This window comes from Felis catus, chromosome A3 (assembly GCF_018350175.1).
Source record: "Felis catus isolate Fca126 chromosome A3, F.catus_Fca126_mat1.0, whole genome shotgun sequence".
NCBI classification, from domain to species: Eukaryota; Metazoa; Chordata; class Mammalia; order Carnivora; family Felidae; genus Felis; species Felis catus.
The window spans coordinates 28,191,497-28,254,198 of NC_058370.1; the positions used below are offsets into that span (position 1 = coordinate 28,191,497).

General features: G+C 46.9%; 1 protein-coding gene across 2 annotated transcripts; it reads left to right on the plus strand.

Moving 5' to 3' along the window:
- Nucleotides 1-9,049: 9,049 nt before the first annotated feature.
- Nucleotides 9,050-56,239, plus strand: PSMF1 (proteasome inhibitor subunit 1). 2 transcript variants are annotated; one of them, XM_006929926.5, is made up of 8 exons: nt 9,050-9,221; nt 13,896-14,039; nt 20,386-20,538; nt 21,934-22,016; nt 32,968-33,153; nt 53,930-53,983; nt 55,123-55,281; nt 55,812-56,239. In XM_006929926.5, exons 1-8 carry the CDS (start codon nt 9,216-9,218, stop codon nt 55,861-55,863), a joined length of 837 nt encoding a protein of 278 aa, XP_006929988.1. In that variant the 5' UTR covers nt 9,050-9,215; the 3' UTR covers nt 55,864-56,239. The 2 variants fall into 2 exon arrangements, with proteins under 2 accessions (XP_006929988.1, XP_006929989.1); XM_006929927.4 differs by lacking the exon at nt 9,050-9,221 and adding an exon at nt 13,650-13,788.
- The last annotated feature ends 6,463 nt before the right edge of the window (nt 56,240-62,702 follow it).

The window sequence follows — 62,702 nt, forward strand, 5'->3', positions numbered from 1 at the left end:
GTCCTTCTTTGCAAGATTATTTCCACTATTCTGGGTCCCTTGCATTTCCATATCATTTCAGGATCAGCTTATCAATATCTTCAAAATCAACAGCTAAGGGGCGCCTGGGTGGCTCAGTTGGTTAAGCCTCCGACTTCGGCTCAGGTCATAATATCGTGGTTTATGCGTTTATGGGTTCGAGCCCCACGTCGGGCTCTGTGCTGATAGCTCAGAGCCTGGAGCCTGCGTTGGATTCTGTGTCTCCCTCTCTTTCTTCCCCTCCCCCCTCATGCTCTGTCTCTCCTTCAAAAATAAATAAACATCAAAAAAATTTTTTTAAAAATCAACAGCTAAGATTTCGATAAGGATTGCAATCAATCTGTAGATCAATTGGGGGAGTAGTGACAATATTATATTTTCTAATATACGAACTTAGGATGTCTTTCCATTTATTTCAATCTTTAATTTCTTTCAGTGATGTCTTTCATCTTCAGCATGCAAGTATTTCTTTTTTTAAAAATTTTTTTAACATTTACTTATTTTTTAGAGACAGAGCATGAGCAGGGGAGGGGCAGAGAGAGAGGGAGACACAGAATCCGAAGCAGGATCCAGGCTCTGAGGCATCAGCACAGAGCCTGATGCGGGCCTCGAACTCACAAACCACGAGAGCATGACCTGAGCTGAAGTCGGACACTTAACCGACTGAGCCACCCAGGTGCCCCTAAAAGTGCACAGTTTCTTAAAGCACAGTTTTGCTAGCAACAAAATACCTCAAGTTTTGTTTATCTTCTCTTTCATTTTTTTTAAATGGATTTCTTTCTGAATAAGGAGATATTTAAAAAAATGTTTTTAATGTTTATTTATTTTTGAGAGAGAGAGAGCTCTTGCACTTGAGCACACATGCAGGGGAGGGGCAGAGAGAGAGAGGGAGACACAGAATCCAAAATGGCTCCAGGCTCTGAGCTGTCAGCACAGAGCCCGGTGCGGGGGGGGGGGGGGGGGGGGGGGGGGGGGGGTTGAACTCACTAGTTATGAGATCTGAGCTGAAGTCATACGCTTAACGGACTGAGCCACCCAGGCGCCCCTCTTCTCTTTCAGTTTTTAAGGATAGTTTTGCTGGATGTTGAATGCTTGATTGACAGTCTTTTTCTTTTAGTGTTTTCAATATCTTGTCTCACTGCCTTCTGACCTCAGTGGTTCCTAAGGAGAAATCAACTGTGAGCTTGTTGAGTATCCCTTGTACCTGAAGAGTACGCTGAAGAGAATCACTTCTCTCTAGCTGTTTTCAAGATTCTTGCTTTGTCTTTGACATTCAGCAGTTTGATGATGATGTGTCTAGGTGTGGATCTCTGAGTTGATCCTACTCAGACAGTTCCCATTGATTGTTTTTCTCCTGTGTAGGGACCATGGTTCCTTATTTTGTTATGCCCAGAATTCGTGATCCCCAGAGACCACCAGGGAGCCGAGTCCGATGCAAAAGCAAAGAGCCTTTATTCGAGCTAGCTCGAGCTCAATCCCCTACCTGCACCGACGCAGCGGTGAGATACGGGAGAGAGAGAGCGAGCTTCAAAAGCACAAAGGTTTTATAGGGGTCTAGGGGCAGTTGGTGAGGTAATGGCTGTGGCCTCAGCCGATTGGCTGGGGAAGGGTCAGAGTCCTGTTATGCAGGCAGGTCCCGGGCGTGTTTTGATCCGGAAGTTTGAATGGGTGAGCGGGAGGTTACTCAAGGGGTGGAGGCGTGGTCTGAGGTTTCTGCGATTTTCCCGGAAAGGGGCATGTCGGGGACATAGTCACTCAAGGTGGAGGACACAGAACAAGATGGAGTCGGCCGGCGTAGGTCGCCCTTTCAATTTCTTTTCACGTCTCATAATTTTTTGGTGAAAAATGGGACACTTTCCGTATTATCACGTGGTGACTCTGCAAGTCAGGTTCTCTCTATCCCCACAGTTTGTCATTGTGACTATTTGTTGCTACTATTTGTTTTAGTGACTTTTCTGAATTAATTCTCTGAAGTCTGTATTCTTTTGCAGGCGGGACTGAAATAAATCTCTGTTCAGTTACCTTAGTGGTCATCAAATGGTTAGGCAGAGATTTCCTTAAGTGCCTGGAATGGATAAGTCTCCCAGTCTTTGTTAGGGGCAGTCTGTGCTTGTGGGGGCACGCTCCTAGCCGTCTGGCCAAGCCCTGAATAACTCCGCCTTGGCCTTCACTTCCTGCTTGTGCAGGGCCTGGAGGGTAGCCAGAGGTGAGAGTTTAGGACCTTCCCAGATATTGCCTATGCATCTGCACAGCTCTGGATGCACGCATCGTACACATACACACGGCCTTCCAGATTCCCAGGAATATGTCAGATTTTCACAGCCCTCTGTGGACAGTCCATTCTCCACTTTGTCCTTTTGGTTAGCCCACGGAAGCCTATTGTTTTCTGCCAAATGTTATTTACCACCTCAGGCTGCCCCAAGGTTAAACAATTGCCTCTGAATGGTTTTGACAAATGGCCCCAGGGGAAAAACTTTTTGCACTGGGTGAGCTCCTGGTCGGGTCAAATAAAGATAGTCTTGCAAGTGAGGTATTCCAGGGAACCACCCGACAGGCCAAATAATGACAGTTCTCTGGGAATGAGGCTTTCAAGGAGCTACAACCCTATTTGTCACCTCTGGTGGCAAATCCAGGCTGCTGGATTCGAAGTCTGCCATGGAGTTGGTGAGGGGCTGGGGGGTGGGAAGGGGATAACTCAAGTTAAAATGCCACAAAGGTCACTATTCTGAACAAGGTTAAGCCCTGTTCCTTAAATAAATGCTCCCTCGATTGATGCACGCTTTTGATTAATTCCAAGAATTCTGAAAACATTGATTCTGACCATTTTTGCCCATTTTGTCATTGCTTTTTTTTTTTTTTTTTAAAGAGTACTCTCATTCTTTTTTTTTAATTTTTTTTTTCAACGTTTATTTATTTTTGGGACAGAGAGAGACAGAGCATGAACGGGGGAGGGGCAGAGAGAGAGGGAGACACAGGATCGGAAACAGGCTCCAGGCTCTGAGCCATCAGCCCAGAGCCTGACGCGGGGCTCGAACTCCCGGACCGCGAGATCGTGACCTGGCTGAAGTCGGACGCTCAACCGACTGCGCCACCCAGGCGCCCCTGTCATTGCTTTTATAGAAGAAAGAATTTTCCGGGGGCGCCTGAGTGGCTCAGTTGGTTAAGCATCCAACTTCAGCTCGGGTCATGACCTCACGGTTCATGGGTTCGAGCCCCACATTGGGCTTTCTGCTGACAGCTCAGAGCCTGGAACCCGTTTCCGATTCTGGGTCTCCCTCTCTCTCTGCCCCTCCCCAGCTCGCACTCTGTCTCTCTCCGTCCCTTAAAAATAAATAAGCATTAACAAAAAAAAATTTTTTTTTTGATGAAAACATTTTTTCAAAAGAAAAGAATTTTCAGAAGGCTGACACTACAATTTTTACTTTTCTATACCTTTTGCAGATATCACCTAATATATTTTTGGCCACAACTACAAGGCAGGTATTGTTACCGTCATTACTATTATCTGACAGATGAGGAATCTGAGGCGCAGAGGGGTGACGTGACTTGCTCAAGGTCACAGAGCCAAACAACTGGAGAAGCCAGGATTCGTACGTAGAGATGAACTCCAGGGCTGGCATGCCCTCTAGGCTCTTTGGTCTCCCCAGGCTTGAAAAAGGAGCACTGGAATCAGAGAGTCTGAATCCAAGTCCCAGCTTTGCCGTTACCCCATTGTGTGACCCTGGGTGCACCAGTGCCTTGCCCTCTGCCTCAGTTTCCCCATATATAAAATTAAGCAGTTGGCTGTTATCTCCTATTCCTGCTCAAGATTTTGAATTTGTTCAGAACCTGGAGTGCCCACCAGACACTCCCCCATGAAGTTATGACCCTTGGATGGGGGCCAGGTCTGGGCACCCCCCCCCACCCTCCCATAGAGACTGTTCCCTGCACCAGAGCTCATCCCTGGTGGGTCAGCTGTCACACACAGCTCTGGCCCAGCCCAGTTGCCCGGAGGCTTTAGGTGACTCCAGAGTAGGCTTTGTCTGCTGGGGCTGTCACTGATGATAGGACCCCTTATCAGCTGTATTGTGGAGCTAGGTCACTAATTCTCCTTCTGGCTCCTAGTCTGAGCCTCCCAAGGCCAAGGAGGGCCAGGCTTGGAAGGGGTGGCCCTTGCCTCACCCCACTATTCCCCTTCTTCTCCTCCCACCTCAACCACCATCCCCACCAAGGCCTGCAGGAAACAGACTCTGAGTTTCAGGCCACAGGATAAAGAGCTTTCTTTAAAAAGATTTTTTTTTTTTTTTTTGGTCCAAGACTTTTCCTAATATTTGGTATCAGGTGACCCTTCTGACCTCAACTCTCACTTCTCCCTTCCCTTCCAAAGCTCTGGACACACACATGGTAGGCACACCCCTACCCCAGGGCCTTTGCACCCGCTGTTCCACCTGTCTGGGACTTCCACCTGGCTCTCTTCCTCACCTCCGTCAGGTCTTGGCTCAAATGGCCCTTGTCAGTGAGACCTTCCATGTCCTCCCTAGGTAAAACATGCCTGCCTCACTCCTACCACCCCTTTCTCCTCCTCATTTCACTTGTTTCCTTAGCACAGACAATTTTGTTACATAAGCCAATAAATTGCTTTCTTTGCCCAAACCGGTTTGAGTTGCGTTTTCCTTCCTTTGCATACCAAGCATCCTAAGCATTGCATCCCCCTCGGGAGACTTAACGGCAAAACCCTCTGAAGCCAGGGGCCCCTCCCTTAGCTCCCCCAAAGGACTTGACACAGAGCTGGGTGCATGGGAGGCCCTGACCCAAAGAAGGACAACCTGCCTTGAACTGCAGTGCCACAGGGATTCTCCAAGATGACAGCTGTGTGCAGGACGACAGCTAGGCCGTGGGCAAAGGGAAAATATTGATTCAGATGAGCTGGCCTGGGCCTCATCCTTCCCATTCTCGCCAACCCGGGTTTGACCCAGCAATTGGGAAACATCTTTTTTTCTTTTTCTTTTTTTTTTCCCTTTGTTCAAGTCCGGCCAGGGCCGGCCCTTTCTACCAGGCTTGTGAGCAAGGTGGAAACTGTGGTGGTTCTGGACAGGCTGAGGTTTGCGTGCTGGAGGCTGGACTCCCTGGCAGTCAGTCTCCCCGAGTGCCATACCCGCGACACCTGCTCACCAGGCCACTCACCACAGTTGTTCTGGCCTGGCCGGCTGGGCAGCCACGGAGCGCCCCACAGAGCAGAGGGACCAGGAGACGGCATTCAGAAGTCGGCTGACCCAACCCACCTGGGGAGATGGGCTGATGAGGCCAGAGAGGGAAGGAGACCTGCCTAAGGTCACACAGGCATTCGACAGAATCACTGGGCTTGTGAGACCAGACCGACCTGGGTCTTAACCCAGTTTAGGCTCCCTGGGCAAGCGCCACCACCTTTGTGAGCCTTGGTCTCTCATCGGAGGTTATAATGGTCTCTCCCTCTCCTGTATCGAGTGGTGGGGCGGATGATAGGAAGAGACGCACAACATGGGGCCTGGTCCACACCGGGTGGGAGGCCCTCATCTACACACTCGACACCACCAGCTTGTGTCGTCTTCGCAACAACCCTGGGAGGCCAGACAGTTAGTGACCCCATTTTACAGATGAGGACACTGATCCCAGGAGAGTTGAGAAGCCCTGGACTTGCCGGGATGAGAATCTGGGCCTGGAATCTCTGGGCCAACATGGGCCGTAGAGAAAAGAACACCCTTCCGCTGTCTGATTCTGGCCCTGTTCATTGTCTTTGAGCTATTCTGTACCTCTTTGGTAAGTAACTGATAGGTATGCAAACTCCATCTTTTAGAATTCCCACCCCCCACCCCCCCACCCCCGCTTTTGCGGAGAAACTAGCTTTGTCTCCGTTTTTTCCAGAGTGCCTTTTTCACTTTTTCTTCGAACCGGTCATAACATCTGTCTGATTCCCCCGTTTAACAAGGCAGATAAAATCTTTAACACGTGTTCGCGTCTAGATTTGTAAGAGAATCAGGATTTTACCTTTTTGTGTGAGAATCATGATTTTGCCTTGCTCTGAAAAACGACCCCTTAACAGGGTCGTCGAAATCGATGCCAGATCCTTCTGGCAATGGTCCTGTAACTCAGCCTCCCCATCGCCCCTTGCTTACCTCCGGTGCTCAGGACTCAGCAATTCTATGTGTATTTTCTAGATGATCCTCATACGGGATGCCACGTGTCACCGTTCAGTTTACACACGAGAAACGAGGGTTTAGAGGCCGAGCAACTTAGCCCAGGTGACACAGCTAAAGCCAGCACTGTCTTCCTCTGAAGCTGTGCGTGGATGTGTGTGTCCTGCCTCCTTGACTAGGTTGTGAATCCGGCTGCAGGTGGCGTCCAAAGAATGCATTTGGAAATGGCCTAGTGGGGGAGGGGGGTCCAGGTGGTGCTGTGGTTAACGAGCAGGTTCCAGAGGCCCCCGGTAGGTTGCTCAACCTCAACGGAGTGAAGCTACGTTGTTAACAGTTGGTGGTGTCTTTGACCCCTCCAAATCCTGAAGAATGATCCAGGCCTATGGAGTGGCCCCCCATTGCCACCCCTTCTCATATCTCCCCGCCGAGAAACATGCCCCAAGTCAAACCACTTGTAAGTGATAGAAAGGCCTTGAACTTCAGAAGGCTGACATTGCAACGCTGCGGTCTTCAACACCTGGACATAAACCCAAGTTTGTGCTTCTCAGCCGTGTGACCCTGGGCCAGTTATTTAACCCCTGTGAGCTCCTCAACCTCTCACGAAGTCGTTCAGAAAATGGAACCCGGAGAACGTAAGCCCAGTGCCAGACACGTGGTAAATCCTCCGTAAATAGAAGCTGCTTTCTAAGGCCCCATTAGCTTGAATAAGGAGCCACTGCTTGGGAGCCCCTGCCATGTGCCAGGCGCTGTGGGAGGCACTTGAGCGACAGCATCTCCGGGAATCTTCTTGACAACCCTGCCGGACACACCATTATAATCCCTATTTAACAATTTGATAAGTCACCTGCCCCAAGTTGCACAGAGACTAAGCGCTGGACGGAGACGTAAACCCAGGTTGCCTGCCTCCAAGCCCTAGACGCTTTTCCACTCTAGGCGTGTGTTCATTTTTGAAATGTTTATTTGTTTTTGAGAGAGCGCGCGATGCGCGACTGAGTCCAAGCATGGGAGAGGCAGGGAGAGAGAGAGGGAGACCCCGAATCCGAAGCAGGCTCCAGGCTCTGAGCTGTCAGCATGGGGCCTGATGCGGGGCTCGAACTCACGAACCATGTGATCATGACCTGAGCTGAAGTCAGATGCTTAACTGACTGAGCCACCCAGGTGCCCCTTGTTCATTCATTCAATAATTCAACAAGTATTTATCGGGAACCTACAATATATGCCAGGCACTGTTGTAGTAGCTAGAGGGGCAGCAATGAACCGAACAGACACAATCCCAGTGCTCACGAAGCTGATGTCCTAGTTAGGGGAGCAACAGGCAAAACTTTTGGCTTTTCTTTTTTTTTTTTTTTTTTTTTTTAATTTTTTTTTCAACGTTTATTTATTTTTGGGACAGAGAAAGACAGAGCATGAACGGGGGAGGGGCAGAGAGAGAGGGAGACACAGAATTGGAAACAGGCTCCAGGCTCTGAGCCATCAGCCCAGAGCCTGACGCGGGGCTCGAACTCACGGACCGCGAGATCGTGACCTGGCTGAAGTCGGACGCTTAACCGACTGCGCCACCCCGGCGCCCCAACTTTTGGCTTTTCAAGGTGAGGCTGGTCACCCATGCCACCTGCCAGGCCAGGTGGGGCAAGTGTCTGATGCAATTTTGGGGCCAGGGCTAGACTTGGCTGAGGTGGGGGGCAGGGGAAAGGATCAGGACTAAGTCATTGAAAAGATGGGTATATGAAGATGTCTGCTGAGGGAAGCGGAGGATTCTGGAAGGAGAATGGTCTCAGAAGGGGCAGAGCAGACCCTCTGGGACCACTGGGACTGGAGTTTCCTGAGGACTGTCTCCCCTTGGGGTCAACAACACACAGAGTTACAAGCAGGTATTTCCATGAGTGAAGATTCTGACTGCACTGAGGACACAGCCTGCTGTGGGATCCCCAGTCTAGGACTCCCCTGAACCTTCCAGTACAGGACAAGGGAGATCTGCACCTCACCCTGCACGGCTGCCCTGGGTGGGCACTTGGGTGGGCCCGGGCGCCCTCTTGTGGCTTCTCTTGTCTCTGCAGGGACCCCGTGCGTCCCTGCGTTTGGAGGGGCTTCCCATGCTTAGACCATTTCTCTGTCCCCAGCCTATACCTTAATGGGGCACCTGGGTGGCTCAGTCGGTTGGGCGTCCGACTTTGGCTCAGGGCATGATCCCGCGGTGCTTGAGTTCGAGCCCCGCATCGAGTTCTGCGCTGACAGCTTGGAGCCTGCTTCGGATTCTGTGTCTCCCTCTCTCTGCCCCTTCCCCGCTCATGCTCTGTCTCTCAAAAATGAATAAACGTTAAAAAAAATTTTTAACGAGATTAAATAAGACAATACTGGACAATGTCTGTTAAGGCCTCTCTCCTATCCCCATCCTGCCTGCCATTTTTCAGAATGACTTGCCAGCAACATTCCGGGTTAGATTCAGCCAATGGGAGGCAGCAGAAGCAGCTTATTGTTTCTCCAGTAGCAGCGGATTCAGTTTCAGTTCAGTTTTGCAGCCACCTTTGCAGATTTTTCTCTGAATACTGCCTCAGGACAAGAGGCAGCGGTGCTCTCCTGCACTTCCTGCAACTTCCAGACTCTCTGAAAGCTGGAGGCAACTTTCCCTAATCTTTACATTCCAACCCATCCAGCGGGTTCCACTACTGAATATTATTAATCTGGGAGGGCTTCTTGGAGGAGGTGAGGGTGTTGGAATGATGCTAGGCGTCAAAAGCAGAAGGCTTCCAGTGTTGAATAATTCCACCTCAGTGCCCATTTGGGCCCTGCCCTTCAGCTCACCTCTTCACAGTTTCCAGGGAGACAGTTTCCAGGGAGCTTGGAATCTTCATATTGATGTCACTTGGTAACCAGGAGCTGGTGGCTGCAGCCACCTCTCACGTTCTTTCCATCATCCTGGGCCCTCATCTCTGGCATGGGCTCTGCACGGCCCAGGTAGCGGGGGCCCAGCTGGGGAAGCACCTTCTCCCTGCTTCCCTTCTCAGCCAATCACAGGCCTCACAGGGACCACCGAGACTCTTGTCGATGGCGGTAAGTCCACAGAAAGTGCCAGATGGACCAGGGGCGGGGCACCCTCAACCTCCAGACCCAGAGGATCCTCCCGTTTGTTCTCATCCGTGGAGTACCCTGGGGTTCAGCGTGGATGGAACATAGTCCTGGCCCGAAGGGCTCCCAGCCTAGTGCAAGAGACAGAGCGTACCTCATTGTTGCAACACGCAGATGTTAGCATCTGTTACATGCTGCCGGCTGGGCCGCAGACTAGCAAAGGCGTGGCTCATCCTTGCGTGGGGAGGATAGCAGATGCCGTGGTATCCAACTCACTCCTTAGCAGTCACCTCTAAGCACCAAAGGCTACTTCCTCTAAACTCTGCAGTTCTCTACCTGAAGGCTTTTCATGCTCCCAGAAGCGGCCCTCAACCGCCGGGAGTGAGTGAAAAAAAATCAACTTAATTCTCTCACCCTCCGTTGGGACAAGTCTAGGATGTGTGTCTCCCAGAGTGGCTGGACGGGACAGAGCTCAGGTGCCCAGAGGTAAAGGGCTCCCAACACCTAACACCTCCTGGCCACTTCCCAGTCTCTTATCCCCACCCTTTTGCTGCTATTTCCTGGAAGCAGCTCCCAAATAAGCCATTCAAATCCCTGTCTCAGGTTGGCTTCTGAGGGAACCCAGACTGGCACAGGGAGGATGATTTATTACAGGGAAACAAAGTTCTGCGAAACTCGCGTTATACCTAATCGTATGCAAAGCAGTGGCTGACCCAAGGGATGGGTTGGGGAGCTGTCTGCCCGGGGAACAAGCAATGAGGGGGGGCTGTTGTCTGTAAAAAAGTTAAAAGCAGTAATTTAGCTGACCAAAGGCCTGTCTGCTTTGTTTTTTAATTTTTTTTTTCCAACGTTTTTATTTATTTTTTGGGACAGAGAGAGACAGAGCATGAACGGGGGAGGGGCAGAGAGAGAGGCAGACACAGAATCAGAAACAGGCTCCAGGCTCCGAGCCATCAGCCCCGAGCCTGACGTGGGGCTCGAACTCATGGACCGCGAGATCGTGACCTGGCTGAAGTCGGACGCTTAACCGACTGCGCCACCCAGGCGCCCCAGCTTTTTATTATCACTATACCGGCCATTATAATAAGCTTCAATGATAAAATTCTCCTCCCCCGTGAGACTGATGGCTCTTGCTGTCCCATGTCCCCTCCTTGGCACCCCACTGATGCCAACTGCACTGAGGACAGAGAAATTGATTGTGGGCAGAGGAGATGGGGGAAGGCCTCATGCAGGAGGCAGCATCGATGCCCTAAGCACACAGCACTACCTGCATTTCACACCTCCACGCTTTGCATATGCTATTCCCTTTTACTGGGACGCCTTTTGTGCCTCACTTCTCTCCCAATCGTCCATCATGATGCAGTGCAGTTGGGTATCTCCTCCTCCAAGAGGCCCTCCCTGACCCCCAGCCTGAATTAGATTGCCTCCTCTGGGCTTGCACAGACCTCCAAGTGCCCCTATGTCATGGCAGTCTTCATACTGGGTTACCTTTGTGAGTTTTTTGGTTTTTTTTTTTTTTTTTTTTTTAATCACCAGACCGTGGGCTCCAAAGTGTCAGGAACTACAGCCTGTTCATCTGGGGCCTGGCTCACAGTTGACACTTAGGAATGGGTCGGCCCCTGGGGCACCTCTGTGCGGTCCGCGGTCTGCATCCCCATCCGTGGCAACACAGCCTATGGAGGTTTAGTGAACGAATGAATGGGTGCATGGGTGGAATTTTCAATAACCGAGGAAGACATTTATTTTTTTTTTATTTAAAAAAAAAATTTTTTTTTAACATTTATTTATTTTTGAGACAGAGAGAGACACAGCATGAACGGGGGAGGGGCAGAGAGAGAGAGAGAGAGAGAGAGAGAGAGAGAGACAGAATCGGAAGCAGGCTCCAGGCTCTGAGCCATCAGCCCAGAGCCCGACGGGGCTCGAACTCGCGTACCGCGAGATCGTGACCTGAGCTGAAGTCGGACGCTCAACCGACTGAGCCACCCAGGTGCCCCTTTGTCAGCATGTTTAAATTTTTTTTTCAACGTTTATTTATTTTTGGGACAGAGAGAGACACAGCATGAACGGGGGAGGGGCAGAGACAGAGAGAGACACAGAATCGGAAACAGGCTCCAGGCTCAGAGCCATCAGCCCAGAGCCCGACGCGGGGCTCGAACTCGCGGACTGTGAGATCGTGACCTGAGCTGAAGTCGGACGCTTAACCGACTGAGCCACCCAGGCGTCCCCCGGGGAAGACATTTAAAGCAGAAGAGACAGAGCAAGTAAAAGCAGGGAGGCTTGAAAAGTGCAGAGCTTCTCAGTGGAAGGGGTAAACGGTCTTGGGCCGCAGGCAGCGTAGCTCAGGAGTCCACCAGCTTCAGCATCACCCACGGTGCAGTCAACATACCTGCAATCTACCTCAGACACTTAGCTGGAATCCCTGCCGATGGGTTTCGAGAATCTGGGTGTCCCAGAGAAATCCTGGGAACAAAAAAATGTGGAGTGGCATGGGGCCAGCTAACAAAGTGAGGGGTGAACTGCAAAAAGGTGAGACCGGCCCCATTAAGTTGAGCCCACACCAATAATTCATTCACGTAGCATTCATTCATCCATTCATTCATTCAATTAGTGTGTATTGAGCCAGGAAGGCACTCAGATATACTTGTGCACAAGACAGATATGACCTCTGCTCCCTTTTTCACGGTCTAGTGGGAAGAGAGTCATGAAATTAACAAGCAAGCAAATAAATACCTGATACAAGGTCAGGTTATGATTAACGCTTTGCAGGAAAGAAAGCAGGGTAAGGAAGGGATTAAAGAACAGAAGACATGGGGTGCCTGGGTGGTTCAGTCTGTGAAGTTTCTGACTCTAGATTTTGGCTCAGGTCATGATCTCATGGTTCGTGGGATTGAGCCCTGCGTGGGGCTCGGCACGGACAATGCGCAGCCTGCTTGGGGTTCTCTGTCTCCCTCTCTCTCTGCCCCTCCCTCACTCGCACGCACACGTGCACCCTCCTGCTGTCTCTCTCAAAATAAATACACAAACGTAAAAAAAAAAAAAATAGAAGAGGTTATCTTGGATGTAGCGTCAGGGAAGCCAGGGAAGTGAGAGAAAGAGTCACTTAAAATGAAGGAGCAAACCACCCAGATGTTTGAGGAAAGAACATTCCGGGCAGAGAGAGCGGCACATGCAAAGACCTGGAGAACAGAACATGTGGGAGAGGAAACCTTGGTTAGGTAACTACTGCAGTAGTCCAAGTATGGGATGCTAGAAGATCAGATCGGGGTGGAGACCGTGGAGGCGGTAGGAAGTGGTCAGATTCAGAATACATTTTGAGGGTAAAGTTGACTAGCTTTGCTTTTGAATCAGATGTGGGTGTGAGAGGATGGAAGTCAACATTATTACAGCCAAGAGTGCAGGGGATGAGAAGAGAGCTGGAGGGGATGATGTCAGAGAGAGGTAAGGGGTGTGTGTGGGGGGGCGGGGCGCAGACCATATGCAGGTTTCCAGAGACCATAGGGAGGACATGACTCTCCCTGAGTGTGTTAGGAGCCCTGGGAGAGTTTTAAGCAGAGGAGGAATGTGACTTGGCGTGTGTCCTAACAGAATCTCCAGTTGCAGAGTGTAGAACAGACTTTGGGAGACAAGAGATGAACTCGGGCAGTTCAGAGGTTGGTGCAGACATCCAAGTCAGAGGTGATGGTGGCTTGCTATAGGGTGCTGAGTGGAATGGGAAAACTGAATTTACTTGAGCAAAAACAGTAAGCGGATTTCGAGAATCTTGTTGAAGAAATAGCAGGTGGCAAAAATCATAGAGGCGCAACTGCATCTTCTTGGAGGAAGCGGCTTCAATTCTCTGGGCTGGTTTTGTCATCTGCAAAACGGGGACGATAATGGAACACACCTCGCAGAGTTGTCGATAGGGTGATGTAGAGGTTTGGGCACAGGATCCAGCACACAATAAACATTTAATAAACTTTATCCTGGGAGCCAGACTGCTGGGTTCCGGTACCATCTCTGCCCCTCGTTGTCTGGCTGAGTCATCTCGGGTCAAAATCACCCCTCTGTAAAACGGAGCTACCGTTAACGCTAACTGTACAGGGTTGGGTCGTGACGCTTAAATTAATGAATACACGTAAGGCATTTAGAATAATGGGGCACGTAGCAAGCATTGCATAAGTGCCAACTATTATTATTAATATGTTTTAGTCATATTTCATAAACTCTTCCTCCACCAGCACATGCCCACCCTATTCTGAGGATGGGAAGTCTGTGGCTCAGAACAAGGTAGCCTCTCCTCGAGGACCTAACCTAGGAGCCTGCGTGTGTGTCGATCTCTCCAACTCCCTGGAAAAAGGAGATTCCTGTTTTAAAGGACCGCGCCCCGCCCCGCCCCGCCCCGCCCCGCCCCGCCCCGCCCCGCCTCGCCCCGCCCCGCCTGCGAGCTGCGTGGCGGAACGTTTAAGCGCTGCGCTCGGGTTTCCAGTCGGCGGCGCTGGCGCAACGGGTCAGGCGCTTGGAGTTACTTCCGGCGGCCGTGTTCGGCCCTCGGGCGTCTCCATTTTGGCCGCAGGTGGGGCTAGGCCTGGGCGGGCGGAGCAGCGGAGCGGAGCCCTCCGCGCTCTCAGGGCCGAGTCGGCTCACGGCACTCCCTCCCTTCCTTCCTCCCTCCGCCTGCAGAAGCCGGGGGAGCGCATGGCGGGCTTGGAGGTACTGTTCGCGTCGGCGGCGCCGGCCATCACTTGCGCGCAGGACGCTCTCGTCTGTTTCTTGCACTGGGAGGTGGTGACGCACGGCTACTACGGCTTGGGAGTCGGCGACCAGGTACTCCAGAGAGGCAGCCCGGGGTCAGGGTGGTGGTGGTATGGTGGTGGATCCAAGGTCCGGAGTTCTGGTCCAGAGCGCCTGGCCCTCCCCCCGCCGGAGTCCGGGCCTTGGGGCTCCTGGAACCTTCGGTATAGACAGCGGGTCGAGGAGCTCCTCTGCTATCCCAGCCCAGCGCCCCTCAACACAGCTGGGACAACATGATTTTGGAACCCAAGGACCAGAAACTCGCTTTAGCATAGCCTGGCAGTCTCCCAGGCCAGGATCGTGTGGACCTGACGCCGAGACAGGGGCGTAGCTCCTCTGAGCACTCCTCACCTGCCTGAACTCCGCCAAGCTCCTTCCCTCATAGCGGCGGGGGGGGGGGGGGGGGGGGGTGCTGTTCCCAATATTGCACTCGAACCTCCACCAGATATCTGAGTCCGAGCACGTTTATGGGGGCCCAGAGAACATACGCACCCTTATCGTTTTACTGAAGGGTCCCGTGCAGTCTGCTCACCGCCGTCATCCCCAGCTCAGGTTCTGGGAAACAGCCCCCCCACACAGGTACACACCTGCACCCTGCATGTGAGGGCCAGGTAAGGTTACCTCCTCAACAGCTGCCCTACAGGGTCAGCCCCTCCTGCTCGCAGGTCCTCTGACTGCCTCTCCGAGCTGGGGGCCTTGCCCTCACGCCCAAAGAGCCCCGGGATTGCTGGGCCCAAGCTCCTGCATAATTCTTTGCTGGAGCCTTTGTTCATCTTCTCTGCCCCTGCTTTGTGGCTTTCACCCTCCACATCAGCTTCCTGGTGAGAACTGGGCTTGGCCCCCTTCCTGCCCCTTCAGTTCTCTTCTACTTCGGCAGAGAAAATATCCTCCCAGCCTCACTCCCCACATACACGTAGGATTCCAAGCCTGCCCCTTCCTGTCACCGTTCTTCTCACCCTCGGAACCTGCATCAGCTCTGGGGAGCGGGGCACCTCACCCCTTGCATCTCTTATGGTGAGATTTTTAACCTTCTCATTTTTCACTGCTTCAGTTCTCAAACTCCCTAATCCTGAGTGTCTCAGGTATACCCTTAGCATCTCGGGTTTTCCTGTCCTGACACAGAGCTTTCAGGGATCCCTCCTTAAATGCAGTTTGCACATCCTGAGCACCGAGAGGCAGGCACTCCCTTCCACTCCCTGCTGCCCCATTCCACCGTCCTGAGCAGTGAGCCAGACCGCTGCCCCATCTCACACTTCACACCCACCACCGGGAGTCAGATTAGAAGTACAAGAACTGTCATGGATGTCTGGCTTTTCTTATCCTCCTGGACTTCAAGTATCCCACGGGGACCCCAGATACACACTTAGCAGCTCCATCCCTACCCCCTTCCAGGCTCACACATACTTCGTCCCTCATGTGGCATCTAGGACTGGAGGTACGGCTGGAAAAGAAGGGGCAGCCTCACACACACACACACACACACACACACACACACTTGGAAGCAGAAACCATGTTTTCCTCCCAGATAGCTCAGTTCTGGGCCTTTCCGTCCATCTTGCACTTCACTTCCCTTGCCTTTCAGCATTCAGGCCTTGGGACCGGGTAGAGATGGCGCCCCGAAGTGTCAGTCTCCCCCCTTCTGGTGCATAGCGGCCCCAAGAGAAGCTGTTGCCTCACTTGCCTCACGTCACCTTTCTGATCTTGAATGGCTCTTCCACTTGCCCAGTCATGTCACCTCAGCGTGGCCTGGGAAGTCCAGGCAGCTGCTGTACAGGATGGTGCCGAATGCAGTGGGATTGGAGAGCAGAGGGGGAGGAACACTTATTTGGTCTGGTCCTGTCCTTGGGGCTCCTCTGTGGGCCTTCTGTTTCCCTGACCTCTCGCCCTGTCCTTCAGCTCTAACAGGTCTGCCCTGCTCTCTGCCCCTCCTCATGGACCTCACCTGGTTTACTTCCAGCTAGCTACTTCTGGTCTGACAGTCAGAATCTGTCCCCCAGAACAGGAACTTGTTACAGAGGGCCTGTGCGACTCCCTTCTCCCCATTTCACAGGGACGTATCAACACAGCAGATCAGCTCCCAGCATCGTCCCTTCACACACCCGTCCACAGCTCTGAATTGCTTTGACAGCTTAGGGACATCAGTTCCTATAGGTCATCGCCTCCTTCGGCATCCTCCCCTTGCCGAATTTTCAGGTGAACTGTGCAGAAAGAATGCGATCTCATTCTAATACTGGTTTAAAGAACAGAAAAGGTCCTTCACTGATTCCTAAAGGTCCATCTAATTCCACTGTGTTCATGGTGCCACGTGTTGAGTTCATACAGGCCAGAAAAAGCTGCCAGCCCCAGATATCTTACGGAAGGCCAGGGAGGGTGGGGAGGAAGGTTTGAAAGGCACTGCCCACTGTCCATGTGTCCCCCGCCCCAGTGCTAAGTCCTGCGTGCCCTCTGGGGATAGGTGTTTGTATTGCACACTGGTGTGTCTGCTTCTGTGCCCTTTGTCACAAGTGCTGCTAAAGCTCACATTGCACTTCCCCTTCTCTAACCGCTGCTTGAGTCAGCGTCCCCTGGAGCAGAAGGCCTGTAGAGAGGCATCTTTCCTATCAGTTTATTTAAAAGAGGGTTTAATTGTCTGCCTTGAGACCAGCAGACTCAGCTGAGACCAACAGTGTTTGCCATGCCCGGAGGATGTTCATGTTGCCTCTCCGGCCACCTCCTGCTCCCCACCCTTCTAAGGGTGATAAGAGAGAGGAAGGTCCGGAAGTATGTGCCTGATCGTTTAGCATATTGACAGTTAAATACAAAGTTGTCTGCTTTTCTCTTTGGTTTTATCTCCTCTTGTTCAGGGAAATTGCACATGCAAAACTTGGTTAGAGGAGCAGTGAGGCCATTGGCTTCAATAAAAATTGACTGTTTGAATTTGGAGCACTTCCTCGAAGTGAGTGCCGCTCCTCCTAAGAGCTTTACAGAGGTGTCAGGTGGGTCAGGTAGCAAGGGGTTAGAGATGGCCATAGGTAGAAGTCAGAGAATCTTGTTTCCTGTTGGAGGAGTCTAAAGATTTTGACCATAGAGAGAAAATGCCCAAGATGATGTTTGTGTTTCTTTGGGTGGATTTTAGCCCAGAGACCCTGGGATGAACTCATGGTCACTGAAGAATGCTTAGGATCTTGCCTAAGTGGACAACTGTCTTTACTTTCTAGGGGCCAGTCTGGTGGACCTGGCTGGGAAAAATCTCCAGCCATAGACCAAGCAACCACTGAAGCCCAAACCCAGCTGTGCACCTGACTTACTGTGACCTTGGGCCCTTCCCAGCCCCTCTCAGCCCTTAAATTTTTCACCTGAGGGTGTTAAGCTGTATAACCATACACTTGGCTACTTTCCAGCTGCAGCTTTCTGGGGGGCCCGATACTGATGTCAGTGCCTAGAAGACAGTTGAATGCCACGTTTGGCCTGATTATCACCAGGGCCAGTCCCTCTTGGTCCCACCTGTTTTCCCCATTATCAGGGCAGCCCTTGGGCTGGTACCATCAGTTCCCCGGCAGTGAGAGACATAGGAGAGTGAGCCTAATGAATTATCTATACTCCGAGGAAGAATTCTGGTGGGTTAAACGCCGTATGTGGTGGATATAAACATAAATTCAGAGGCCTCTGACAGAACAAAAACGAGGCACGTTGTCAAATTCTTGGCTTCCAAAGTAAACCTTAAATCCACGGCACTAAACCTATTAACAGGAAACCTACCCGGTTGGATGTGGGGGATTGTTTCTGTTCATCACTTAGTGGGGTGTTTTGATTCGTTTCACTTGCGGTTTTTGTCACTCTCGTTTCTTTGCTTCAGGCCTGTGAGTTTCCTTGTCATCCAGCCAGCTTTTAAACCATGCCAGTTGCAACATCTTAAATTGTATTGGGGGCCACTTCCCCCTTTGGATTCCTGAGCACTAAGGGTGACCAAAGAGGAGAGGCCCACAATTCTCGGCCTTTGACCTCCCATTGTCCTTGGTGTGTGTAAGGGCTGCGGTGCCCATTTTTGGGTTTTGCTGTTGTTTTTCATCTTTGGTCCAGCTTCTCCCAACATACTCTCCTGAGTACAGAGCTTCCCAGTCAGTCCACTTGCTTGTGTTTAGCCACATAAATAGGTATCCATGAGAAAAGTGTATAGAGTGTTTTTGTGTGTTTAAAAAATTTTTTACATGAGTGATACCTAGCTGTAAATCACATTTTTTCTTAATTTTTAAGAAAAGTTTAAGTTGTATTTTTGACCAATATCTGTATGATGCTACAATTTGATCTAGTTTGTTTCTTGTAACTCCTATATAGTATTCCACTGTGAGCATATCTTTTCATTTCACCTCCACTTTGGTGCTCATGACAAGGTTGTGACGAAGGTCCCTTGTCATGACCCCTGTGCTTTTGTGCACAGGGTTTCTTCCAGGAAGAGAGGTTTGGGGTCATAGGGTGTCAGCTTACCTAATCGCACCAAATACTGCCAGATTGCTTTCCAGAGGGGTTGTAGGAATGTAAAGGGCCACCAGCGGTGTCTGAAGGTTCACATTCTCCCCACACCCACATGAACACCCGGCAAAAAAAAAAAAAAAATAGAAAAATGGATAATACCCGTCTGATGGTTGTAACCTGGAATCTCGTTATTTCCACCTGTCCTTCTCTGGATGCTAGTCAAGTTTTTAACAGTCCTTTATATACTGTTATCTGCCGTTATCTTTTGCTTGTTCGTATCTTTGGCTAAGTTTTCAAGTGGGTTCCTAATTTTTATTGTTCATTTTCCAGGCATTCCCTTAACGTGCTAGTTATTAATCCTTTTTCATTTGTAGCCATGGCAGAGTGGCTGCCTGTTAGTGTTGCAGTGTCTGTTGTTGAGCAGAAGCTTTAAATTTGGAACAGTCTCAAAGACAGTACTTTTTCTCATTTGTGGATCTCAAGAAATCTTTCCCCACCTGTAAATCACTCTATTACTGTAGAAATAGTTTAGGGGTGCCTGAGTGGCTCAGTTTGGTTAAGTGTCTGGCTTTTGATTTTGGCTCAGGTCCTGATTTCACGGTTTCTGAGATCGAGCCCCGGGTCGGGCTCTGCACTGACAGTATGGAACCTGCTTGGGATTCTCTCTCTCTCAGCCCCTTCCCGCTGCTCGCCATGTGCATATATATGAGTGAGCACTCTCTTCCTCTCGAAATAAACATTTAAGGAAAAAGAAAGCTTGGGGACACCTGGGTGGTTCAGTAGGTTAGGCATCCAACTCTTGATTTCAGCTCAGGTCATGATCTCACAACTCATGAGTTCGAGCCCCATGTTGGGCTCTGTGCTGACAGTGCAGGGCCTGCTTGGGGTTCTCTGTCTCCCTCTCTCTGTCTGCCCCTCCCCTGCTTGTGCTGTCTTTGTCTCAAAAATAAGTAAACTTAAAAAAAAAGAAAAACTTGATCTTTAAAAAAATAGTGTAGAAACTGCTTCTCAAACTTTAATGTGTAAAAGGAAAGTCCTAGAGTTATTTAAAAAGAAAAAGAAGACATCACAACTCACAGTGATGCATTTTTACACACACCAGCTTGGCAAAAACTTTTAAATTGGACAGTGACGGGGTTGCTGACCACCTGGAATACAAGAACTCCTATGTTGTTGGTGGAAGTGTAAAATCAGTACCTCTTTGGAAAACAGTTTGACTTTATGTCATGAATTAGAAGTTCTTTCCTCGTACGCACTCTGTGGAAGTTCACTACGTGCGTGCTAGGACGTGTGTACACAGATGTTCACAGCAGCCTCATTTAGAACAGCCAACCTGTACACAGTCCAAATATGCATCCCCACCGAATGCGTACCTTGCAGCGTGTTCATGCAGCGCCACACTGTATGTAGCTGTGAACTTCACGGCAGCGGAATGCTGTATAATGGATCGTATGTGGTTAAACACTCTGAAACAGATGAACCTCAACAGTATCAAACGACCACCACAGTAGCCTGGACGAGAGTGCACTAGAATCTTTATTTTTAGGTAACGTTTTGGTGGTCCTGTTAGAGATGGTCCAGGTTCTGAGCTTTGAAAACTGCTGCCTTAGAATTTCATAGTATCCCTTCAGGAGATTGGCCTGATTCTTGGGGAGGGAGGTGGAGAGGACGTTATTAGTAAACCCGAGGCGACGGATTCTGGACAGGTTCCAGTACTGTGTCACAAAGGCAGGCAGCTACAAGGCAGAAAGCACTAGAGCAGGAGCCCAGAGATAGATCCCAGACCTCTGACTTGGACCTTTTGTTTCTGTTGACCTCCATGTCCTTAACCTGTGAGATGAGGGAGTGGGATTAGATTGTCTGTGAAGTCCTTCCTCGCTCTGTGCTCTGAGGTCGTCATCTCCTCTCAACCCTGGTGTCTTCTCAGCCGGGTCCCAATGATAAGAAATCAGAACTGCTCCCAGCCGAATGGAATAGCAATAAAGACCTGTATGTCCTCCGGTATGAGTCGAAGGATGGGTCCAGAAAGCTCCTCGTGAAGGCTGTCACCGTGGAGAACAGCGTGATCATCAATGTGCTGGTGAGTCTCGGGGACATGTTGGTATCTGCTGGTGGGAGCACACGTTGTGATCACCTTTGTGTAGCTCATTTAACGGTACAGATCAAAGGCCTTAAATGTTTGTGAGGCCTTTATCCAAGGGATCCTACTTTTGGAACTGAGGCAAGAATCCTCAATATAAAAAAGCTTTCTGTTCAAAGATATTCACCTTCTGGTTTTATCAAGGGAGGGACTTTTCCATCACTGGGGAATGATTATGTAAATTAGGATAAATCCTTTCACTGACAACAGAGGAGGAAAAATGCTTATTGTAGGCCCAGAGGACTACTTTTCTTTGGATAAGCCTAGCTCTCTGCTATCCTGGAGCCCTTACGTTTCTTATTTCCAGGGATGGAAAAAACTTCCCCTCCACTGTGGGCCACCTCACACGCACCCTCCTCTCTGCCTTTAGCCCCTGCTAACTCCCTCCCGTTTTTCACTTCCTCAAAAAGTGCAGTCCTGACTACCTACTCTCACCTGCCAGAAAAATCTAAATTATGCCTCTCTACTTCATCATTTTATTTCCTTGCCTGGTACCTACCACAGTTTGTAATTAGGTATTTAGTGTTTGTATTCTGCCACTGGACTGTGCACCACAGGGGCAGTGAACTCTTGTTAAGTTTGTCCTGGTTGTCTCTGCGTGCTCATAGAAAAGTACCATGCAGTCTACATACATTCCCATGTAAAGATATACTTTATTTGTTTTAACTACGAGGTAGTCTCTAATAACCATAACGTATTTATCCCTTTCTGTTTTGATGAACATTTAGATCTTGTATCAGACAGAGTTCTTAGTAAAAAATAACAAAATTGCCTTAGGTTAGTTTAAACAGATTGGGTTTATTAAAAGGTGGAATAGCTCACTGAATTATTGGAAAGGCTAGAGAAACAGGTTCAAGGCTGGACTTTCAAGACAGTCCCTCAAAACCAGGCCGTAGAAACCACTGCTGCTGCTGCCGCCCCAGGCATTAGGTGCCGGCTGATGCTACAGGCCCTCGGCACCTTCTCGTGAGCCGCTGGTGTGTCTGTGCCTCCCCTCTTTAGCAAGATGTGTGCCCTTGGCTTTTCCATGTTGCTGCCTCCAAGTCAGAGACGTGCATCCATTTGGCACCTCAATTACATGCCTTTGCCCAAGCTACAAAAGAGCCTGGGAAGTAGGTTTATTGGGCTCTGCCTAGAAAGGCAATATTCCTAAATCAGAGAAGCCCCCTCTGCATTGGAAGTATTTCACGTATTACAGACATTCCTGGTATGTTTCTTTGCTCATGTATATTTCCTTAAACTGAGTATTTAATTGTTGTTCTCCACCCACCCACCCACTCACCCATTAGCCCAGAAATCTCCCCAGTCTTTCGTTTTCTGTTTTCATTTTTCTAGGAATGTGGCTCACAGCAGGTATCAGATTTGACACTGAACTTGGATGATTATGTCGATTCAGAACACCTGGGTGACTTCCACAGGTACTTCTAAGTGATGGCTTTTCCCTGGGAAAAAGACGAGAGAAACAATGGAATAGGGCAGAGAAGTCGAGAGAGTCAAGAAAGGTTAATAGAATGGTCTTTGTCTCCTGGGCACAGTCACTTCTCAGTTCTCTTTTCTGTTTTTAATTTATTTTAAGAGAAGATTCACATGGGAAGTGCCACGTGAAGTAAAGTGATATAATCAAGCGTCCACAAGTGCTACAGTGGCCACAGGGGAGCTGTGGGGTCAGTCAGAAGAGGCTCCTGGAGGAAAGGTGTACCTAATTGGATCTCCGCTTCCAACTTTGTTTTCTTTTGAATGGACTTTATTTTTTAGCGCAGTTTTAGGCTCACAGTGAACGAGCGCAAAGAGTTGGCATGAACACCTCCCCCTCCAACCACCCCCACACGGCCTCCTTCACCGTCAGCGTCCTGCACCAAAGTGCTCCATTTGTTATAGTGGAAGAACCTCCATCAATACACATCCTCACCCGGACTCCATAGTTGACCTGCAGGTTCACTACGGGGAATGTTGGAGTATGTTTGCTTCTCTAAGAAACTGCCGTGCTGTCTTCCATGGTGGCAGTACCATTTCGCATTCCCACCAGCAACGTATGAGAATCCCTGTTGCTCCACAGCCTTGTAAGCGTTTGGTGGTGTCGGTTTTGCAGATTTGGCCATTCTTTTTTTTTTCTTTTTTTTAAATTTTTTTTTTTTAACGTTTTATTTATTTTTGAGGCAGAGAGAGACAGAGCATGAACGGGGGAGGGGCAGAGAGAGAGGGAGACACAGAATTGGAAGCAGGCTCCAGGCTCTGAGCCATCAGCCCAGAGCCCGACGCGGGGCTCGAACTCACGGACCGCGAGATTGTGACCTGAGCTGAAGTCGGACGCTCAACCGACTGAGCCACCCAGGCGCCCCCAGATTTGGCCATTCTGATAAGTGTATGCTGGTATCTTGTTGTAATTTACAGTTCCCAAGTGACACATGATGCCGAGCATCTTTCCATATGCTTTCTTGCCGTCTGCACATCTTCTTTGGTGAGGTGTTCATTTGGGTCTTTGGCCCATTTTTTCATTGGTCTGTTCTCTTACTGTTGAGTTTTAAGAGTGCTTTGTATATTTGGGGTACAGTCTTTTATCATATGTGAGTTTTGCAAATATCTTCTCCCGGTCTGGCTTATTTTCTCATTCTCCTAACGTTTTATTTTGAAATTTGCTGCCCCACAGAAAGGATGGTTTGTAAAAATATTACAGTGAACGCTCACACACCTGTCATCTCTGCTGACCAGTTTTTAACGTGTCGCCACATTTGCTTAGTTTTTCTGTGTGCTGTTCTGTCCTTGAACCACCTGAGAATTATTTCCACACTTTGTGAACCTTCACCCCTAAGCTCAAGCAGTATCTCTGTATTCATCAAGGGCACCTCCTATATAGCCTTAACACAGTTATCACACTCAGGAAATGAAACGTAGGTATATGACTGTCCTTTAATACACAGTCTGTTGATATTTCTGCGGTCATCCTGGCGGTATCCTTTTTAACTAGTCTTTTGGCTCTTTGGGGTTTTTTTCTTACCCAACCAAACATCACATATTGCATTTATTTTCCTGGCTCTTTAATTACTTTTAATCCAGAACAGTTTCCTAGATGTTTATTTTCCATGGTTTTGGCATTTTTGAAGACTTGAGGTCAGTTGTTGTGTAGGAGGTTCAGATTGTTTCCTCGTGATCAGGTTTATTAGGTTATTTCCTCCTCATTTGATTCCGGTTGAACATTTTTGACAAGAGCGCCCCATAGGTGAGGCTGTGCTCTCAGGGTGTTTGCATCAGGCATAGACGTCTGTCTTGTTGACTTGGTTCATTTTGATGACTTGGTTAGGACAGCGTCTGCCAGCTCTTTCTATAGTGAAGGCATCTGTTTTCCTTTGTGTTTCATAAGCGATCTGCGGGCTTATGCTAGCAGACCATACTGTCTTTTACCCGGTAGTTTTGGCATCTGTGGATGATTCTCGCCTGAGTCAGTTACTACAGTGATGTTTGTAAGGCAGTAATTTTCTACTCTAATCATTCTAACTACATTTATCAGCATTTTTTATAAAAAAGAGTTTTCTATTCTCCCTGTCCCCTTTATTTTTGTTTCTTTTAAATACCAGTGTAGACAATGGATTCTTTTTTATTCTAAGTTATGGTCCATTTCTATCATTCTTTGGATGCTTCAGTTGTTCCAGAGTTGACCAGTGGGAACCCTTTCAAGCTGCCTCTTTGTCCTTTTGACATGTCCCCATCATTCTTAGAGCGTTTCACACTTTCTGGCACAATATGATATTCCCTCCTTCCCTTGTAATCTCCTTGCCCCTGCCTTGTAATCAGCCGGTTTTCTAGGGAGCCATGATTTCTGTTAGTGGGGAATCGTATTTAACAACCGAAATCTGGGCCCTGAATGTGCTCATTAATACAAGGATACTATTGCTTCCAGGCCCTGTAGATGAATAGAGCTTGAAGGCTTTTTCCTTAAAGTCTTTTCTTAAATTTTAAACTGATGCTTTCGTTTTTAATCTAACACCAAGGGATTCTTAACTCTCTTATTCCGTACTTGTATCTCCTTCTGTGGCGTGGACCCTGATTTCCAACAGCATCAGCATATTTACTCATTTGTTTGATCCTGAAGTACACACATAGTTTCTGAACTGCGACGTCAGTGCCAACGAAGAACAAATCAACCAAGTAAAGTTCCAAGTATAATTTCTTTCCAGTTCTTTTGTCCTTCAACTGTGTCCCACTGAGAATGTTATAGTCAGAGTATTGTGTTCAAAATGTACTTAGATTAATGCTGCTTTCTCCATAAGTGTAATGACATTGTCTGTTACATAGGCCCAATTATTTCCACTTTATTCCGTTTTAGGGAATTTGTTGCCATCCTCATCAGCCTCCTTGGTTAGAGGAAGCCCGGCATCACCGCAAATTCAGTCACCAGAACTGCCTAGAAATCCTGTTGTGTTTTTTTTTTTTTAGTGTTTATTTATTTTTGAGACACACACACACACACACACACACACACACACACACACACACATATTGACCGGGAGAGGGGCAGAGAGACAGAGGGAGACACAGAATCAGAAGCAGGCTCCAGGCCCTGAGCTGTCAGCACAGAGCCCAACACGAGCGGTCACGAACTGTGAGATCATGACCTGAGCCGAAGTCGGACGCTTAACCAAGCCACCCAGGCACTCCTGTGTTGTATTTTATTATATCTAACCCCCTCCACTCCTCTCAGACTTCCACATCACCTGCCTCCATCATTGTCTCTGCCCCCTTCCATGTGGCCTTTACGTGAGGAGATGCCTACTTCTGTTCCTGCTTACCACCTTTCAGTCGATTTCCCACCCAGTAGTCGGACCAGCCTTTTAAAACAAGATAATAAGATTGTGGCTAAAACGCTTGCTTGAAATCCTTCAGTGGTACCATTTCACTCATGTTAGGATGGCTACTGTCAAAAAAACAAAAAAAACAACAGAACACAAGTGTTGGCCAGGATGTGGAGCAAGTGGAATGCTTGTGCACCATTGGTGGAAACATAAAATGGTGCAGCCACTATGGAAAACAGTGTTGTGGTTCCTCACAAAATTAAGTTACCATCGGGTCCAGCAATTCTACTTCTGGGTATAACCAGTAACATTGAAGGCAGGGTCCAGAATAGATATTTGCACACACATGTTCATAGAAGCATTTATCATACCAGCAGAAGTTGGAAGCCATGTAGGTATCCGTGAATACCTAGAACAGATGCAGGGATAAACAAAATGTAGCGTATACATACAATGTGGTCGGTGACTACATTTGTTCAGCTTTAAGAAGGAAGGAGAAGCTGGACACATGCTGCAACGTGGAATAACCTCGAGGGCCTTATGCGGAGCAAAATAAGCCACCCACAGGCAGACAGACACTTAGTATGATTCCGCTGAGATGAGGTGCCTGTAGTAGTCACATTCATAGAGACAGAAAGTCAAATCGTGGCTGCCAGGGGCTGGGAACGTGGAGGATGGGGAGTTACTGTTTAATGGGGACAGAGTTTCAGTTTTGCAAGATTTCTGAAGACGGACAGTGGAGGCGATTGCACAATAACCTGAATACACCACTGAACTGTATGCTTAAAGATGGTTACGAAGGTAAATTTTGTATGTATTTTCTCGCAGTTAAAAATTCTTGTTAATCTGAAAGATACCTGAAACCCTTCAGCGACTGTCGGTTGCTCTTAGAATAAAGAACAAACTCCTTGAGGAGGCCTAAAGCGTAACCCCGTCCTGGACCACTTCGCCCCTAGTTCCTGTGTCTCAGCCTCCATGCCCTGCTTCCTCTCCCTTCTGCAGAGCTCTTCCCTGTGCCTAGAATACTCTCCCCAGCTCCCCATGCAGCCAACTCCTGTTCTCCCTTCAGTTCCCATTGAAGAGTTCTTCAGAGAAACCTCTCCTCCCCACCACGTTTGAGCTTTCGAAACACCCTTTTCAGCATTTACTAAGTGGGTGTTCTATGATCAGGGTCCCTCTCCCCCGCCGGCTGTGATCCCCTCGAGGGCAGGGCCCGGGTCTGTTTCGCGTATAGTGGACTGTGGCATGGAAGAGAGAGGCGAGGCCAGCCCAGAGCTGCTGTTGTGGGCGCTGCCCGCTCCGTGACCCCCACGCTCCTAACGTGGGTAAGGGAAGGACTGGGAGTCTTCCTCTTGATTCTTCAACCTGGGATTCTATCGTGGGAGAAGGTGGAAGAACCCAGGTACCGTGCGAGGCCGCGCATGCTCATTGCAGCTTTTAGCCCTGAGCGGTGCTGAGAGAAAAAGTGGCCGTGTCTCCATTTCTTTTTTGTGAATACGTTTTTGTTGTTGGGGCTTTGTGCTGGGGGAGTATTTTGTTTTTTGTTGACTGTGAAATGAGGGACCAACAGTACTACCTCGCGGCGTTGTGAGAACAAAACAAGATGTCGGCACAGAGTGTTCGGTGCTGGGTGCAGCAGCTCTTAGACATGCAAAGGGGAAAAATCTGATCACTGGGAATCATCTCCATGGAAACTGAGGCTCTGTGAGCTGGCGTGTGGATCTGCCTCTTAATCATAAGGCTCTCTCCCTCTCTGCTCTGTCTTATTGCCAGCGACACTGAAGTGCCTGCTTCTAGTCACCTTCCCCCACCGGGCCCTCCTCTTTCGGTCTTCATGGCATGTCTTGTCCACTCTGGGGGGGGACTTGTGCCCCTTGGTGAGCAATCTCCGATTTGCTAAGGGGTCCGAACCTGTTCCTTACTGCCAAGCCTCTTCTCTTTCCACTCCTTCAGGATGACAGGCCACAGGCTGTCTTTTGCTGCTACCAAAATGGCAGTGCTACTAAGGCTTAGAAATTGTGCAGAACTTCTTCAGTACTTGGCAGTTTTTAAATCAGACCTGAGCTCTACAGGTAAACACACACCCTCCAGAGGGAGATCGTAGGCCTTCCGGCCGGCCGTATCACACACAACCTCATCTGATTGAAAGGAAAGGGGACTTAGATTTATCCCTTCTACCCAGCTTGCTCAGGGAAGCAGCAAGGTCCCCATAATTGTAGGTTTTGAGCAAAACCCTGATCTTTATAGGGATGTAGAGACCACAGACCCATAGATCTCCCAAGGCCTTGTAGGTGTTAAGACTTCTGAGCCACGGAACTCTTCTTCAGGCACAGTGTTCTTTAGGATTGACATATTAAACTAGTTAAAGTAAAATTGCTCCGATGGAAAGGGTAGGGGCAGGAAATGAAGATCCCTGGGTCCCATCCACTTGGCTTTCTGTCTTGCTCTCCTTGGGCCCCCTTCTGTGCGAGAGAAAACTCGAAATTGCTGGTCTAGTTTAATATTCTCTGTTCTTCTTATGGTTATAAATATTAATTAAACCTTTTATTTTGAGATAATTATAGTCTTGTAAGAAATAATACAGACATTTTTTCGTATCCTTTATACGTTTTACCTCAGTGATAACATTGTACAAAACCTTACTGGATACTACAGCCAGGATGTTGACATTGATATAAAGATACAAAGCCTTTCTATCACCGTAATGGTCCCTTTTGATGCCCTTATGTGGCCACCCCACTCCCTCCCCATCCCTAACTCCCTGGCAACCGCCATTTATTCTCCATTTCTAAAATTTTCTCATTTTCAAAAATGTCCTATACATGGAATCATACAGTATGTAAGCTTGTGGGATTGGCTGTTCTCAGCGTAGTGCTCTTGTCATCCCTCTTGAGTTGTTGCATGCATTGATAGCGTGTTCTGTGTAAAGCTGAGTGGCACTTCACCGCATGGGCGTGCAACAGTTTGTGTAACTATTCACTCCTTGAAGGATATCTCATTGTTTCCATTGTTGCACCATTACAAATGAAGGTACTAAGGATGTTCCCGTGCAGGCTTCTGTGTGGACGTGATTCTCCCTTCTCTGTGATAAATGCTCAAGAGCACGATAGTAGTTGCATGTTTAGTTTTTTAAGAAACTGCCGAATGATTTTCTACGGTGTCTGTACCATTTTATGTGTCCACTGCCGGTGTGTGAGTAATAAGGTTTCCCCGCACCTTCACCAGCATCCGGTGTGGTCACTCTTTCATTTTAGTTATTCTGACATGTAGTGATATCTCATCGTGGTTTTACTTTATATTTCCCTAATGGTTAACAATGAGCATCTTTCCGTGTGTATCTGCCGTCTGTGTGTCGTCTTTGGCAAAATGTCTGTTCGTGTCTTTTGCCCATATTTTATCAATTTTATGGGCCGTGTTTTTGGTGTCAAGAACGCTTTGCAAACTACCTCTAGCTCCCCAAGATTTTCTGTGGTTTTTTTTTTTTTTAATGATTTTATAACAACATCTTTTATTTGTTTTTTTACTTTTTTTTTTTTTTTTTTTGAGAGACAGAGGGAGGCAGATCGTGAGTCAGGGAGAAGCAGAGAGAGAGAGGGAGACGCAGAACCCGAAGCAGGCTCCAGGCTCCGAGCTGTCAGCACAGAGCCCGACGCGGGGCTCAAACTCACGGACCATGAGATCATGACCTGAGCCGAAGTCGGACGCTCAACTGACTGAGCCACCCAGGCATCCCTCCTATGTTTTTTTCTAAACATTTTATAGTTTCATGTTTTAGAATTAAGTCTGCGGTCGGTTTTAAGTTAATTTTTGTATAAGGTATGAAGTTCAGACGGGCTCATTTTCTTGCCTGTGGATGTCCAGTTACTCCAGCACCATTTGTTCTTCCTCCACTGGATTTGCTTTTACAGCTTTTTTCAAGAAGCGATCGTCTCTGTTTATGTGGGTCTATTTTGGGGTTTTCTATTTTTTCCCATTGATCTTTGTGTGTGTCCCTCTGCCAGTATCAAACAGTTTTGATTAATGTAGCTACATAGTAGACCTTAACATTGAGTAGAAATGATTTCTCTCACCGACTTTTTCTTGTCAAGATAGTCTTAGCTATTCTGGGGTCTGTGCCTTTCTGTACAGATTTTAGAATAAGCTTGTTTATGTCTATAGAAACCTTGCTGGGATTTTGATAGGGGTGGCATTAAACCTATAATGAGGAAAATCGACATTTTTACCATGAACATGGTGTATCTCCATTATTTAGGTCCTACTTGATTTCTTTCATCATCATTTTGTAATTTTCAGCAGATCTTATTAAACATGCTTTTGCTATTTCTTCTCTGCAGGAGAGGAGTGATTGTAAATGGCATTCTGCTCTTAGTTTGATTTTCAACTATTTATTATTGGTGTATAGAAATGCAGTTTATTTTTGTAGATCATTTATATGCAGTCACCTTGGTGAACTCAGTGTTCTTGGAGTTTTTTTGAGGATTTCTTGGTAACGTCAAGATAGACTATCATGTCATGTGCAAATAGGGGCAGTTTTATTCTTTGCTTTATTCTGTGCTTTTTCTTTCCTTTTTATTATTTATTTATTGCCTTATTGCAATATGTTATTTAAGAGTGGTGAGAGAGAACATCCTTGCCATATTCCCAGTCTCGGAGGCAAAGTGTTCAGTCTTTCATTATTATTATTATTATTATTTTTAATTCTACCTTTCTTTACTAGATCTGTAATAAATACTTCTGAAAACTCATGTAGTTAATGTATATAAAGGACTTAGAACAGTACCTGCCACTTAGTAAACGATCGGTAAATATTAGTTGTTACATCATTATTACTCCACTCATATGACCAGCCTTCTTCCAAAACTCAGTATTTAAGGTCCAGAGAACATACTGCCTAGGGATATATACCTATAGGTGTATATCCATATAGGAATGGAATCCATATCTGCCTATTCAGTGGCTTCCCAGTAAAAGAGAAACTTAATTTGTAAGACTTGTTTTTTTTTTTTTTTACCTCTATTCCCATTCCAGTAAGCCAAAAGGGGATAGAAAGCCATAGTGTAGCTTTTCTTCCCTCCTTCCCTAAGTCTCTCCCTCCCACTTAGCTTCAGAAATACCCTCCAATCAACTCAAGTCTAGTATGTTGTTAACTGTAGGTTTTCGTAGGTATTTAAAAAAAATTTTTTTTAATGTTTATTTATTTTTGAGAGAGAGAGAGCGTGAGCAGGGAAGATGCAGAGAGAGAGATAAAATGTGAGGGTGGGGGGGGCGGGGCAGAGAGAGAGAGGGAGACACAGAAACCAATGCAGGCTCCCGGCTCTGAGCTGTCAGCACAGTGCCCAGCGTGGGGCTTGAACTCACGAACCATGACATCAAGACCTGAGCCAAAGTCAGATGCTTAACCGACCGAGCCACCTAGGTGCCCCGTAGGTATTTTTTATGAAGCTCAAGAGGTTCCTCTCTTTTCCTAGTTTGTTGAAAGTTTTTCTCATGAGTGGATTTACATGTTGGATTTTGTCTGATGCATTTTCTGCTTCAATTGATAGGATCGTGCGATTTGTCTTAGCTTACTGATATGGTAGGGATTCGTGAATACTGAACCATCCTTGCATACCAACAGTAAATCCTTGGCATATGATTCTTTTTATATATTTTTAATTCAACTCATGGGAAATACAGGTCTGTAGTTTTTGTTTTTTGTACTCTCTTTGGTTTTGACATGAGGCAATACTGGCCTCATAAAATGAGTTGGGAAATATTTCTTCATCTTATGTTTTCTGGAAATAACTGTAAATTGGTGTTAATTCTTCTTTAAACGTTTGGTGGCATTCTCCACTGAAATCATCTGGGTCTGGAGATTTGTTTTGGGTGCTCAAGTATGAATTTTGTTACTAGACTAGAACTATTTAGATTATCTATTTTATTTTGGCGGAGTGGTTAGATTGTGGTTTTTGAAGACTTGGTCTGCTCTGAGTTGTTGAAGTAAGTTGTTTTTAGTTCTCTTATGACCCTTTCAGTGGCAACAGATGTGTTTTAATAGCCCATGTCGCTCTCGATATTGGTGATTTGTGTCTTCTCTCTTTTTGTGTTTGCCAATTTTGCTAGAAGTTTGTCAATTTTATTCATTCTTTGGATGAACTAGTTTTTTTATTGATTTTTCTCTATCATTTTCCTGTTTTCTCTTTCATTGATTTTTATTCTTTATTATTTCCTTACTTCGGCTTGCTTCAGGCTTAATTTGCTCTTTTTCTGTGTTCTTGAGGTCAGAATTGTGATTATCGATTTCTTTCCTCTTTTCCAGTGTTTTTAGTGCTAAGAAGTTTTTTTTTTTAAGTTTTTGTTAATGTTTATTTACTTTTTGAGACACACACACACACACACACACACACACACAGAGTGTGAGCAGGGGAGGGGCAGAGAGAGAGAGAGACACAGAATCTGAAGCAGGCTCCAGGCTCCAAGCTGGGGCTCAAATTCACAAACCACGAGCTCGTGACCTGAGCCGAAGTTGGATGCTTAACCGACTGAGCCGCCCAGGCGCCCCCCCTTTTTTTTTTTTTTTAAGTTTTTTTATTTTGAGAGAGAGCAAGAACACACGTGAGCAGAAGAGGGTCAGAGAGAGAGGGGAAGAGAGAAAATCCCTAGCAGCCTCTATGCTGTCAGTGTGGAGCCCAACATGAGGGGCTCGATCTCACAAACCCTGAGTTCATGACCAGAGCAAAATCAAGAGTAGGACACTTAACCACCCAACTGCCCCTAATAGGTTGTATTTTTATTTTTATTAAGTGCTTTATAGTTTTTTTTTCATGTCTTCCTCTTTGATCTGTGGATTATCTAGAATCATATTGCTTAATTTCCATGTATTACAGGTTTCTTTCCGTTTTGATGTTTAGTGTGAATCTGTATGGTCAGAGAACATACTCTTTATGACTTCAGTTTTTTAAAGTTTGTAAGATTTGTTTTTTGATCCAGGATATGGCTCATTTTAAAACATCGAATTTTTAGAAACTCTGGAGCACTGCCCACTCGTCACTACCTCTGTCTGCCTCAGCACCTCAGCTACAACTTACAATTCTTGTCTGTCACAGGCAGAGAAAAGAGACCCAGAGCAGCCTTCCAAGAACCCCTGAGTTAATGACAGGACTGGACCTTGAGCCCTCAGAGCCCTCCCTACCTGGACCAGGAGCCTGGTTCATACTCCCCGAGGAGGCTTGGTCGTCCGTGACCCTTCCCATGACACATGATGAACACACAATGAGGCTGAGGGTGGGGTTGGGCAGGTAAAGAGGAGTAGCCAGTCCAGGCCCTGCGCCCTTACACCCTCACCTTTCTAATGGGGTGGTAAACGAGGAGGGGCAACTCAGATGCCTGAGAAGCTTAGGCCCAAACCTCGGAAACAACACCGGGCTGTTGCCCCCCTCACACAGGTCCGCCGGGTGGCCCGTTCCCACCCTTATAAACAGCCCGAGCGCAAAGCTAAGAGCCGTCGGGGCCGCCATTGCCGCCGACGTCGCCGCTGCCAGAATAGTGTGCGTGGGGTTGCCGGCCAGGTGCAAGCAGCTGACAGCTCGTCTCCTTCCTGCAGGACCTACAAGAACAGCGAGGAACTTCGGTCTCGCATCGTGTCTGGGATCATCACACCTATCCACGAGCACTGGGACAAGGCTAGTGTGAGCAGTCCCCACCGGGAGTTTCCCCCTGCCGCTGCCAGAGAGGTGGACCCCCTTCGGATTCACCCGCAGCACCCACACACGAGCCGGCAGCCTCCCTGGTAAGTACAGAGCCCCCACCGGGCAGCCCATGCTTCTGCAGGGCTCTGGCCATTAACCCTCCTGCCACCTGACTCCCTCTCTGACCTCCATGCATCTTCAACGAACTGTCAGAGTCCTGGCAGATGGAGAACGAAAGTGGAGACGTCAGTGGAGCGGTGACTTCTTGTACTGCTCCGAGTCGCCCTGACTCCCCAGGTTCTCCAGGCTGCGGTGGCCCGGGCCAGGCGTTTCAGGGAATGTAGGGATGCAGAAGTGCTTGCCCAGAGGGGATGTAAGCCCAGTGTCTTGCTTGTTTCATTTCATCCATTGTAGTTGCCTAAACCTCTTTGACAACTTCAGAAGTTTTCCAAAATGGCCTGGGGTATGAGCGTGTCATATCCAAGATCTTAGCAGGTTAGGGTGGCAGCATTTAGGACAGGAGACTTGTTGGGCACCCGGGTGACTCGGTTAAGCGTCCAACTTCAGCTCAGGTCATGATCTCGCGGTTCGTGGGTTTGGGCCCCTTGTCAGGCTCTGTGCTGACAGCTCGAAGCCTGGAGCCTGCTTCGGATTCTGTGTCTCCCTCTCTCTCTGCCCCTCCCCTGCTCACAGTCTGCCTCAAGATACCTCTCTCTCTCTCTCTCTCTCTCAAAAATAAACAAACTTAAAAAAAAAAAAGACAGGAGACTTGTGCTCTGAGGTAGGAGACAGGAACCAGGAGGAGACCTTAGTCTCTGGCTGAGACAGCACTTGCCAATTTAGGCTCCACAGTGTGGTAGTAATGGGGGGTTGGGGAGTTCACTGTGGAGCCAATAGTAAGCACTCAGTAAGTGTTAACTGCCATTGATATTTTATCCTATTTTGCAGTTCTGTGTCTTTCATTAATTAAAAAATGGGAAAGTGAATCGTTAGGATAAGTAATAATTGGTACATCCCTTAGGCACTCTTCAGAAATCCTGGGGAAGGGTGAATAATAAAAAGTAGTTGAAGGGTTCGGCAGCTTGTCTGATCTAACCTCCTTATTTTATAGATAGGAACAGAGATAAGATGGCCTGCCTAAGGTCACCAGCCACTAATAAAGAGGCAGGGCCAGGGCTATGGCTCAGACATCATCCCAGTGCAGTGCTCTGTCTGTGATGCTCCCAGAAAACAGTGACAAGATTTCAGAACAAGCCCCGGACAACAATCAAGGGCAGAGAGGGCAGGAATTTTTACAACTTAAGTAGGTAGTAATTCTCAGCTCTCTCAGACTCACTGCCCATTTCAAACAACTATTCTGTGAAATCTCCTTTACTTCTCTTGAACTGAAATTCATAGGTAAAAATGGCGCCTGGGCAGCTCAGTAGGTTAAGCATCTGACTCTTACTCTCGGCTCAGGTCATGATCTCACGGTCTGTGGGTTTGAGCTCCATGTTGAGCTCTGCCCTGACATCGTGGAGCCTGCTTGGGATTCTGTTTCTCCTCTCTGCCACTCCCCTGCTCGCTCGCTCTCTCTCTCCCTCTCTCTCAAAATAAATAAACTTTAAAAAAAAAAAAAAGATTCTTGGGGCACGTGGTTAAGCATCGACTCTTGCTTTCAGTTCAGGTCATGATCTCTTAGTTCGTGAGTTCAAGCCCTGCATTGGCCTCTGTGCTGACAGTGCAGAGCCTACTTGGGGTTCTCTCTCCCTCTCTGCCCCTTCCCTGCTCATGAGTGCACGCTCTCTCTCTCTCTCTTTCAAAAGTAAATAAATTTTAAAAAAAGATTTTAAAATAAAAAAATACATAGCTAATCTAACTGAATGCATACTTCGAAAGGAATCAGTATAAAGTTCTAACTGTAATATAAATGAGAAGCAAAAAGAAAGTAATTAATAATAAGGTAATGTATATTTGATCATGTAGATGCCTGAACACCATTACAGTGGAAAATGTAGTCAGACATTTGCACTTGTGTGTGGAGTTACCTTGAATTTGACAGTAACAGAAGCTGACCTATACAGATGCATTGTAGCAAAACTCAGACTGTATTGCTGTATTGCTGTTACAGACTATTGCTGTTACATGATTTTTCTGAAATGCTGCACAGCTCTTAGGAGAATGGCAAACAGAATAGTAGATGGACAGTGTCTCCTATATAAAATGGTCTCAGACTCCGGTGATTTGTAACAAGACTTTCAAAAGTTGTGTGGGATGCAGGTGATTCTTACAATGTAGAATTCGTTATGTAGAATGCGCAGTCTGCCTTAAGTACCATAAGGCCCCTCCAACCACTATGGCAAACAGAAATTCTCCCAAGGCTTCCGCAACAGCACCTGGAGGCTCCCCCACCCTAACTGGGAGTCAGACCTCGAATTTATAATTGTGAAGATAAAATTTCCTAGCCTTGGAAGAACTGAAGGAATCCAAAATCACCATGTTGCCACTTCTCCTGAAATAATGTACGTAGGCACAAATGGTCAATGTTTGCTAAAACCCTCAGTAAAAGGTTGATGGGGAACTTTACAATGAATAGATCAGGCTGGGGGCACCTGAGCCCGTAGATGAGTCTTAGCACTAAAAGTGGGATAGCCAGACATGAAGTGTCTTCTAATGTGATGCGGTAGTAAGTGCATCGCAGCCTGTACCCGGATCTAACTCCCGGTTTAATTGAAGCCTGATGGATAGAAGAACAAGTTAAACAGGCCAGACACATGAGGATACGTGTGTTGCAGCCCAGACTGGAACATGAAAATTTTTTACAGGATAAAAAATTGTCAAATAAATGAATAGCATGGAAAAGGGAGAGTGAGGCTGTTACTAAAAGAGTTATATCAACTAAATACAGTGTTGGACCTTGTTTGGATCTTGATTCAGACAAACTAATTCTGTGAGGCCCTGATACCAAAACCAAAGACCACAAGAAAACTACAAACCAGTATCCCTTTTGAATATAGATTTTAAAATCCTCCACAAAATACTAGCAAAACAAATCTAGCAACATAAAAGGAGGATTATATACTGTGACCAAATGAAATTTATCCCAGAAATGGTTGGTTTAACATAAGAAAAAAAGTTCATGTAATATACCATATTAATAGAACAAAGGCTAAAAACCACATGTTCATCTCAATAGGCAGAAAAAAGCATTTGACAAAATCCAACACCCTTTCATGATAAAAGCATTGAGCAATTGAAGGAGTTTCTTAACTCAATAAATGGCATCTGCAAAAAGCCCACGGCTAACATATTACTTAATGGAGAAAGATTGTATGCTTTCCCCCTAAGATTAGGAACAAGACAAGAATGTCTACTCTTGTTACTTTTATACCCTTGTTACTTTTATATAACATCATATTTGAGATTCTAGCCAGGACAGTCACTCAATAAAAAGAAAAAGTATCTAGATTAGAAAGGAAAAGGTGAAGCAAACTTTGTTTGCCAATGACATGAGGTCTCATATATAGAAAATTCTAAGGAATTGTCTAAAAAAACTTTTTTTGAGAGAGAGAAAGTGTGTACAAGCGAGTGGGGGAGGGGCAGAGGGGGAGAGAGAATCCTAAGCAGTCTCCATGCCTAGCACAGAGCTTGCTCTCAGGACTGTGAGATCGTGACCTGAGCTGAAATCAAGAGTTGGATGCTTAACCGACTGAGCCACCCAGGCACCCCTAAAAACACTTTTAAAATAAGCAAGTTCAGCAGTGTGACAGGATACACAGTCAAAAAACAAAATCAGTTGTATTTCTGTATATTAGCAATGAACAATCTGAAAATTAAGGAAATCCCATTTATAATAGCCCCCAAAAGAAAAAATACTTAATAAATTTAACGGGGGCGCTTGGGTGGCTCCGTCAGTTAAGCATCCAACTTTGGCTCAGGTCATGATCTCATGGTCTGTGGGTTGGAGCCCCGCGTTGGCTCTGTGCTGACAGCTCAGAACCTGGAGCCTGCCTCAGATTCTGTGTCTCCCTCTCTCTCTGCTCCTCCCCTGCTCGTGCTCTGTCTCCCTCTGTCTCAAAAACAAATGAATGAATGAATGAATGAACAAATAAATAAGATAGAATATAAAATAAAATAAAAAATAAAATTAGCTGCCAAGTGCTTTCCCCCTTAGAAACAAGGCAAAGAGACCCTGTCTCACCACTCTTACTCAGCATAGTACTGAAAGTTTTGCCACCACATTAAGAATTAAAAGGGATGCAGATAAGACAGGAAGAAATAAAACAGTTTATATTTGCGATGACCTACTAGTCTACATGGAAAAATCGTACAGAATCTACCTAATCATCATAATAATAATAGTGTTCAGCAAGGATACCAGCTCAGGGCTCAGAATGAATGTGAGCTGGTAATTCCAATTGGATCACAGATTTAAATGTGAAGCGTAATACTACAACACTTTTAGAAGAACTCACAGGAGAAAATCTTTAGGATCTGGGGCTTGTTGATGAGTTCTTAGGGCACTAAAAGCATAGTCTGTAACAGAAAAAAATTGACAAATTGGACTTCATCAACATTAAAAACTTTTCTCTGGGAAAGACCCTGTTAAGAGAATGAGAACGTAAACTACAGGCTGGGGGAAAATGTTTGCAAACCACACATGTGACAGAGCAGTCCTATCTCTAAGGATCCAGAACACTCAAGACTTGACAGATTAAAAAACCATCCAGTTAGAAAATGGGACGAGGCTATGAAAACATACCACACTGAGAAGGATAAACAGATAGATGGCAGATAGCACATGAAAAGGTGTTTGCCGTCATTAGCCATTAGGGAAATGCAAATTAAACAACATGATCCTTCACACCTAGAATAGCTAAAATTAGAAATAGCAGTGATACCAAATGCTGGAGAGGGTGCAGAGAAACTGAATCTCTTCTGCATTGCTGGTGGGAATGTAAAATGGTACGGCCACTCGAGAACATTGTTTGGCCGTTTCTTTAAGAACTAAACAAACACTAGTAAGATCTAGGAATCGCATTCCTGGGTGTTTATCTTAGAGGACCGAAAATTACACCCACGCAAAAGCCTGTACGCAGATGTTCATAGCAGCTTTGTTTGTAATAGCCAAAAACAGAAACAGCCCAAATGTCCCTCACTTGGTGAGTAGTTAAGCACCCTGTGGCACTGCTCGTGGAATACTATCTGCAATGTAAAGGAGCGAACTGTTGATGCACATAATATTTAGGATGGAGCTCAGAGTCATTGTGCTGGGTGAAAAAAAAAATTCCAAAAGGTCACACACTGTATGATTCCATTTATAGAACATTTTCGAAATGATAGTATTCTAGACATTCTAAACAGATTAGTGGTTGCCAGAGATTAGGAATGGGGGCTGAGGCAGGCTGTTGGGTATGATTAGAAAGGCAGGGGAGGTAGCGTGAGGGAGCTTTGTGGTGGTATAACTTGGAGAAAACCGGGTGAAGGTACTCGGGATTCCTCCTCACTATTTTTCCAACTTCCTGTGACTCTTTAATTATTTAAAGATAAAAAGTATTTAAAAATTTACAGGGGGCGCCTGGGTGGCGCAGTCGGTTAAGCGTCCAACTTCAGCCAGGTCACGATCTCACGGTCCGTGAGTTCGAGCCCCGCGTAGGGCTCTGGGCTGATGGCTCGGAGCCTGTTTCCGATTCTGTGTCTCCCTCTCTCTCTGCCCCTCCCCCGTTCATGCTCTGTCTCTCTCTGTCCCAAAAATAAATAAACGTTGAAAAAAAAAATTTTTTTTAATTTACAGCGTGCCTAGGTGGCTCAGTCAGTTAAGCATCTGACTTTGGCTCAGGTCATGATCTTGCAGCTCGCGTGTTCGAGCCCTGCATTGGGCTCTGTGCTGACAGCTCAGCCTGGAGCTGGCTTCGGATTCCCCATCTCTCTGCCACTCCCCTGCTTACGTTCTGTCTGTCTTTCTCTCTCTTTCAAAAACTAAACATTTAAAAGAAATTTGTAAAATTTTTACCTTTAGGGGTGCCTGGGTGGCTCAGTCAGTTAAGCATCTGATTTTGGCTCAGGTCATGATTTCATGGTTCATGGGTTCGAGCCCTGCGTCGGACTCTGTGCTGACAGCTCAGAGCCTAGAGCTTGCTCCAGATTCTGTGTCTCCCTCTCTCTGCCCCTCCCCTGCTCATGCTCTGTCTCAAATAAATAAATGTTTAAAAAAATGTTTTTAATTAAGAAGTATTTAAAACTTTAGATGCTGAGGGGCCACTTAGGTTCTTAAATCCCGGTATTTTTGAGCTCACTAGGTGGGAAGCTCTAGATCTAGCCCCAGGTGCTTCACGAAGACCAGTGATGCCATCTGCGCCTGCTGTCATCACAGGGAGGGACAGGGTGCTAGGGAGCACATAGGTAGAGGAGCCGGAACCACTCTTGGTGTTCAGGGAAGGCTTCCCCTAAGGCGGGTTCCTAAAGAATGAGGAGGGTAGGAAGGTGTTCCAGCATGAAGGCTTGTCCTGTGCAGAGCCCTGGAAGGATCGGAAGTGATTAGAGACAGGTGCGATGGGGGTGGAGGTGACAGGGCAGAAGGCTGACCCTCATTGTTCCTGCATACTACTCTTAGCGCCTGCCACTTTTTCCACCCCCTCACCCACCTCCCATATCAAGGAGAGAGTATTAAATGGCAGGCAGGAGCAGAGGCCTTGGAGGTGGGTCTAACTCTGCTTCTGCTTTCCCCACTACACCCTTCGGTTTCAGTGCATGTAATCAGTTTGTACCAATTCAGTGTAGTCAGTGCACCCTGAGTATGGAGGAAAACCCATTCCCTTGCCCTCCCTCCATTAGGTCTTTCTCAAGCAAACCTGCCTCCCAGGACTAGCACACTGAACTGGATGAGATGGTTGGAGAGGAGGTGGAGTGTTTAGGGAGGCTTTTTGCCGGCCACGCACCCCCCTCTACCCCCGCTCCTCACCAGCCCCCTTCCTCTATCAGCACAGATGTCTGTAATGACACCGATTCCTTCCTTGAGCCTCCGTCGACTCCAGGTTGCCGGGCAACCAGCACTCACACTTTCACCTTTTTGTTTTTCCCTCAGATGCTGGATTTGGGGGTGGGGCCTTAGGGCAGGAAGGCCTGAAAGAGCCCGGAGCCTCCCATCTGGCTGCTGCGGGGTGTTAATTAGCCCATCAGTGAACAGCGCGGCTCCTGCTCTGAGCAGGAAATGGCAGCCTCTGCCCCCTTCCCACAGGACACAGTCCTGTGTCTCACTGCTTGCCTTCCACACCCCCACCTAAGTCTGTCCCATCCCTGGAAACTTCTAAACCAAACCAAAATAGGGTGTCTGTCCTAGCGTGGAAGGAGATTTGAGTGTGTGGGGACGTGTAGCTAGCGCTTGTCAAAGGATGCTGAGTCTGCCAGTTTGGTGCTGGCTGCTTCTAGGCCAGGGATGTACGTGGTGAGGACATTCCCTTGTGATGGAGACTCAATAGCAGAAAGTAGGTCTGTCCTACTCCTGACATCTCTAGGGAAGAGTTACTGAGAACAGCCCATCTGTAAGGGAAGGGTTTTGTGTGTGTGTGTGTGTGTATGTGTGTGTGTGTGTTTATCTAAGTCTAACTTTTGTTGTTGTTGTCTTACAATTCTAACCCATTTCCCTTTGCCCCATCTGTCCTCAGTCAGACCGTATGCCCCAAATCCTACTTGCTGTTTTGAAAAACCAGTTTTTCCTATGCTTATCTGGCTTCACTAAAAATAAATCTTCAGATCTAAAGCTCTTGTCTTTCAAAATTCATTTTCAGTCCCAGTCTGTGTCTTTGCATATTTTTAATGTTTCTGATATTTTGTGTCGTGCATTTCCTTTTTAAAGTTTCATAATCTGTTTACTAAAGTGCCAAACATCTCTTTTTTAGTATCTGATATTATATTTTGCGGATATGCTGTAGTCTTGCCTAACCTCCATGGAGTATTTTAAGCATGTTCAGTTTTTCATCTTAAATAGTAAAGTTCCGTGCATCTGCATAGAGTTTTTTCCTTTTACTTCGTTGAGTTATATTTTCCATGCTGGCAGAGCTCAACATTTTTTAGTCTCAGAAACCCTCTTGAACTCTGAATTATTGAGAAAGAATTATTAAATTCTGAATTATTAAAGAGTTCTTATTTATCAATCAATATTTACCATATTAGAAATTAAAACTGAAATTTTACAAATACATATTTATTCATTCACTTAAAAAATAACAATGGACGCCTAGGTGACTCAGTCAGTTGAGCATCCAACTTCGGCTTGGGTCATGATCTCGTGGGTTCGAGCCCCACGTCGGGCTCTGTGCTGACTGACATCTCAGAGCCTGGAGCCTGCTTTGGATTCTGTGTGTCTCTCTCTCTCTCTCTCTCTCTCTCTTAAATATAAAAAAATTAAAAGGTTTTAAAAAACAATAATAAACCCATTATATATTAACACAAATAACACATTTTTACAAAAATACTATTTTCCCCCAAACACAGAAATTGCCTGAGAAGAATGATTTGTTTCACTTTGCTGCAGACCTATTTATCGTTAGGTATGGAAGATAACTAGGTTCTCACTTCTGCTTCTGCATTTTGTCTGCAGGCAGTAATGTTTTTGTTGAGCCTTACCCTAATAGTTATAAGAAAAGAGAAGACTGGCTTAATAATGTTTTCAAATAATTGTGGATATTCTTATTTGCATTACACCAAAACTTGACAAGTGATAGTTTCTTGAAGGGTTAATTGTAGTGTGGAATCTGAATACCTAACAGCGAAGGTACGTTCTTGTACATTATTACGTTAAAATCCACTGGTCTGTCGTGTCCTTTGGGTGGATCTTTTACCCGTGTATGATATTGGAAGATCATGTATCGATCATTTGGAAAATATTGGTTCACTGAGTTAATGCAGATCCGCTAAATGCTGACTCATTATCCAGTATCAAAAAAGTCACATTCATCAATATTACTATTCTCATCACCATCAGGACTGGGAAGCCATCAAGCTACTGATGAATACAAATTTTCAAATCGTTAATTTTCACCCAAAAGCTTCAGTTTTATCATTGGCAACAGTGTCAGTTGTTTGTCTTGTAGTAATAGGCCCACATTGTTTTGAGAAAATGTCTACTAGGTAGCCCAAGTCTGAATAATCATGGTTTGTCTGTCAGTCATTCTTTCAAGTTAAAATGGTTTTTCATGAAAAAATGGCTAGTTGAGCTAGCAACTTAACTGTGAAAGTATTGGTAAGTGCCATTGTACTTCTTTATGCAGAAGTGCTCTATGCCTGTTTCCCATTTCATCACAGAGAATACCAAGAAGAGGTGTATTCAAAGATGGGAATTTTAGAACACTGGGTAATTTTTTACTGCTTCATCAAGGACATTCTAAAGTGACTCGAGAGTTATGCAGCAGGTGACTGGTGAGGGAGGGTACACCCGACTGCTAGTTTAGTGTCCCTGCTTTGATTCATACTAAGGAATCAGTGATTTCTCTCACCGCTGCCTTTGTACCGTCAGTGCAAATGTCAACACGGTGAAGAAAGCAAATAGCTTCTAAGATGAAATAGCTTTGATCTCATGGACCCCCTGAAATGAAAGAGTTTCAAGGACCCCTAGAGTTCTGTGGAGAACATTTTGAATCCTTTCTTTTTCTTTTTTTTAAATGTTTACAAGCCCTTTTAGATATTCCCTTTTGTTGGAGAGTCTTTCAGATCTCTTACCCATTTTTATATTCGGTTGTCTTATCTTTTTATGATTTGTAGGCATTGTTTGTGTATTCTGGATTTAAGTCCTTGGTCAGATCCATGTATTGCAAATATTTTCCCTCTGTGGTTTGCCTTTGCAGTCTATCAGCGGTGTTTTTTAAATTAAAGTATTCTTAATTTTTATGTAATCTAGCTTATCAATGCTTTCCCTTTATGTTTGATGTTCTTTTTGATGTTTGAGAAATCTTTGCCCTACCCCACAGTCATGGAAGATTTCTCATATATTTTTTCTAGGAGCTCTGTTGTTTTACCTTTTATATTTAGATCTATAACCTATTTGAAATTAATTTTATGCGTGGTACAAGATAGATTGATGTCTTACTATATTGAATCCAGTTGGTACAGCACCATATTCCAAAAAGGTTTATCCTCTACCTATGTCACTATGTCACCTTAATAATTAAATTTTCAATTTTTATTAGTCATGAAACTATTTCCTTTTTTTTTTTTTTTTTAGCGTACATATTTAGTTTGAGAGAGAGAGAGCACAAGCAGGAGAGGGGCAGAGAAAGAGGGAGAGAGAATCCCAGTGCAGGGCTCAAACTCATCATCTATGAGATCATGACCTGAGCTGAAATCAAGAGTCAGATGCTTAATCGACTGAGCCACCCAGGCGGTGCCCCTGTTATTCCGTATTCTTAAAATTTGCCCTCATTGTCTTTCCTCTTAGAGGCAAATAATCTTGATCTCTTTGGTTTTTCTCATGTATGGCAAAGCTAGTTCAATAATAATTATTCAATCACTGCTTGTTGAGTGCCAATTATTGTAAGCCACAAGCTAGGCGTTTCATCCATATGCGCGTATTTTATTCTCTCAACCCCGTGAGATGGGCAAGGGCTCTCCTCATTTTACAAGTAAGGAAACTGAGGTTCATGTATAAGTAATTTGATCACAACCAGTAAAAAACAGTTGTGATATAATAATAGAATATTGGCTACCACTTCTTGAACTTTTTATTATGTACCAGGTGTTAACACTCTTGTGAACATCCTCGTGTGACACCTACAACAACCTCGAGAAATACTGTTGTCGTACTTTACAGGAGAGAAAGCTAAGGTGTAGGGATTTCATGACCTACCCCAAGTCACACAGCCATTAGATGGTGAAGCCAGAATTTGAACGTGGGTCTAACTCTAAAGCCTTTGTTTTTGCCTTCTTACAATTTCTCGTTCCCAAGTAGGTCTGTTTAAGTGTTGCTTATGTGTCAAGCACTGTACTGGGCACTGGGAATACATGATGAGGTGTGGACCCAGCCTTGAAGGAGTTCACAGTTGATCCCCCGCTGATTGCCCTGTTCATTCCAGATCATAAGTCCTTTAAAAACAATGACAAGTATTTTCTGAGGTCTGCTAAAGCACAGAGAAGGGTGTTTATTCTGAATAATATTCTGAAAGATTGAGTGGTACAAGATAGAAGGAAAGGCTTCACAGAGATAATGCCTGATGAGCTAAATTCTATAGGACTAATAAAAAAATTCTGTGATATTGAAAGTAATTGGCATGTATGGCTGAGGGGACAGTGGGTTTAAATGAGGCTCTGAAATCATCTCATGCGTGTGTATGTTGGGGCAAGGGAGGGAGTGAGGGCATTATATTTGTACTGGCATGTGAAAGGAGAGTAGGTGAATGTGAGGACCACATCAGGGGCCCCATGTGCTAAGGAGCTAGATTTGATCCTGGGTAATGGGAACCATCAAAACATTTGGGACAGAAAGCAGTCTGGTTGGGACCCCATGAACCACTGACTTTTTTCTGTGGAGGAATCCCGGTTAGGTTCTGACAACTAACGTGGTTAATATTTAGCAAGTCTTTACTGTGTGCCAAGCAGTTACATTAAGTGTAAAATATAATCTCTTAATCCTCATAACGAGAATGAGATAGATGCTTCTATTCCCATTTTATAGAAAAGAAAACTGATGCACAGAGAGGTTAATTAACTTAGCCAAACCAACATAGCTCATAAACATTGGCGCAAGATTCAGCCCTTAGTATTCCCTCCTTTTTTTTTTAATGTTTTTTTTTTTTTTTTTTTTTTTTCAACATTTATTTATTTTTGGGACAGAGAGAGACAGAGCATGAACGGGGGAGGGGCAGAGAGAGAGGGAGACACAGAATCGGAAACAGGCTCCAGGCTCCGAGCCATCAGCCCAGAGCCTGACGCGGGGCTCGAACTCACGGACCGCGAGATCGTGACCTGGCTGAAGTCGGACGCTTAACCGACTGCGCCACCCAGGCGCCCCTTTTTAATGTTTTTTAATGTTTATTCATTATTGAGAGATAGAGACTGAGCATGAGCAGGGGAGGGGCAGAGAGAGGGGGAGACACAGAATCCGAAGCAGGCCGAGCCATCAGCACAGAGCCCGACGCGGGGCTCGAACTCACAGACCGTGAGATCATGACCCAAGCCGAAGTTGGATGCCCGACTGACTGAGCCACCCAGGCGCCCCTAGTATTTCCTCCTTGTAACACATGTATCAGCAATCGTTTCAAAAGAAATGATCGTTTTGGATTGTTCTGAGAATAAAGAGAAAATGGTGTGGTTGGAACTCAGTAAACTTGGGGGTGGAGAATAGAGAGATCGGTGATGACACTGGGGGTGAGCAAAGGCCAGGGCATGCGGAGTCTTGGGGGCAAGGTCAAAAGCAGTAGGGATCCCTGGGAGGGACTTCATACTGTTTATGTTTTATTTTTGAATCACTCTGGCTCCTTTGTGGAGAATGGAGTATAAAGGTCCAAGAGCAGAAACAGGAAGATGGCGCCAGGAGCTGACACGGGCACCCAGGGAACAAACAACGGTGGTGGTAGGGGGAATGGTGGCAGAGACGAGGCAGATGATCTGGGGTATGTTTGGAAGTATACCTGATAGGACTTGCTGATGGGTTGGTTTAATGAAGGAGAGACAGATCCAGGATGATGCAAGGCTTTTGTGTTTCTTAGCCTAAGTCATCCCTAACTTGGGGCTACCACAGCTAACACCTCAGTGAACATGCTTTGAAACTTAGAGCACATCTCTGAATGTTTCCTTAGCATCTGTCGCTGGAAGTAGAACCAAACAATTGTATTCGTTGGCATTCCCACCGTATTTTGATGCTGTTTCCCTATCCTTGCCATGTTGCTGGAGTTGGTCTCTTTTTTCTTTTAAATTGTTTAGAAAAGCTTCACCCCCGTAACATTTGTGAGCTAACTGAACCCAAATTTAGTTCCTTGTTTTTGTAGGACTTGAGCTCCCCATTCCTCATTGGCTGTTAGCTGAGGGCCTCTCAGCTCCTTAAGATTCCCTACGTCTCTTCTCACACGGCCCCCTCCGTCTTCAAAGCCAGCGATAGTATGCCAAGTCCTTCTCATGTTTTGACTCTCCCCTTCCACCTTCTCTTCTGCTGCCAGCTAGAGAAAGTTTTCTGCTTTTTAGGGCCCGTGTAAGTAGATTAGCCCATTCATAGAATCTCCCCTTTTTGAAGTCAACTGTGCAGTATTACCTAAAACAATCACAGGAGTGATTTGTCATCACATCACAGGTTCTGGGGATTAGACGGTGTGGAATATTGAGAGGGGGCCATTTCTAGAAATGTTACCTACCATAGTCTACCGTCTGGCCTCCCAAATGCAAAATACATTTCCCCTCCCCTCCCCATCACCTTCGGGGTAACGTGTACCCATTACTGCATCAGCTGAGTGTAAAATCTTACCTGAATTTCATCAGCTTGCAGAACTCCAATCTCACCTTCTGAATCCTCCAAGTCAGGTGCAGCTGAGGCTTCTGAGCACAACTCCTGTCTGTTGATCAGAGAAGCAGGTTGTCCCCATCATACAGTGGTGGGACAGGCAGAGGGTAACATTTACCGATCTCTTTCTTTTTTTTAAGTTTATTATTTTTTGAGAGAGTGCATGCAGGAGTGGGGGAGGCGCAGAGAGAGAGGGAAAGAGAGAATCCCAAGCAGGCTCCGCGCTGTTAGTGAACCGTGAGCTCATGACCTGAACGGAAATCAAGAGTAGAATGCTTAACCAAGTGAGCCCCCGGGCGCCCCCCCAGTGAACTGATTTCTGACAGAAAAAAAACGTGCACAAAAGTCACCAATTACACCATTATTTATAGTTACATCTACCAGAAGCAATACCAATACATCCAGTAGAAGGTCAAGTAAATTTTAAAAATTTGCTTCACTTGAGTGATTATTACTTGGTCATTAAAAATGTCAATAGCAAAGACAGACAACTTGGGAAATACAGGACATAAGTGGAGGAAAACAGTGGGATCTAAAATGATAGCATTATAATTTTATAAAAGCGTGCTTATGAAAATAGACAAGAAAAGAATAGCAAAAAGAATCATGTTAGATTATGGTGACGTCTTTCTTACAATTTTTAAATCTATGCATATCTGTTTCTTTTTTTCTTCTAAAACTATTTGTTTTCCTAGCCCAAATGCGATACTTCCCACCCACCCTCCATTCCCAGTTCACCTTTGAACTCACAGGATATCCTCAGCAGGGGGAAAAGAGAAGGTTTAGTGCTCTGCTTGCTCAGAGCACTGTAACTGCTGCCATACGTGTATATGCACACACACTCTTGTCTACTGTCCTCAGCATCTCCATGTGCCCAGTCCTAAATTTCTACGCTTAGCAGAACAGAGTAAATAATCCTAGGCTACCAGAATTTCCCAGCTGAACTTGTACCCTGGCAGTCTTAGTCATTGGTGTTCCCCAGACTAGCAAAGTCCAGTCACGTTTCACTCAGCTTGTGAAACATACAGAATCTCAAGTCCCACTCGTGATCTTCTGGATTAAAACCTGCCCTTTTCTTGCACTGCTGGTGGGAATGCAAGCTGGTGCAGCCACTCCAGAAAATAGTGTGGAGGTTCCTCAAAAAATTAAAAATAGAACTGCTCTACGACCCAGTAATAGCACTATCAGGAATTCATCCCAAAGGTACAGGAGTGCTGATTCATAGGGGCACGTGTACCCCAGTGTTTATAGCAGCACTTTCAACAATAGCCAAATTTTGGAAAGAGCCTAAATGCCCACCCACTGATGAATGATAAAGATGTGTTTATATATACAATGGGATACTACTTGACAATGAGAAAGAATGAAATCTTGCCATTTGCAACAACGTGGATGGAACTGGAGAGTATTATGCTGAGTGAAATAAGTCAGTCAGAGAAAGACAGATATCATATGTTTTCACTCATATGTGGAATTTGAGAAACTTAACAGAAGACCATGGGGGAAGGGAAGGGAAAAGAATAGTTTCAAACAGAGATGGAGGCAAACCATAAGACGCTCCTAAATACAGAGGACAAACTGAGGGTTGATGGGGGGGCACGAGAGAGGGGAAAATGGGTGATGGGCATTGAGGAGGGCACTTGCTGGGATGAACATTGGGTGTTGTATGTCAGTGATGAATCACGGGAATCTACTCCCGAAACCAAGAGTACAGTGTATATGCTGTATGTTAGCTAACTTGACAATAAAGTATATTTAAAAAAAAAAAAAAAGAAAGAAACCTGCCCTTAGCCAGATCCCCCACTGATGCATCTGCACATCACAGTTTGAGTAGAACTGGGTGGTCCAAACAATGCTTGGCAGCACATACGTGGTACAGCACTGGACAGCACTGCAAAGGCTTTGAAAACAACTGACGTTGAAACCAGAACTTGGATCCTGAAGCCAGCTATGTTGATTGCCTGCTAAAACAGAAATATCAGGATGCTTCAGAGCCTCCAGGATACAATTCTAAATTACTGGGCGTACAAAGCACCAAGAAAACTTCAACTCACACAACTCACAAAAAGGTAACAGGTGCCAGCTCCGAGATGACACAGATGTTGGGATTATCTTGACAAAGACAGAAAGCAGCTATTATAAAAATGCTGCAAGAAGTGAGGGCAGACTGTGTTGAACTGAACAGAGCAGCAGGTCTCAGCAGAGAAATAGCAGGTATGAAGAAGAACCACATGGAAATTTTAGAATTGAAAAGTAAAATAATCAAAACAGTCTCACTGGATGAAGGCATAGCAGAATGGAAATAAGAGAAGAAAGAGTAAACTTGAAGACCAGGCAATAGAAATGATCTTGTCTGAACACAGATTGAAAAATAAAGTTTCAGGGATTTGTGGGACAATTATAAAAGGTCTAACATAGGAGCAATCAGAGTCTTAAAAGAGGAGAAAGAAGACAGTACAGAAAAATTATTCGAAGAAAATAAGGGCTGAAAACTCCCCAGATTTGGCAAAAGACATTTTGGGCAAAAAACCCACAAATTCAAAAAACTCAGCAAACCCTAAATGGATAAACCCAAGAAAGTCCATGTGCAGACATATAATCAAACTGCCAAGAACTAAAAATGAAGAAAAAAAAAAAAATCATGAAAGCAGCTAGGGAAAAACAATGACTTGCCTATAGAAGAATAAGAACATGAACAATTGTGGATTTCTCATTAGAAATCATGGAGACCAGGAAGAGGTGGACAGATGTTCTCAAAGTATGGAGAAAAAAGAGTTGTCAACCCAGAATTCTGTATCCAGCAAATATTTCACTTTATTTCTGAAGGATATTAAGAGTTCTTAGTGAAAGGAAACTAAGAATTCATAGTCAACAGCTCTTCTCAAAAGGAATTGCTAAAGGAAGTTCTTCAGACAGAAGGGAAATGATACCAGATGGAAACTTGGAACATCAGGAATGAAGGAAGAGCAATAGAAATGGTAAATGTCTAGGTAAATAGAACTGTTCTCTTGAATTCTCTAAAATGTGTTTTACAGTTGAAAGCAAAAATTACACATTTCACTTTATGTCAGTATAATAGGGAGCAACTGTAACATAGAGGAGAATGAATGGACCTGTATATGCCTTCTACGGTCTCTGCCTTCTACTTGAAATGGTAAAATACTGTTTCAAAGTAGACTGAAGAGGTTCAGTCTGTATATTTGATCCTCAAGCAACCACTTGGAAAAAACTCTAAGAAGAGATCGAGTAAAAAACACTAAAATTGAATAAAAAGAAAGAGGAAACAGAGGAATGAAAAACAGAGGGAACATTTGGAAAACGAATAATAAATGGTAGTAGCTATAAATCTAAACCTATCACATAAAATCACATTAAATGTAAATGGTCTCAACACATCAGTTTGAGCATGGATGGGTTTTGATGTTGGGCAGACCCAGGATGAATACTGTATTGGCCACTTACTACCTATGTGGCTTTGTTTAAGAAACCTTGCTTCTGAGCCTGTTTCCTCATCTGTAAAATAAGAATAAAAATCATACGTACTCAGAGGGCTGCTGCAAAGGTGAAATATGATAATGTATATAAGGCGCTCAGTGCATCCAGCTGTTAAAAAAGGAGAGATACATATTTGCTCTCTATGCATAGTATTTTTGGAAGGACATACAAGAAGCTGGTATCTTAGTTGTCTGTAGGAAGACCTGGTAGGCTGGGGAACAACGGTGAAAGGGAGAATTTTTGCTTTTGTGGGCCCACAATCTTTTATGTACAATTCTGATGAGGGGCACCTGGGTGGCTCAGTCCGTTGAGCGTCCAGCTCTTGATTTCGGCTCAGATCATGATCCCAGGGATCGAGTGGGATTGAGACCCATGTTGGACTCTGCGCTGAGCATGGACCTTGAGATATATTCTCTCTCCCTCCCCCGCTCTCTCTCTCCTTCTCTCTCCCTCTCTCTCCGTCCTTCCCTTCCTCCCTCCCTCCCCCTCCCTCCCTCCCTCCCTCTCCCTTCCTCTCCCCTTTCCTCTCCCCCTTCCTCTCCCTTCCTGTCCCTTCCTCTCCCCTCCTCTCCCCCTTCCTCTCCCCCCCCTTCCTCTCCCATAAGATTGGTGCCAAACCCTGTCCTGAAGTGGCATGAAGCTCCTCATACATTCATTTATCCCACTTACATATGAATAGGCATTCGTTTTGCAGAAACATTAGGGTATTTGTTACAGCCCCGGGTGCTGCTTGGGAGTGTTACACAATGTAAGTTAGATACACCCATCTGACCTTTCTAAATCTGAAGAATTCTGAATTCCAGGACACATCTAGCCTAAGATTATGGACGTGTGGGTCTTTTATCAGTCTTGAATTTTGAAACGGGTAGATGCATTACCTGTTGAGGAGATTACCTTTTCAAAATTAGTTTTTTTAAAACTAAATTAGTACAGGGCAGGCTCTTGGTAAATAGCGGCGGTGGCTGTTACCCACTTCTTCCAGGCCTTGCCTGGCAGCATGTCTGTCTGTGCCCGCTGCGGCTGTGTCATCGTCAACAGGCCCTGTGAGTGTTACTTCTTAGACTCCAGTCTTCTTAAAAGACTGAGGTGCAGAGGTTTGTGACAGACCCCTGCCAACCACCTAGATCATCCTCCACCCAGAGCCCAGGGCCTGTCTTCTGCCCTCCAGTCCCAAGGCCTTTCCACATCGCCAGACCGTGTAGCTGTTAGAGTGGTGTCAGCGGGATTTGTGTGCCCAAGAGAGGAGTGGGTGTCGTTTTTATCTAAGAGGAGAGGGGAGCACAGAAGGAGGAAATCATGTGTGTTCGGGATCACCTTCAAATCCCTTCGGGGGGGCCCTGTTGGAGCCGGGATCATATGGTCATGTGGGCCCAGGCAGGCACTTTGGCCTACAACGTTAGTGTATAACACTCTACTTCAGCTGATTATCAGTTGAAGGAGGGGCTTGATTTCAGAGACCTTATACAAAAATCAGCTTTATTTTAATCCCTGTAGCCTCATTCAACATATTCTGGACTGAGACTTTTTTTTTTTTTTTTTTTTTGAGACATTCCCCTCAAAAGAACGGTCAAGAAGAAATTATAGCCAGGGGGACTTGCTGGACTGAGACTAATTTTTTTTTTTTTTTTTTAATGTTTAAGAGAGAGAAAGAGTGCAAGCAGAGGAGGGGCAGAGAGGGGGAGAGAACATCTTAAGCAGGCTCCACGCCTAGCATGGAGCCCAACATACGGCTCGATCCCACAACCCTGGGATCGTGACCTCAGCTGAAATCAAGAGTCAGTCACTTAACCAACTGAGCCACCCAGGGGACCCAGGACTGAGACTATTTTAAAATGGGTTCTGAGCATGTGCATAATAAATTCACAGAAGCGTGCGTGCGTGTGTTGCAGCGAGATTGTGGTAAGTGTTGAGCCAAGGGATAGGCTGTGACAATTTCAAGTACACAAATGGTTGCCACGGGCCTGGCAGCTGCCTTTTCCAGTTTCTCTTCTCTGTTCCTTCTCCCTGCCCCGTCCCGTGCTCTGTGGCCCAGGAGAGAAAAGGAGAAAAGGCTATGTGTTTCAGGATCTATAAGGTGCTGTTCTCCTAGGCATTTTTATAGCCATTAGAAGCCCCTTCTGTTTGCTGACCTGTAGTGGGCCATTTCATGGAGATACACTCGGTGCTCTCCAGCACCCCTGTCCATCCACAGTGTGGCATGATGTTAACAGAGGCCACCAGCAAATTTGAACTAGGACTCGGGAACAGTCATCTACATCAGGAAAAATTCCTTCCCTTGGAAACCTAGCCACATCCACTTAAATCACAGTATCCTTTCCAGCATGATAGGTAGAACTGACTGAAGAAGCATCTCCTTTTGGATTTTTTCCCAGTTCTTTAATTAATGGCTTCTTACCTGTAAGTGTATATTAGCTGCTATTTACAAGGCTCTCCTGAGGTCTGGCAGGAACCCCCACCCCCTCCAGAACTGCAAGGTTTGTATTGCTTGCTAGGTCTCCAAGCAGGTTCCAAAGCACACTTGTGCAAATTTTAAGTATTTTTTGTTTTGTAGGAAAAAACCAGAAAAGCATAAAGAAAATCATCCCAGGAGTAACTGTCACTCTGTGCTCCTTTCAATTTTTATTTATACATACACGCCCCCGCACACATTTTTCACAGTTGATTCCCTGGGCTATTCCTAGGCTATCTCTTTTTCCCCCCCCACAGTTAGCACTAGAGCATAAGCATTTTTTCACATCATTTTATTTTATTTTATTTTATTTTATTTTATTTTATTTTATTTTATTCTATTCTATTCTATTCTATTTATTTTATTTTATTTTATTTTATTTTATTTTTATTTTATTTTATTTTTAAATGTTTGTTTATTTTTGAGGGAGAGAGAGCAGAGAGAGAGGGGGACAGAGGATCCAAAGCAGGCTCTGCGCTGACAGCTGCAAGCCTGATGAGGGGCTCAAACCCATAAACCGTGAGATATGACCTGAGCTGAAGTCAGACACTTAACCGACTGAGCCACCCAAGGCTCCCCTTTTCGTATCATTTCGAAACTTCTGAGAACATTGTCTCCACAATTGCATTTAGGGATCCACCATAAAGTGCCTAACTGGTCCCTACTTAGGCCAATTCCTGTTCCCTTGATTAAAGTCTTTATGGTGATATTTTAATTTGAATTATGTATTGTTTAAGATAAATGCCTAGATAAGGAACTATTGGATCAAAGAGTATAAAGATACGTTAAGACTTTTGAAAGACACAGGTGTTTTGTATATATTAGACAGTACAGAATTGCTTTCCAGAAAGGATGCTCTCATTTATGCTCCTAGCTCATGCATTCCCAGTGAGAATAAAAGTGGGTTCTTGGTGTAGAGGTGAAAAAAATCTTAGAGGTTACAGTGGTTTGTGGCCCTCCAGTGGGCAGCGCATAAACAGATACACGGTGTCTGTGGGATCGAAATGTCGTGGAGAGGCCATACTGTTCTGGCTGTGTGGCCATCTTATTTCATCCCTGGAAGCTTTTAAGTCTTTAGTCTTGGAGTTTGGGTTTTGTTTTTAGGATATTTTCTAATCTGAAAGTTCTTGGTTCGTGATACAAAGTTTAGAAACTTGAGAAAAGTGTAAATAAAATAAAATTTATCTTGAGGTTACTAACCACTGTCAGTACGTTTATTTTCTACAGTATTGAGGTCTCCTTGTTTTTAGCTTTGTGTTCAACTCTTTTCAATATTGCCCTTGTAATATATTAGTCTGTGCCAAAGACCACTTTGAAATATCCCTCGTGTTATGGTCTCATGCGGGGATTTCCCCTGTCCTCCATACCTGGGAGTGCATTTGTGACCCCACGGGCATTGGGTTCAATCCCTCGGGAGCCCAGGCACCCGGCTGCTATGGGACTTGTGGTAATTGTCCCTTGTTTGTTTCAGGTGTGATCCCCTGGGCCCGTTTGCTGTCGGGGGAGAGGATCTGGACCCCTTTGGGTGAGTCCTGCCAGGGAGGGGGCAGCAACACAACTTACTCTTGTGACTTTTCAGCCTCAGCTCACCTTCTAATCTTAGAGCTTTTCGTCAGCCTTGCTTTGGGGTGAAGGAGGCTGCTGGGGCTGAGCGGCTGAGAAGTCCCCGCCGCTGTTCCGCTCTGCCGTGCCTGCAGCAGTGAGGGAGAGCTCTGCTGGCGGGGTGGGGGAGGCGCCGAGCAAGCCAGCAGACAACTCCCCTGTCGTTAGCTGACCCCGCTGGCCCTGGCGGAGGACAGCAGCCTCCCTTGGATGGAAGGGTTTCTCAGGTGCAGGCTGAGGAGCACGTGGTGGGCGACAGACTGAAGGGCAGTTCAGGGCTCCTCAGCAGTCACCTCACTTGCTCAGGGGAGTCTCTGATCCCCAGTAGACTGTGTGTGTGGTTTCTGTCGTGCACCCAACAAAGTCACTACAGCCTAGCCAGGCCCTGTCTTCTCTGAATGCTTCTGGGTAGACTTCAACCTGTGCTGCAAAGCGACCCCAACATGAGCACCTCATTTTTAGACAGTGGGAAATCGCATGAGCCTGCAGTTGAGCTTGCACAGTGGCCGCAAAGTTTGGGGAACCTCAGCTCACACATCCTGCTTTGAGCACAGGAGGTCAGGTGCATCTAACTCCATGAGGGACAGATGCTGTCAGGAGCCAGATTTGGGCAGTCCACGTGCAGTCCTAGGTCATCCTGAGGCGCTCTCAGGAAACTGCAAGAAAGCCATCATCCGGAATTGTCCCAATGCCATTACTAGTCCTTAGACCTAAAATAGTGCCCTCCAGAACCTTATGGTTCTCCGTTGACCTTGGCAAGTTCTGGCACCTGTTCTTGATCCAGTTGTCCCCCTTGGATGTAGAACATGGCAGGGATCTCAGTTTTGTGGGTTCGGGCAGCCTGGAGAGCTGAAAGGGCAGGCCGTACATGCCGGGAAAGGTGTGCTCTTGGTGTTCCTGTTCTTGCCCACTTCCTGCTGACTCTCGGGCAACCGTCCATCGGTGTCTGCTTGAGCTCTCCAGAGTACATATCCCAGGCATTTTTAGTCCACTCACCTCCTTCGCCTCTCCTCCAGCAGCTCCTTGCCCCACCTGCTTACCCACCTTTTCTTCTTGCCTCAGGTGTCGGAGAGGTGGCATGATCGTGGATCCCCTGAGATCTGGCTTCCCGAGAGCACTCATTGACCCATCCTCGGGCCTCCCAAACCGTCTTCCTCCAGGCGCTGTGCCCCCAGGAGCACGCTTTGACCCCTTTGGACCCATTGGGACCAGCCCGTCTGGGTAGGTACTCACTCAGGCCCGCTGAGAAATAGGGCCTGATGGCAGCTCAGCTCAGCTCAGCGTTGCGGGAGCAAGCAGTCTGACTCTAGGTGCGGAGTCACCACTGGCTCCGTCATCCCCCACTGCCGAGGGAGTGGAGCCTCCTCCGGGCCCCATGCTTGATGCCTCCCCAGAGCTCCCCAGCCCTCAGTGCCTCCCTTCCTCCAGCCCCCTCAGGGAGCACTCAGAGGAGGAGCTGCTCATACTCACTGAAGTTTAAGTCCGTGTCAGGACGCTGGATTCTAATAGCAACACTTAGGGGTACATATTACTGTCCATATTGCATAGATGCAGAAATCAAGACCCTGGAAGATGAATTAACTTACCCAGGGTGGGAGAGTCAGGATCATGGCTGTAGAGCGTGTGCGTTTCAACCCCACAGAGCACCACGTCGTTCTGGAGGGCAGGCTCCCTCTGCTGAGGCCCCGTCTGCCTGTGCGCCCCTGGCCCCGCCATCACTCCCAACTCACCAGCCCCTGTTTCCATTCCAGACCTAACCCAGACCATCTCCCCCCGCCGGGCTACGATGATATGTACCTGTGAAGGCCTCAAGAACGTAACATCCCAGCCTTCCCTCCACTCTCCGGGAGCTGCCACCGCTGGCCCCGTCAGCAGCCGTGTTCTTGCGGTCTGGGGGCGAGGGACTCTGCCCATGTGTTTGCAGGCTGGCTGGGATTGCCTCCCCACCCCCTGTCAGAGCCAAGGCACCTGCTGCAGCTCTCCACCCGGCTGCGTCTAGGTCCCAAAGAGCAGTCTGTGTGTCTCTCTCACCACCAGCTCCCGCACACTTCTCAAGGGACCCTCCGGCAACATACACCCTCGGCCCGATGCAGTCGCAGCTGCAGCGCTATGAGAACAGAACGCATTTTGGATGTTATTATAAGAACCAAATGTCAATACAAAAATCATGTTGCCAGGCTCCCACTCTTCTTTTCTGCGCAGCTCCTTCCATTTCTGAGACTTTAGAGTTGAAATCTTTCTGGGGCCAGATGACTTTTCCTACCCAGGGCCTGTTCTTGCTTCTCAGACACCTTCCCTTCATAAATTGCTTTTGCAGTGTGGCTACACAGACGAAAATGAGAGGCTAGGAAGCCCCATAGGCCACAAGGAAGACTTTCACAGGGGCAGGCACATTGCAGAGAGACTGCGTCATGCGTAGAAGGGCAGAATCCTCCAGTTCTGCTTGCCCGCACAGACCTGAAGGCTGATCTCATTTTTGCCACTGACTTACCGAGTTGACCCTAAGCAGGGCTCTCCCTTCCCAGGGCTTTCCTGCTGCCCTGGGAGGTGCCCTTCCTACTCTACAACATTCTGATGCCTGCCTCTGTGTGTGGCCACCTCTCGGAACTGGGCAAAGGAAAAGAATGAATTTTTGGCGCTTTGTGTGGTGCTTACCTACAGGGTAACTCCGTGCCCCTTGGGGCCCACGCAAGAAAAGCACAGGAGCACGGGCTCCATCTGAGTGTGGTTTTGAACCCCCGTGGGAGCAGGGAGCCCAGCCTCTGGAAGCCAGTGGCTGGGGTGGATGGAGGAGCTAGTGAAGCAGGAAACAAGCCAGGAGGGCCTTTCACCCCCAGGGAGCCCCAGCCTCCAGAAGCCTGTGTCCTCTGTGCAGGCCCACCTGACCTCTGGTGTTCTCCGGATTCTTTTCAGCCCGAGGCCTGACAGACACGGTCAGTGATGAGCCCCCGCTGTGCTGGAGTGGAGAGGGCACCATAGAGCACCAGGCCCAGAGGCAAGAGATCAAGGCACTAGGCACTTTCCCTCCACAGCTAGCATTGCATCCATGGATGGGCCTTTCTGCTTCTCAGATCCTTGGGTTCTTTCTCCTACATGAGGACACATTATTTATCTGTGGGCACAGGGTAGGCTACCAGAGCCTTCCTGAGGTGTCTGCTAATATGCTGTAGCCTGGAACTGCCCGAGAGGGGGTTAAGGGTACCCTCAGCTGGGGCTTGGGTGGGGAGGCCAGCATGAGCAGGCGCCCTGGCCATTTCTGGGAGACCCCATCTCAAGCACTGATTTAGTGAAGACCACCTTGAAGCCTTTAGCCTTCTTCCTTAAGAGCCTACAAATGGGTGGAGTGTTTTTGTTTTAGAATTGGGTCATGCTGGCTACGGAAAGGACTTGGGGCAGTTTGGTCACATAAGCGTCCTTCATTATAAAAGGAAGCATTAAAGGAACATCACACTAGAAACCATCAGACGAGCAGGGAAGCAGATCACTTTTAGATCTGTGGTTTAAGGAAAAGAGGATTCAAACAATAAATTTGGCACTTGGTTTTTCTAGTAGCAAAAGTTGAAAGGATAGTCCTATACATAATTGTTTTCTGAAAACAGAAACTTCAGTGATTCTCATCTGCAGAATCAGCCATTTTTTGCGTGGGTCTCCTTGTATCAAGGACACTGAGGAACATCGTGTCTTAGTTCTGTGGGGGGAAGTGAATGGGGCCTTCAGGAACTTCCACGTCACGCTGTCAGTGTTTGTTGTAGTCTAGGCCACTTCCTCCTTCCAGCCAGGAGTAATCACCGGGCCGACCGGGAACGGTTCCAGGGTATGCCTTGTGGAAAGGTGGGATCCTTAACAATAAATATCAGCACTTAATAACCTGTTCCTTTTTTTAAAATTAAAAAAAAAAAAAAAAAAACAGCTTTATTGAGATATACCCACATGTACCCATGAAGTTTACCTTTTTCTTTTTTTTAATCTTTATTTTTGAGAGAGAGAGAGACAGAGCATGAGCAGGGGAGGGGCAGGGAGAGAGGGAGACACAGAATCCGAAGCCGGCTCCAGGCTCTGAGCTGTCAGCACAGAAACGTGGGGCTCGAACCCACGAACCGTGAGATCGTGACCTGAGCCGAAGTCGGCTGCTTAACCGACGGAGCCACCCGGGCGCCCCACAGTTTACCTTTTAAAAGTGTGCAATTCAGTGGTTTTTACTATATTCACAGTGTTGTGCATCCATCACCACATCTAACTCCTGAACATTTTCGCCACCTCAAAAAAAAAAAAAAAAAAAAAAAAAAGGAACCCTGTACCTATTAACAGTCCCTCCCATTGCCCCGCTCCTGGCCTCAGGCAACCACTAGTCTGTTTTCTCTCTAAAGATTTGCCTGTTCTGGACACTTCTCACAGGGACAGTCACACGGCACGTGGCCTTTTGTGTCTGCCTTCTCACTGACATCTTCAAGGTTCCTCCATGTTGTAGCGTGTGTCACTGCTGCATTCCTTTTTCGGCTGAAGAATGCCGCTGTGTGGACAGAAACCCCCGTTCTCTTTTTTTCTTTCTTTCTTTCTTTTTAAAATATAATGTATTGTCAAGTTCACGCACATACAGTGCGTGAAGTGTGCTCTGGTTTTGGGGGTAGATTCCCGTGGTTCATCGCTCCCATACAACACCCAGTGCGTATCCCAACAAGTGCCCTCCTCACTGCCCATCACCCGTTTTCCCCCCTCCCCCCATCAACCCTCGGCTTGTGCTCTATTGAAGAGTCTCTTACGTATATCCCTCTTTCCGTATCCACTTCTCAGTTACCGGACAGGTGTTGGGTTGTTGCCACTTTTTGTGCTGCCGTGGACGTTTGTGTACAGGTCTTTGCGTAGACCTAGGGTTTCATTCCTCCTGGGTATATGCCTAGGAGTGGGATTGCTGGATCGCATCATAATCGTGTAACTTTTTGAAGAACTGCTAGACTTTTCCAAACTGGCCGCACCACTTTACGTTCCCACCAGCAGGGTGCGAAGCTTCTCGTTTTTGCCACATCCTCGCCAGTGCCTGTCAGTCTTCCTGCATGTAGCCATCCTAGTAGGTGTGAGGTGTTTTTGGCTTAGCTGTAAGAAAAAGAACTTGACCTGGGCTGAGCGAGAGAGACCAGAACCAGTCACCTCAGGGGAGCAGACGACGGCTTTGGTCATCGCCACCTTGGGGTGACCATGGCTGGTGAGCCACAAAGGGATTGGGTTTGAGTTGGGAAGTTCTGGTCAGGATGCGGTACAGGATGGGTCCGGCCTAAGGGGGAGTTTCCAAGTCTGGTGCAGTTCATGGCACCACTCTTGCTTGGTTTGAAATTTCTGTGTTTGCCCGATGGCTTACAAGGAGAATGAAAGTTGGATTCCAAATCCTCATCTTCTGGTGGCAGGCCATAGACCACTTGTACTGTCTTTCGCAACCCCCACAGCCCCATCTTCTCTTCCTTGCCTTGTTTCCTTCCCAGTTCCTGGAGCTGGCTGTGATTCCCTTTGCTTCTGTCTACTCCGTGTCCTGTGTCTGTGTTGTTGGCCAGGGTACAGAGGAGTACCACAGCCACCCTTCCCCAGCTTGCTCGAGCCTCGCGGTCTCCTGAGGCGCTTGCTCAAAGTACACAGTATGTCCTGGCCCCGACCCACACCTTTATCCAGATCTCCAGGGTCGGGCTTTTAAATCTGTTGGTCATGGGTTCCTCGGATTCATATGATCACGTAAGTTTGAGAACTCTCCAGGAGGGAAGACTAGATCCTTGCTACTCAAACCAGCTGCACCAGCAGCATCACGTGGGAACTTGTGAGAAATGCAGAGTCCTGGGCCCTACCCCAGACTTGGTAAATGAGGGTAAATGCATTTTAACAAATTCACCGGGTGATTCACGTGCACATTAAACGTTTGAGACGCTCTTTGTACGCTCTTTGTGTCTTTTCCTTTTACCTGGCCGTCAGGTGCAAAGAATTCATCCAGTCTTCTTGGTTCGTGACACACTATGACTAAGGCACGCAAGAATTCCCTCGTTTTGTTCGTCAGGTTTTACCCCCGATACCCAGTCCGTTCCCTTGCTCCCATGGGTCACTCACATGTGTTTCACATATGTTTCTAAAACTGCATGTACCCTTGTAAAATGGCATATATCTTCAAGTCATAATAACCACAATAAGGTAGTATCCTCATTGTCTAGGCCAGAAAAAGAGGGTTTGGAAAGGTCCAGTAAGCTTGGCTTCCTCAAAGCCAAGCAGGAGTCTAAGAATCAGGCCGGCATGGATGTGAGTCACAGACTTCCCTCTGCCGGTGCGTGGCTTTATCTGCAAAATGCACATTACCTGCACCTCCAGGACTGTTACAAGGTCCGACCAAATAGTGTGTCTTAACAAACACACGGAGCTCAGGAGGCCATATGGATAGATAAGGCCTCATGAGGGCTCAAGGATGAGGCTGTCCTCCAATGCACGCAACAAGCACTTATCTGGTGCCCATGGCGTGCTTGGCTTTTCCTAGCCACCACTCTAGCCACCCCCAAGGTAAACACTGTTGGCACTGGTTGAGGTGCTAGGCTTGCCCCTCTAGGGATGGCAGAACCATGATGGGAACCTGGGTCGGCCTGGTTCTAAAGCCAGTGCTCTTCTCGTAGGACTGCCTTCCCCAGGTCCCCATGCCCTCTCCAGGGAAAGAGCATGGGTCTCTGTGCAAAACCCATTCCTGAAGCTGGAAAGTCAAGTCAGGACTTGTATGAGAAAGGAACAATGCAGCACAATCCCAGGGATGTTCTAAGACTCCCAAGTCTGCGATGTGTATCTTGTGTTCCTGAGCACGTCCACCTACAGGCCACAGGGCCCAGAGCGCCCAGGTTAGGAGCGTCAGAAGTTACCCAACCCGACCCCCATTTCAGAGGAAGAAACAAGCCTGTGAAGCCCCTCTGTGAGCGTGAGCTCCTAAGAGGCCTCACCAGGCCCCAGAGATGGGCTTGGAGTCTGCACAGGGCTGTCCCCTGGCCCCAAGCGATGCTCACCTCTACCTTCCAAGTTGAGTAGGATAGAAGCTACTCTCCTCATTAAGCAGTTGAAAAAGCAGGTCTGGAGCAGTTGAGTGACTTTCCCAAGGCCTCACAGACCACAGAAATCGTAGCGCCACTAAAAACTGCCCCAAACAGTCATGTTGGTCCCCGAGACAAAAGATGAATCTCCTTCCCTTTCACCCTCTCCCCTCAGCTGGTCTGAGCGATGGAGGAAGGTACGGTCCAGGTTCAGCACCCTGGTCAGCACCAACCTTCTCTGCCGCTGCCTTTGGGCCAAGGTATCCCCGCATCGTGTCTGCTACTCTCCGATCCAGGATGGCCCACTCTTGGGGCACGCAGGCAGGCAGGCATCCCTAAGAGAAAAGGACCCGGACTTGGGTGTCCTGCCTCCAAGACACAGCCCCGCCCTGCCCCTCTTCTTCAGTTAGAATCACAGGACCGCAGTTTCATCCTGTAGGCTGCTTGGTTCCCAGGACAGAAATTCAAGTGAGAAGGCTATGCCTATGAAGAAGAGAAAGACAAGCAGGGGCCCTGAGCCATGATGATCCTGGGCAAGTCCTACCCCCCTATGGCTTTCCCCACCTGTAAAATGGGGCTAAAGGTGGAGCTATCTCCAAGATCTTGTCTAGCTGTGAGATTCCATGATTCTAAGTGGGCCATGGGCCTGGCCGAGTTCAGTACTCCCCCACCTGCCCTCTGCCTCCTCCCCACAGGGCTCCCCAACACATTTAAACCAAAGGCCTCGAAGTGGTAGCCCACGGCCCAGATCTGCCCCCACACAAGCTCTGGCCTGCATGTTATTAAACTTAATACGAGGCATGATGGCATACTACTAAATTTGAGTCTCGACTCTGCTGTGTACCAGCCTGTGTGACAGCGGACAAGTCACTTAACCTCAGCTTCCCCATCTGTAAAATGGAAGTAATGATAGCACCTACTCTGCAAGGTGTCGTGAGGTTTAAATGAGCTACTAGTTGTAAATGCTTAGAAGAGCACCTGGCAGAGAGACCATCATGAGATGTCACTTACAAACGGAATGACCCGTGTGTGTAATGCGTAACTGGTTCATTGACATGCACAGACACAAAGAGTATTCTCTCATTCAGCTGACCTCTGTCAGTGCCCCCTTTCTCATCTGTGCGTCATGGCCCAAGCAAGAACTCATCCCTTTGATTCTCCAGCTTGGTCCAGTCCCAGCTAGAACTTTCCAACTCACATCCAGTTCCAGGAGGTCTCCGCTGACCTCTTTTGGACCTTTTGCTGCTCCTCTGTGGCAGGGCAAAGGAGAAGGAAAACGGCAAAGTATCTCTTCGCTGGCAGTGATGGGGATGGGGATGGGGTGGGGGGAGGTACTTTTGCTCTGATTCACACTGGCTGGCTTGGGCGGGCTTTGTGATGCCGGGGTCCCCAGTAGACAGCAGGTGTAATTTTGTGGGGTGCCAGGAGCTTTGTTCTGGACCCTCAGAGAGAGTGGGGGCTTATCTGGTCCACCAGAGGCTCACAGCCCAGTTGCTTCTTGAGTTACCGTTCGGGCCGCACAGCCACCTGTGCCCCAGCAGCTCCAGCCTCCTCTCACTTCCGTGCACCAACACTTGGGGCCCCTCGAGCCACGGGGTCCTCCAT

Coding starts and splice junctions, on each gene's coding strand:
- PSMF1 (XM_006929926.5), top strand. Junction 20,539..21,933: donor GCGTGATCATCAATGTGCTG/GTGAGTCTCGGG, acceptor TCATTTTTCTAG/GAATGTGGCTCACAGCAGGT. Junction 33,154..53,929: donor ACGAGCCGGCAGCCTCCCTG/GTAAGTACAGAG, acceptor TGTTTGTTTCAG/GTGTGATCCCCTGGGCCCGT.